At 43.9% G+C, this 72,089-nt stretch overlaps 2 protein-coding genes across 4 annotated transcripts in view; both read left to right on the top strand.

Annotated features, from left to right (window-relative positions):
- Positions 1-1,672: 1,672 nt before the first annotated feature.
- abhd17c (abhydrolase domain containing 17C, depalmitoylase) lies at positions 1,673-44,910 on the top strand (the record flags this gene model as incomplete). Its single annotated transcript, XM_080762880.1, has 4 exons — positions 1,673-2,445; positions 4,282-4,547; positions 31,150-31,329; positions 44,682-44,910. The coding sequence occupies exons 1-4, from the start codon at positions 2,224-2,226 to the stop codon at positions 44,908-44,910; spliced, it is 897 nt and encodes a 298-aa protein (XP_080619006.1). The 5' UTR covers positions 1,673-2,223.
- Positions 44,911-57,473: 12,563 nt separating this feature from the next.
- The window catches only part of cemip (cell migration inducing hyaluronidase 1), a 124,211-nt gene continuing 109,595 nt past the window's right edge, over positions 57,474-72,089 (top strand). For 2 of the 3 annotated variants that reach the window (XM_080772129.1, XM_080772130.1), the window contains exon 1: positions 57,474-57,690. The gene's annotated coding sequence lies outside the window, so the exon portion shown is untranslated. The remainder of the gene's footprint in view (positions 57,691-72,089) is intronic. The other variant, XM_080772131.1, reaches the window with a different exon arrangement.

Here is a 72,089-nt window from a genome sequence, read left to right on the forward strand (position 1 = left end):
TTGGATTGCAAGGTCCATCAATCTTCAACCGCTTAATAACCATACTGTATATATACACCCATCATATGTAATGAATGTAACTTGAGAACCGTTCGCCCCACCGACTTCAAATTCAACACACACGTTCCACACCCCCACAGGTAGTGCAATGCCCGATGTCGAGTCGGTCGGACCCACGGTTGTCCAGAGCCACCAAAAAAGGCCTCTGCCCGGGCTCTGGACAGGACCTGTTCTCCATATTTGGCCATGCCTGACACAAAACTCCATATAGGAATAAAGGGACACAGATGTTCTGACATCTGCATAGACTCCATATTTGAGCGAACATCACTTCATCACTGCTGTCTGCTGTGTCTCCACTTTCTCTGTGCTCTCCAGTTTTTAATCAAGTATCTTATGAATGGTAAGTGTCCCTTTAGATTAATATACAACAGATGGTGCCGATCCTTCAATGGTCAGCAGTGACAGAAACATGGCCGCTCACATCACCATCACATCACATCACAAAATAATGGGCCTTGGCTCTTGATAGGAGATCAGGAGAATTCTACACATCTGGTGGAGGGACAAAGCAACAACAATAAGCCAGGATCCCATTGACCTACAGATCCGGAAAAGAAAGTGAAGTTGGATTGGCCATAACCTCAGAAAATCTGCGACAAATATCACCCGACAAGCCCTGAAATGGAACCCCCAGCCAGGGGAAAAGGGAACGAGGTCGCCCCAAGAACAGCTGGAGGAGCATCTAAAGCACCAGAAATGGCAGAGAGCGGGCTCAACTGGGGAGAACGGCTAAAAGCAGAGTGAAATGGAGGACATTTGTCAACGGCCTATGCACCCTAGAGGAGCAAAGGGTTTAAGTCAAGTAAGTGATATGAAAAATGTTGAAAACCACTGCTGTATACATTTCGACCATTTGAAAATGGCCAATCTACAACCTCATAATGCGTCTCAATGCGAAACATTGTGAGCTTGTAGATCGGCTATTTCCAAAAGATTGATATTCAATCTGAACACTTGAAATGGTACGTTCTGCACAATTAGCACTTTTGCTTTTGGTACTTAAAGTACATTTTGATATACTCAAGTAGTCTAATGTTGAATTCTGGAGTTTTACTAACAGAGTATTTCTATTATTGCAGTATTGATACTTTTACTACAAGTAAAATCTTTTAGTACTTTTTCCACCACTGAGCATGACAACATATTCAATCCATAGTTATTTATTATTATATCCATCTTCACAATGAATGATTGTCTTCCAAAAGCGACGTCATCACTATGTCATCCCCATAACAGCGCGAGTATTATTCTATATGCTAAATTCTTCATACACAAACAAAAAAATTAAACTAGAAAAAATGAGGCACAGGTCTCCATCAGGTATAGGATCAGGCCTGGTGGAGACAACTATCAATCCTCCACCACTTCATCTTGGAACTTAGAATGCTCCTCGTGTCATTTGCCCTACAGTAGTAAAGAACTTTTTTTATTTTTTATTTGTCCTGTTTTAGTTTAATTTCTGTTCTTGTTGTTTGTGCTGTGTTTTTCTACCTGAATTGTTTGTGATATATTTCTCAATTAAAAAAAGAAAAGAAAATCTCAACAGGATGTCCGGCCCTCACCGGACATCCTATATTGGTGAAACATGGCTGCTCACATCATCACATCAACATTATTATTATTAGTATAGCGAGAAGAAATGCTCCCAACAAGCCGAGGAGTCTCACCCAGCTCTGTGTCCTTCTGTTCAGTCGTTCCTCGTCAATATCCTCGTGAAGTTGAACGTCGCGCGTTTATTGTGGGGAGAAAACGTCCCACATTATTTAGTAGATGCTGCTATAGTAGCCAAGTTAGCCTAGCTGCTAACAGCTAGATGTATTATACTCTATGGACCATTGCTACTAGTAGCCTGTTAGCTGCTATAGCTAGTAAAGTATAACTCTATGGACCAGTGCTACTAGTAGCCTGTCAGCTGCTAATAGCTTAGATATAGTATAACTCTATGGACCGGTGCTACTAGCTGCTACAGACCCGCGAGAGACACCTGCCTGCTGTCAGCTCGATCGCGCCCCAACCTCCCGAGGAGCCACGGGCTCTAAATACAAGACATTTATCTATTAATTTTTATTTTATTTTATGTGTTTGGCTTCTGTTACAAGTTGAAAGCATCTTAAATCTATCGGAGAGGTGTAACTCCGAGCCCCCGGCTGAGCCCCATCCATGCCCGAAGCAGGCCCACCCAGGATGAACGGCTTCTCCCTGGGCGAGCTGTGCTGGCTGTTCTGCTGCCCGCCCTGCCCGGGCCGCATCGCGGCCAAGCTGGCCTTCCTGCCCCCGGAGCCCACCTACTCCGTCCACACGGACCCCCAGGGGGCCGCCAGCCTGCACCTCACCGAGAGGGCCGACTGGCAGTACTCGCAGCGGGAGCTGGACGCCGTGGAGGTGAATATTATTGATAGATTCGTAACTTATTGATTGATTTAGCCTCTTGAGACAAAACCTTGTAATATCTAGTTGTCGTTGGATACGATTTTGTTGACAGTTCCATGTTGTATTGATGTTGGTACCATTAGGAGAGACAAACGGGCAAATCAAATGTATTCTACATTCTCTAATTGTGTAGACTTCTTGTAAATTAACTAATGCAGGGTTTAGGCTTTGACTTTTTACAGGGGCCAATGTGGGATTCACATTCCTTTATGACTGTTGGTAGGGCGTTACACATTTACCGTCATGGGAGGAGAAGAACACATTTGAGCCAAATTGTTTCCTCTGGTGTTTGTGTTTTTTGGACGGCGTAGGAAGTAGTTAGACAGGTACATGGGTATCTTTGTGAAGTAGTGAGACAGGTACATGGGTGTCTTTGTGAAGTAGTTAGACAGGTACATGGGTGTCAGTTAGACAGGTACATGGGTCTCTTTGTGAAGCAGTGAGACATGTACATGGGTGTCAGTTAGACAGGTACATGGGTCTCTTTGTGAAGCAGTGAGACATGTACATGGGTGTCAGTTAGACAGGTACATGGGTGTCTTTGTGAAGCAGTTAGACAGGTACATGGGTGTCTTTTGTGATGTAGTTAGACAGGTACATGGGTGTCTTTTGTGATGTAGTTAGACAGGTCATGTACCTGTCTAACTACTTCACAAAAGACACCCATCTTTGTGAAGCAGTTAGACAGGTACATTACATTAGTAGTTAGTGAAGTAGTTAGACAGCATTACATTCACAGAAAACCGCCCAATGATTGAACCGCAGAATTTTGAATTCATTGTTAACTGTTACGTTTAATTGAAAATGTCTTAATTCCAATCCAATCCAATCCACTTTATTTATAAAGCAAATTTTTATACAAGGTTGAAACAAAGTGCTGTACAGTGTACACAAAGAAATACTAGAATATCAAGAAAAAAAGCAACAACAACAGTACATAAACAGGGCAACATAAGGACACAATGCAGTGGAAGCAGCAACTCTTAATCAGTATGTTCAAATACCAAGGAGTACAAGTGAGTTTTCAGACGTGATTTAAACACAGACAAGGATTGAGAAGCTCTGACATGAGGTCGAAGTTCATTCCACAGTGTGGGTGCTACAACAGAAAATGACCCCAGGGATTTCAGCTTTGATTTAGGGATCTTGAGAAGTGACTGGTCAGTCGACCTCAGGGCCCTTGTCGATACTTTGGGAGCTACAAGTTCCGAAATATAGACTGGTGCCAACCCATTTACAGACTTAAAAGCAAACATTAAGATCTTAAACTGGATCCACAGGAAGCCAGTGTAGGGAGGCAAGGATCGGGGAGATGTGATCCTGTTAAGAGGCGAGCGGCCGCGTTTTGGACTAACTGTAGTCGTGACAGACAGGTTTGGGTAACACCAACATACAATACAGTGCATTACAGTAGTCAAGTCGGGTTGAAATAAAAGCATGTATGAGACGTTCAAAATCATTAAAAGTTACAGCAGACTTGACTTTCACTAAAAGCCTAAACTGATTAAAAACTGGATTTTACCACAGAATTGATCGGTTTGTCAAACTTAAAATCGCTGTCCAATTTGACACCAAGGTTTGTGACCACCGGTTTTAAAAACGGTTGCAGGGGGCCCAAATCCAGAGAGGTGTCACAGGCAGTGCTGGGTCTGAACACCATGACCTCTGTTTTCCTTTATTCGAAATTAAGAATGTTCAGGGCCACCCATGCTTTTACTAAGCATGGATGGCCGAAGTAGGTGCAACATGGTGAGTGACTGGGCATACGTTTGTTTACATTTTTTCCAGGTGTTCACCACGCGCAGCAGCCGGGGGAACCGCGTGGGCTGCATGTTCGTGCGCTGCGCGCCCACCAGCCGCTACACGCTGCTGTTCTCCCACGGCAACGCGGTGGACCTGGGCCAGATGTGCAGCTTCTACATCGGCCTGGGCTCCAGGATCAACTGCAACGTCTTCTCCTACGACTACTCTGGCTACGGCGTGAGCAGCGGGAAGCCCTCCGAGAAGAACCTGTACGCTGACATCGAGGCGGCCTGGCAGGTGCTGCGCAACAAGTGAGTTCGTTTATGTGGAGCACACACACACACACACACACACACACACACACACACACACACACACACACCCCAATAGAGGGAATAATGTTGTATTTGTGGCCTGTGTTGTTGAAAACCGTATCGGCTGAGATTGTCAGCAATTAGTAAGTAGGTGGATGTAGAACTCTGGCTTGGCTAGTTAATTAACTGCATACAGCTGGTGGCATGTCTTCATAGTTGTGTTATTAACACATTCTGGACGGGAAGCCCTTTTGGTGTTTTAAGCATTATTTTATACTTTAGCTATTGACAAATAGCAGATCTACAAGCACACCGAGTGCAGCGCTGTGAGCTTGTAGATTTCCTGTTTTTGAAAAAGAATATATATTATTTTAGAGCGAACGCATTTAACTCAAATCTTTGCTTCTGGGGAGACCCTGGAACTACATATTTTCAGATGGGGGTCCGCAGCCAAATAAAGACAATTCTGGGGGTCCTTGGCATGAAAAAGGTTGAGCGCCACTGACATAGAAACATTTTCAGAAAACTTTTAGGATTTAGAAGAGATTTTTTTAGAATCAGCCTCAGTCCTAAATGGGTTAAAGCTGCCTGATGGACAAGCCCGTTATCTTAGACTAATTAATTGGTATATAACGAGGATCCAGATCCAGTTTGCTGTGGTATATCAACTGGTTTGACGAGATGTGGAGATTTGCGCTTGCAGCAGGGACAAAATAAAGTTACCACTACTAATGAAAGATGACTTCATCAAGCATTCTCAGCTAGGTTTGTTTTGTTTGCCTATTATTGATGGAAAGGAACCTAGTTGTTTATATTTATTAGTACTTTGACTGGCTGCCGTAGTTGGGTGTTTTCATCGTGGTGAAATTGTTAGGTTGCCTACGGTATGCTTAACCCATTCAGGATGGGAACCCCTTTTGCTATTTTAAGCATTATGGCCCTCATTTATCAATCGAGTGTAAAATCTGCCACAGATTCGAGTGCAGGTTTCGTAGTACACCCACGTCGCCACGGCATTTATAAAGTGATCGCAAACAGCTGATCCTTCCATAATTTCGTTCTGACGTTAATAAATGTGACGGCTGAAATCTATCTGGCACGCCCTATGAAATCAAGCCTCGCCCTCGTTTTTGCGACTGAACACATGTTTACGACCTGTGGGAACCATGGAAACCATGGAAAAAAGGTTTCTCCCGTGCCTTGCCCGCCTCACGCACCTCTCTCACACACACACACACACACACACACACACACACACACACACACACGCAGAAGCACACGCAACTTGCAAGCCCACTGGTGTCTTGTTAAATAAAGAACGAACACCTGCATGAATTAAATAAAGTTGTAGGCCTACCCTGTCTGTTTTCCTCTCACCTCGCTTGCTTTGCTGTCATGTCCACGCATGCACGCATATACATGACACATCGACATCGCATCGCCATGAATGGAATTAGTTTGTAGGCTGGCCTATATTAATTTTACCCATTCGTGCGCAGTGCACGGCGAAGGCGTGATACTGCGCACTGCTGTGATATTAAAGTCCTGTGGGTGACATGCCTGCATGAGAGATAGGCTATCATGTCGTCAAGGCAGCTCACAATCAACGTTTATGTAGTGATTTGATCATTGATGAACGAATCATAAACATATGGATGAAGGCTTGCCGCTTGCGCTGGTATGTGTTGGCGACGCACGCCGCGGTCCCGTCCTCCCGACCCCCGAAAATGATCTCGCTTTTATCTGAACTGTCAAAACTGTCTAAGCACTTATAAATGGTGAATGATTAAGCCCCTTACGCCTATAGCCTGCTAGTACTTACTACAAATAGGCAAGCTGTATTGTATGCTTGTCATTGTCACTTGGAAATAAAGGCGTGCAGTCCATTCATGCCTTTAAAAAAATAATAATATCATAATCGCATATGCCGCATCACCGCGTCCGCATGCGCTCCAAAATCATCTCACAAGTGCGCTCGCATAACAAGTGTTTTATTAAGCACAAACTAATACATTGTAAACATGTTATATTGTTTTTAATTGCGCGATTTTAATTACTTGTAAAGTTGGAAATCTCTCTTTTGTTTTTTACATACACATACCGTTTTATATTAACATTTTAGGAGTGAAAACATATGTTTTGATGCCTGTGACAGTGTCAGCAGTTCAGACAAGGCTGCTCCGCTTGTGTAAGACAGAAAAAAAATGCGTACGCCAGCTGAGGAGCAACCGTGGATTTTGCACGTTGTCACGTTCAATTTCAAGCGTTGGCGGAAATGGTAAATGTCAAAAATGTCGGCAATTTCGGCGTGCACCCATATTTTGGTCTACGCACGGTTGATAAATGAGGGCCTATGACTATACTTTAGCTATTGAAATAGAAGATCTACAAGCTCGTGAAAATGTGGTGCAAATCTTTGAATATATATTCTTTCAGAGCAAACGTTTTTAACTAAAATCTTTCCTATAGTCCTTGACGGGTGAGCACCACTGACATAGAAACAGGTTTTTCTGAAAACCTTTAGGATTTAGAAGAGTATTTTGTTTTCAAATCGGCCTCGGGTCTAAATGGAATGGAGTTCCACCACCACCGGGGCGGTGGTGGCTCAGGGGTAGAGTGGCTGGATGGTAACTGCAAGGTTCTCGGTTCAAACCCGGGCTCCCCCAGAGTTAGTGTGGAAGTGTCCTTGAGCAAGGCACTGAACCCCTAATTGCTCCTGATGTGCTGGTTGGTGCCTTGCATGGTTTCTGCCGCCATCGGTGTATGAATGTGTGTGTGAATGGGTGAATGGGTGAATGTATTGCACAATCTATGTAAAGTGCCTTGGATAAAGGCCCTATATAAATGCACCATTTACCATTTAGTTCCACTCGACTCCACTATCGGGTCCCTTGAAATGTTTATTAACTCATTCATCGCTTTTAAGAAGTGCCAAAAAGTCCCTAAGCGCCAGTCTCTATACATTTTTTTATTTAATTTAATTTTTTTTTTTTTTGGTCCAATGTTATACCCGTCTGAAAAAGACGACAAAGACGTCGTTGGCGCTGTGGGAGTTGCTAAAAAAGAGGTAAATTAGGTCGTTGGCAGACATTGAGTTAAAGGCGTAGTGAAATGAAAAATAAGTTTTTCACACTTTTAGACCATAACGTGGTCATCATATGGGCATACCTAACAATGGATGCCAAAAGAATGGGCAAATTCTCATTGTTGTGGGTTTTTATATCAAAAGTCCATAATTTTCTTTTTTAAATTACTTCCTAAAAAACGAAAATGTGCTGCTTGATGACGTGTAGAGATACACATCAATAAAAGCCACTAAAAATGAAGCTCACCAGTTTGATTCCCATGCTTCATTTGACCTCCTCCACAGCTGGTTTTGATTAAAGAACTACTGTTTTTAATCTCATTCAAGATGACATCCAGACAGTGTATTACTTGTTTTAAACTTAAACATCACGCTAACATATGTATATAGGTTGTGTATAGGTTAGAAATAATCCGCTGGCTTTTCCCCATGTCTCCCTGTCACTTAGTTTACAAACAAAATTCACGTGAAGGAAGTCACAGACTTTGAGACCCCATAGCCTGGAGGGATGCGACGCTCTGATTGGTTCAGAAACTTCAGAGACAGCGTTTCAAGCTGAAACTTCAAAATATAATGTCCACTATTTCCATTTCCCTACACCTTTAATGTTTATTCTATTCCCATTAATTACCCTACATGTAATTATCAAATCAGCTTGTCTCATCAGAATGTCTTAACCGTTGCCAGCAGTGCAGCATTTAGATGTTGTGTACAGAACTCGAGTTAACTATTCATTAGTGCATCAGTCAGCATTCGTAGATGAGAATTGGTTCCATTAATGATCCTATGAATAAGTACCATTTAGTTTGTTGTGTTCGCTTATGTGCTAAAGAGTGACTTTGAGAGCTGTTTCCCCGTTACAATGGAAGACTGGAAGTCAATGAGAGCCTGTTTTTATTTCTAAGATTTACTATTAAAACTCAATGTCTGCCAAGGACTTAATTAACTGCTTTTTTATCAAACTGCACAACGGAGCGAAATAATTCATGGAATGGACTAGTTTGCTCATAACCTCTTTCTGAGGTCCACACATGCTACAGCAAATATATTTATTGGCACTGCTCAACCATTTTGACCAGCATTGAAAGCGTGACCAGGATCCTTACGCCTGGGCTCCACTGGGCGCATCTGCGTTGCGTCTCCGACGCGTGCGTCAAAAAACGAACCGGTTCAATTTTAATGGTGACGCACGCACGCACGCACAACGCGGGCAGTGGAGCCACCCTTCATTGATTAAAAAGGGAACATTCTGTGACGGTGACGCTGACGCGACGCAGACGCGCCCAGTGGAGCCCTGGCGTTACCTAGTAACCGTCGCTAACGTGCTATTGGCCAAGAACGTGCTTGGGTGGGACTTGGCGAACGGCTAATTTGAGCCCATATTGGTCATTTGTCCGACTAGGATTCATGACAGGTTTCATTTGTTTGACCGTCTTCTGAGGAAGCTGGTGGTTTTCATGTCAGTACAAAAGTCGTTAAATTGTAACCCTAAAATGTGGAGTGAGTTTTACATGATAAGTTTGCCATAATTTTACTGTCCATTCTCGGTGAGTGTGCATTCTTTCCTCAGTGTGGTAGAAACCATATTTTGATATGCCCTATTTTAATATCAGTAATGTAAGGCTATCTACTTTCATCCTGTCTGTGCCTCTGTGTGGTGTCTGGGGTTTCTTTTCTTCTTTGAAGCAGTTCCTTGTTTGAAGGAAACTTACAGCGAGTAATAATAAGTAAACAAAGGGAAGGAGCAAGGACTAATTAGGCTCATTAGTAATCAAAAAGCAGACAGAATGCAGTCCTGCTGAAATTGTATTGACTCTTTTTAGGCTTCTGTCTCTATTTTGGAGGCTGAAACTAATTGCTGATCTCATGTAAGCCAAACGTAGTACGTACCAAGGTCAATGCTGAGTATTGAGTAATATGAATAATTTGAATAGTAAGGTTTTTCCCTAACACATTTGATATATATTTCAGAGAGAGGCAAATGAAACGCAATTTTAATTGCTAATCACAATTATTTGTATGACAATCAAAGTCAAAGTTTAGATAGTTCTGTGAACTAAATGTATAAAAATAAAGGTGACTTCAGACCAAACAAACTTAGTCAAAGACTACTTAAAACTGCCAGATTGCAACAGACTAGAATTTTTTTAAATCTGCACAAAACCAGTCTGCCAAAGAAACATTATTTTCCCCCATGCAAATTGCAGAAAGCAGCCAGCTGGCCGACAGCCGACCATCGGTGCAATGTGGAGGTAGCTTAAAGCTACTGTTATTATAATATACTACAGGACTACAATGCATGTCTATGATGGCTAATGGTGAGTTGCACTGATTCATGCTCATCCCTCTCCCGATGTTCGGGTTGACTCGACCTGTAAAATGAACATGGATATCAGACACTGTTTGCAGCTCAAGGTTGTGGCCTGCTTATTATTCTTGCATAGTCCCTCCTCCCTAAATCGAGTCGTAGCTAAATGCATGAGATTGTGATGCAGGATAGTGTACCGTCCGTCAGGCAAGCTGGTTGGAGCGAATTCATCATCAGGGGACGGAATTAATGTGCTGTGTGTGTGTGTGTGTGTGTGTGTGTGTGTGTGTGTGTGGAAGCGAGCCACCTTTCCAAGCATTGGGTATGTGCACAGTGCACAGAAACGGCCCTCAGCCTGAATGCCATTTCCGTCAACTGCATGGTCATCTACTTTGTAATTATTCCAAGGGAAGCTCAAATAAACGGCTTCCTGTGAGAACGGCGTGCGGTCGGTGAACTGCTGACGGTGTGCCTCGCCTCGGCTGGTGTGAGAATATTAAATCCTTTTTTTTTAAATCATAAATGCAGTGAAATGAGAACTTTATAATTTTTAAATAGTACATCCCTTTAACCCATTCAGGATGGTGTTTTTTAAGCATTATGTTATACTTTAGCTATTGAAGTTCTTTTTATTTGAAAATGTGTCTCAAATCTTTGAATATATATTCTTTCAGAGTGAACGTTTTTAACTGAAATATTAGCTTCTGGGAGGTCCCTGTTACACCATATTTTCAGATGGGGGTCACCACTGACATAGAAACATAGGTTTTCCAGAAATCTGTTAGGATTTAGAAGCCTTCTTTATTTTAATCGGCCTCAGGTCTAACATAAATGCAGTGAAAGGAGAACTTTAATAATTTTCCTCCCATTTTTCCTAACATGCCACAATCCGTAGTGCTGTTGGATTGAACAGTGGAATAAGGCTGGTCTATCCATCATAGCCCAGCTCAGTGGCCTTGTGGTTAGAGTGTCCGTCCTGAGTCTGGGAGGTCAGGGTTCGATCCCCGGCCGGGTCATACCAAACACTATAAAAATGGGACCCAATGCATCCCTGCATCCCTGTTCGGCACACAGCATCATGGGTTGTATTTGGGGTTAAGTCCCTGCAACATACTAGCGTCATGTCCAGGGGTGTACTTGTACATCAAGCTGCCTCACTATAGAAACTGGCTGGCTGGGTGCCTGCCTGCCCGTGTCCCGCACTAGTGAAATTAGCAGATCTACAAGCTCAGAGCAGAGTGATTTCTAGTGTTTTCTAAGTCAGCAGTGGTTTGTTCCGCCCAGAGCCATAGAGTAAGACAGAGTTAGGACAACTCCGTTGCTCTTCTACATAGACTTCTAGTGTCGAAGAGCATAGCGAAGAGTGACAAAGTCATGGATCGAAAGATGGCAGAATGCACTGGACTCAGCTTTAATGATCTTAAATCCCTTTGTTTTAGATTTTGTTAGTAATAGTACAACATAAACATTACAGAGACTTTAGTTGTCACTGTACAATACTTTAAAACAGTTGGCACACATGCCTTCAAATTGCTGATATTTGTGCCGTCCTCGTTGAAAACAATGTGTTTCAAACTCCAGTTTGTCACTCTCCAGGCTGCATGAACAGCGCTCGAGAGCTCAGTTTATCAATAAAGCAAAACATTAAAAAAACCCAAAACGCATGAAGTGTATTAAAATAACTTCATTTCCAATGCGGTCATCTAATTGTGTGCCTGCTGTCCGACATAATTCACACTGTAAACACATTCGCAACATTCCTGCTCGAGCGCTTGACGGCGGAGATGTGTCTAACTGCGTCTAAGCAGACTGGCTGGCTAGCTGAATGACTGACTGACTGACTGCTTCCCTCCCTCCCTCTAAGCTGACTGACTGACTGACTGCTTCTCTCCCTCCCTCCCTCTAAGCTGACTGACTGACTGACTTCCTCCCTCTAAGCAGACTGGCTGGCTGGCTGAATGACTGCCTCTAAGCAGACTGGCTGGCTGGCTGACTGACTGCCTCTAAGCAGACTGGCTGACTGACTGCAACTTGCTGCACTCCAAGCAACGTAGCGATGGTTGAACTTTGTGAACTTCTCGTCATATTTGGAAGTGCAGACAGAGAGAAGGGCCGTCGTTAATCGTCTCAAATTAAGTTGACAAAACGGCGCTTTCTCTTCAGTCCTCAGATATAGTCTACTTGCCAGAATGTGAACCCGGGCATTTTAAGGCTTTTTGTTAGAAATGTTGAGTATGCGTTCCCCCAATTTAGAAAACAATTGGCATTATAAGCTGGGGTACCATTAACATCCAATATAATATAATATAATATAATAATTTTCAAATTTACATTATGCTTTAAGTAGCATGGGACGGGTCAAACTACGTTTTTTTCATAATTCTGAATCCATTGCAAGCATTAGTCTTGCACAAAAGTCACTCCTTGGGCTGACCTCATCATATTTGTGATGACGGCTATGGCCATTTTTAGCTGAATGAGTGTTTTTCATGCAAAACTAATGCTTGCAATGGATTCAGAATTCAGAAAAATGTTGCCTTATATTGGATGTTAATGGTACCCCAGCGTAGTATGCTAATTATGAAAATTGCCCAACATAATGTAAGTTAGCATCCGGCAGTTTCTAAATGCTGGGGACCCATACTCAACATTTCTAACATAAAACTCAAAATGTCCGGGTTCACAATGGGGCTCTATGGGCTGGCAAGCAGACTAATGGGTTTTCCATTGGACAGAGACTGTAGAGATGGATTTTCCAGTGGACAGAGAGTGTAAATGCAATCTGCAAGCGGGGGCCAAGCCTCCTGTCCTCTCCCAGCAGCCATTAAACATTCCATGTTGGCCTCAACTCATCGGAACGCGCTGTAGAGATCTGTGTAAAAACACACTGTTGTTAATCATCATGCTCTCATTGGGGTGTACCTGCCCGCAGAGCAATGTTTGTTTTCTTTATTCAATATGTTTTAATTACATTTTGTGGAAAAATCGTTGGGGCTGTGCCCTAAAGCACGGGCGCTTTTATTTTCAATTCTGCTAGATCTGCTAGATGTGCTGCAGGGGTATGTATGGGCAGAGCTGACTTTCAAACGCATAGATTTAATTTGTTGCAAACTTACTAATGTTGGCATCCATTTAATTATTACCACCATCCCTCCAGTGGTGTGTGTGTGTGTGTGTGTGTGTGTATTTCCTTATGTGTACGTTTGCGTGCCCCCCTCCCCCCCCGTGCTCTGATAGATTTCCCACTAAGCCAATTCATATGAATGTGTTTTTTTTCATTAGTGGTGTGGTGTGGGAAGCTGCAGAGCCGTATCAATGATGAACAGTGCACACCATGCAGTTATTTAGAGCACAGCACACACTGCATGCACACACGCACGCACGCACGCACGTGTGCACACACAGCCAACACTGAGGCCAGGCCAACATTCCTATGGCTATTTTACAACATAACTGTGCGAACGGAAACAAACACAAATAAGTAATTTTCTCTTTAATCTGAGCTGGGGTTTAATTATTGTTATCTGTGGAATCCATGTGTGTGTTTTACAGGAAGGAACGGACTCGTACATCGGTCGGCTCTCACCAATATATTGGTCATTGTTGTTCTTTCTTTGACTACATCGGTATCGGTCATTGTATCGGTCATTCTTTCACCGTTGTGGCCCCATCTTGTGCCACGGACCACCATTTGATGAGATTGTTTAGCCCAGGGGTGCCCACCCTTTTTTGACTTGAGAGCTACTTTCAAAATGACCAACTCAACAAGATCTATACCCACCTGAAAATAGTTTAAATATGTAGCCTACCTGAGGGTGCTTTTGGAATAGTGGCAATTTATAATGCTACCAATATTTGTGCACATAGCAACACTGAAAACAAAATGTTGCATTGTGGATTTGAGGTGACTGACTACAAATACCTTGTTTTGTGGTTGGATACAAATTCCATATTGATTCACTCTGGGTTTCTTCTACAGATTGAAGGCTTGTTTTGCTTGTTCAGCTCGCAAATAAAATGGTCATTGGTCTCTTTCTGTCCCAATTGGATTATGGTGATGCCATTTATAGGTTTGCCTGCTCCACCACCTTGGCCAAATTGGATCCTCTGTACCATGCTGCACTGAGATTCATAACTAACTCACCTTTCAGAACACATCACTGCACGTTGTATGCTGCAGTCGGTTGGTTCACATCTCGCAGGCTGCAACATTGGCATTTATTTTTCATTTATAAAGCCATTCTGGGTGATCTGCCGTCTTACATTTCCTCCAAATTCGAGAGGGGTAGAAAATGGCCCTTGGTCTTGGAACGACCTACAGTCCAGACTAAAATTGGCTTTGAAAGTTCCCTTTGAAGTTTCAAAAGGATCATCTTAGATGCACAGTCTAACATCTGCACATGTTTGGATTTGTACTACTAGCCCATGTTCATGCCTATATTTATTATGTCGGTTTAGATTTTGTATATTGTGTATTTTGCCCTGCTACCAAAAGATTAGGACTTTGGTGATTTGTTTGTTTATTATTTTATAGGTAGTTTTTGGTGTATTATGGATGTTTTATTTGCTGTTCCAAAATGTGACATTTATGATGTAGTATTGAAGACGAGTGTAATTTTATTTCTGCCTCTTGGCCAGTTCCCACTTGTAAAAGAGACGCAGTCTCAATGTGTTATTACTGCTACTAATCGCCACTAAACATGAATTCCCATGAATCCCAGCTCAGCGTTCACTAATCACTACTAAACATAACATAAAGTCCCATGAATCCCAGCTCAGGGTTCGCTACGTGACGATGCTAGGCTGACGATCTGCTCCCGGTTAGCCGTAGGAGGTTTGTTATGATGTTGTGTGTAAAGGAGGAGACCTTCGACCCTGCTGTTTAACGCTAGCTTGTAGGACCAATTTATGAGATGGTAATGGACTGAACATGTCAGCCATAAATCTCCCCCAGGCTGTGGTTATATCACCTCCTGCATGTCTGGGTTTAGGCTGCTGAGGCTGCTTCGCTTTTTACTGACGAGCTCACTGACATCAGTAACAACCTACATGATGGAGAGAGACCACAACGTTGACCTGGATTTTTAAAGGGGCACAAATTCTAGGTGTTCTCGGATGCCGCGAGGGAGTGCAGTTCGCTGCTGGCTGTTTCTTCTCAGCCTTGTTTGTAGTTGAGCAATAGTTTAAAAGTGGAGGATTTAATTGTTTTTATTACACCAAATCCAAAAGTTATTTGAGGCTGCGTGAGCCACTTTGTGCTGTTATCTCTAGTCGTATAAACTTGTTTTTGCGTACCGGACGGACACAAGCAACTCTGTGGTCACATCTTTGGGCAAGCGTCTTTGGGTATTAGAAAAGCGCTATATAAGTCCCAGGTATTATTATTATTATTATTATCTTGACCTTATAATAAGGACATCTCTTCTTTACTCCGGGAAGGAAATCAGGAAATCAACAGAGGGGAGAGGGAGGGAGAGATGTTGGACTAAAAATATTAAAATGTATTTTGGCTAACAAATATTACAAACAAAAATACACAGATAATCGCAAATGTCATGGATATATATATATATATACATTTTTTTAATTAATTATTTTTACCGCATAACATTTCCTGCCATATCGATATGGTAGCCTCTGTATTGATACTGTTATCGATAATTGGCGTATTGGTTAATTGAACACACCCCTAGCTCATTCACCGTTGGGATGTTACGCTCCAAGAAATCACTGACACACCATTTTTAATATTTTGTTTGTAAAAAACTTTTGTGAAAAAAGATCTACAAGCAATCCCGTTTGATATCAATAATAAAGCTTATATGACGGAACATTCCGCCAGAAGCAGTTGACAGTTGGATTTTAAGTGGCTGAACGTTTCGTCATGACTGCAGTTTTTGTGTTAACATGGAAACGATTGACGATTATGCAAAAATAATTGCGATTAGGCAATTCTGTAATAATTGTGACCGGCCTAACATCAACATGTTGCCTCTCTCTCTCTCTCTCACACACACACACACACACACACACACACACACACACACACACACACACACACACACACACACAAGGATGGTATTACACCACCTTTGGTTGGTTCTGTGTAAAACAACAAAAACAAACCCAAAATAATGTCTAATAATAAATGTTGTCTGTACAGAAATATTGCAGGATCTCTTATTAAAGCAGCTGATGGTACACATGGTTAGCCCTGTCACATTTTTATATAATCGTCTAATCACAATTAGGCTATTTGAGATAATCACATTGTTTTAGTTTTACTAAAACTAAATGCAATTTTATTCAAAAGACTCTAGGGCTTAATGTTCTCAGTCCTGAGGATTTCATAGGGGTCATTTAATGAGATCAGTGCAGATTTTCAGTCTTGGGATTCTTTTTGGCTTTAAGCCCTGCTTAGTGCTGCACAATTAATCAAAAAGAGATTGTGGTCGAGATACAGACACCTTCGCAATATCAATTCCTAAAGTTGAGAATCGTCCAGCACTAAATTGGCAGTCCAGTTCATTTTAGTTACTCTTGTGTTTTTGCTACAAGAGAGACTTTAACAGAGGTTTAAGTCTTTAAGCACTTTGATGTTGTCTGTTTAAAGCCACAGTAGTTATGGCTCCAGGTGACACATTTTGAATGTAGTAATGTTCAGCAACTACCGTCATTTCTGGACTATAAAGCGCACCTGACTATAAACCGCACCAGCTAAATTTAGGGAAAAATACTAATGTGTACATATACAAGCACTGGACTATAAGCTGCAACGTACAGCCAACCTCAGACTGCCGAGGCGATTTAAAGGCTGCACACACAGGACCGACATCCTGTTTTGGGCGTCCATCCTAATGCTAAATAAATAGCATCAAGAAAGCGCCGATGTTTCCATCTAGACCACCGGATAATCAGAAAAGACCTCCGAACCATGCACGTTTTATCCAAACCACGGAGAGCTCCGTAGATTTTGAGTTATTCAGCTTTTTAGTCAGCCTGTATAATGGGATGCGGACGGGAGCGAGGTTGCGCAACCCGGTCTAGGATCGCTAAAAAAGTAAAGGCCGAGCCAAAATAATAATGAAAAAATAGAAATCAGCGATCCGGTTTGATATCAATAATAAAGCTTATCAGACGAGTATTATGCCAGAAGCTGTTGCTAGTTGGATTCCTTCTGGCGGAACGTTGCGTTACAAGCAGTAAGTCTAAGGACCGGCCATAGAGATAGATTTAGAAGGTCCCCTAGTGGCCGTTAGCTGTAAAAATCCATAGATTAGCCGCATGGTTGTATAGGCTGCAGGGTTCAAAGCATGGGGAAAGAGTAGCGGCTTATAGTCCGGAAATTACAGTACAGACTAAAGACAATACATATTTTCATGGAAAAAATGAGAATCGTGATCTAAATTCTTGTGGAGGAAAATCGAGATTCACCTTTGAGCAATAATTGTGCAGCAGTGCTATGACTACAATAAATCAACATTTGCTGTCAAAAGCAACACTGGTTTGGAGGATGATGTCAGTGAAGAGAGGCTCCATATCAGCCCAACTCCACCATTCAGACCAAACAGTCTCTGAGGTACTAGCCCGTCGGGGCAAAGATTGCCTGCCTAAATATGTCCCAAACCGCCCCCCCCTAAGGTCTTCCACTGCTGGCCTGCTCGCTTTGCCAAAAAAAATAGCAACTAAAAAATACGGGGAAGCAGCTTTTTGCTTCTACGGGCCAACGGCGTGGAACAAACCCCCACTGTACCTTCGACAGGCAGCCTCTGTAGACATTTTTAAAGCACAGCTCAAGACCCACACTTGCTTTTAATTGATCTTTAATTTTTTAAATTATTTAAAAAAAGTTATTTCATGTCCTCACTGTATTGTATTACTGCTCTTGTTTTTTTATGTTTATGCCTTGCTTTTCTTTTTTTCTCCATTGCTCTGTAAAGCACTTTGAGCTGCATTTTATGTCATGAAAGGTGCTATACAAATAAAGTTTTATTATTATTATTAAAAGGCATGCCCACTTGCCCGAAAAGTAAATCGTCCATTATAAAATTATAGGTAGAATTCAATGCAACACTTTTTTCTGAGGCTGTGTGTTAAAATATGTCATACCTCAATGTTACGGCAAATAGAGTACATAGCTATGAATATGACTTATGGGTTCACACTTGTTATTTTATTTTTAATGTGTAGTGACAGTGAAAACAGCACATTTTAGGTAAACAGTGCTTTTATTTTACATTCCAATAGCATTCAACGAATCGATATGGCAATATATCCATCGAAAATCTGGACGATAGGTGAATCGATCGAGTGGCTGCTGTATCGATACGGCAATGAATGACATGAATTATCTGGGTGTACCTCTGTTTAACGTTATCAAAGCCCCCCTTGCAAGTTGCAATGCACTCCCTTCCCAGACCCCTTGTTAGGATGTTTAGACATTTTATTTTTATGATCACTGTGGACCTGAAAGTGTTATATTGTATTTGGGGCAGGGGAGCAACCCTTAGTGTTTTCTTTACCTGCCAGGGGCAGGTGGGCAACCCTTAGTGTTTTATTTACCTGCTAGGGGCAGGTGGCCAACCCTTAGTGTTTTATGTACCTGCCAGGGGCAGGTGGGCAACCCTTAGTGTTTTATTTACCTGCCAGGGGCAGGTGGGCAACCATTAGTGTTTTATGTACCTGCCAGGGGCAGGTGGGCAACCCTTCGTGTTTTATGTACCTGCCAGGGGCAGGTGGGCAACCCTTAATGTCAACAACTGGGGCTGCCATGACCGAGGTGTTAGTGTAGTTTGGTACTAGCATAAGGTGGTGGTGTAGTTTGGTACTAGCATAAGGTGTTGGTGTAGTTTGGTACTAGCATATTCACGGAGTGTGCCAGATTGTGAAATCCCAGTGCAGTCTGCAATCCATTCCTTTCCTCTAAATGCGCAGGGTGCGACATCTACAAATTAGGCTAAACATTTATGCTAATGGTTTAGCGGGCCCTCTGCCGCCTGGCTTTGTACCGTGCAATGTTAATTACATTACTGTAAATTATTCATGGGATGGGAGGCTTAACTTTATCAATCATCATATTAAATTAATTTGACCCCAGCTATTGTTGCCTATTGAGAGAAAAAAAGCACAGGAGAACACCGAAGCCATGTCCGGGATGGATTTGGTTATTACTGAAAAATAATTGGAAGAATTAGCCTAATCTGACGGGCTCGGTGGAGCTGTCTGTTGGGTCGGTTATGGCCACTTTTATAATCCCTCCCAGCTGTAAGAATGTGTTGGGGAGGATTTGGGGGGGGGGGGGCAGGCCACCACCACCACATAGGTCCTTTCCAACGGGCAGCGAGGGGCGCCACAACGCAAGCGTAAAAAAACCCAGAATCCAAGTCTGGTCAGTGTCGCCCGTTGTCGCCCCTCGACTTCTCCGCGCGTACAGAAAAAAGAAACGCCGGTCTCATTGAAAATAAATTACTAGGCTCGTTAATCGCTGCCCGTTTGAAAGGAGCTTCAGTCAGTGATGTTCTTTGAGACCGTTTATTGTCATTGTGCTCTGGAACGTAACGGGCCCATGTGTGTGTGTGGGCACACACACACACACACACACACACACACGTTTCTTCTTAGAAGGTTCTTAGAAAGTTAAGCTCCTAGAATTGAACAACGTGACTGTTGTTTTGGTGGGCCATGTTCGTCCCCAACCGGGTCAAGGGGCCAAGTGGTTTTCAAGGTAGTCTATAAACCCCTCGTCGTCCCAGTGCCCCTCTCTCTGCTCCGTTATGTTCCCTTCCTCCCTTCCTTTCTCCTCTTTTATGTTCCCTTCCTCCCTTCCTTTCTCCTCTTTTATGTTCCCTTCCTCCCTTTCTCCTTGTGCTCGAGTTATAGTGTGAGCTCTGGCTAAATACACTGTTTTTAGAATCGATTTTAAGATTCTTGTAAATTTACGTCTCCGAGTTTTTAATTGCCTCCCTATGAGTTAACGGCTGTTAACGATTACAAATTTAAGTTGACAATTTTATTGTTGATTTAATCTGTTAGCATTGAACATTGACGAGATACAATTTGCATTTTGTTTTCCTTTAAGGCTTCGTAATCACAAATTACACATGGCAGATATGACACAACTTAAAATGTACAAATAAATCACTGACACATTTTATAATTTTCTATGATTTATTTTTCTCCAAAAAAATATATTTATATTATATAAATATTTGTTTTGTAATGATGTGCAGGCCTGTGAGCCTCTGTGTGACCTGTCCAGACCTATGAGGTCCAGACCTGTGAGCCTCCCTGAGGTCCAGACCTATGAGCCTCCGTGTGGCTTGAGGTCCAGACCTATGAGGTCCAGAACTATGAGGTCCAGACCTATGAGCTTCCGTGTGGCTTGAGGTCCTTGGACGAGGCTCTCCTAAACGTCCGTAAGAAAAAGTACTGGTTGTAACTTGAGGGTGATTGTCGGGCCTTCGCTGTTCGAGCTCCTAGGCTCAGGAATGCTCTACCCTTACAACACTCTTTCCCATTTCCCATTCACACTTTCCCTCCCATTCACGAGTTACTCAAGTTAATTGATTGTAGAACTGCTTCCCTCCCAATAATAATAAGTTACACAAGTTTCGTGTTCAATGTTTAATTTGCGTTTTTAATAAGGGGATTCCATCGGACAGAGTGGGATAGGGGAGACTTCTTAAGCCTCGGGCCCTAGCTTTGACGCAACGTTTGATGATTTTAAACTTTGAATGTCGACTGCATCGCTCACTCCAACGATATCATGTTTTTGCTTGAGGCCATAATTTCCTGCTGTCAAATATTCAAGTCTTCCAACTTAAGCCTCTCTCTCTTTTCATGAGGGACGAGGAGTTGTAGCCGTGTTGTTGTTGACTGGCATGTTTGAAATGGTACCGGACGTCACGTCTCTGAGACACTGAGGTACCGCCATCCTCCCTCCAGGGGATCCCCCTGTCTGCCTGAGGCGTCACGCTATAGTACCATCTCAGCCTGCTACAACCATCTAGTCATGCTAATCGAAGGTGCTTATTAATGCCCCAGTGCTGACATTTATGAATGTCATCAGAAGTTCAAGCAAGTCTTTTTTGTTGTGGCTCGGTGGAGTTGTGCTGTTGCAGCTTGCATACACAATGCCGTGCTCGGCCTTGATAAGGAGGGCATCTGCAGGCTACTGAAAGTTAAATCAATTTGTTTTTCTTCAAGTGTGAAATAACAAGTCTTAATGGTAAATACTAAATAGTTTCATAGAGTCCTTGGTCTGCGGGGTCTGCCCCGGGGTCTCCTCCCAGTTGGACGTCCTTGGTCTGCCCCGGGGTCTCCTCCCAGTGGGACGTGCATCGAGGACCTCCCTAGCAGGGCTCGAGATTAACGGCGTCCCGACGTCCCGGGGACTGTAAAATATCTATTTGGGACGTAAATGTATCTCATCCGGGACGGTTTCGGGACGAGAGGAGTTTTTACACTGAAAATGCACATTTCGTGTGCAGCGATGAGCAGCATGATAATTTCTCCGTGCCGTCAACCAATGCTCTGTCGGACCAAACTAGTATGCCTCCCGTTGACAACAACAACGCACACACTACATTCACCCAACGGAATCATAGGAATTATATTGCTTTTTCCCCGTGGATGAGACATTTAGATTGAAAAACTATCGGTTGGAAGCGTGGATAAGACCATGGTTGTGTGTCACAGAAAGGTTCCATATGGACATGGGGCTATACACTACACCAACGTTTAACGTTAGCTTCCATGCTAGGCTTGCTAGCTGGCGTCGACATTAAATAATATGTTGGTATATAATCATCTGAAGCAACAGATGTTTTCTAATGCTCAGATTGTTCTGGAATTGCTGCCCCAACACTGTGGAATGCACACACCAAAACCAAAACGCTCTCATTCCACAGTTTTTATTGATTGTATTTATTATTATTATTATTTATTGATCCTTCGTCTTAGTATTCCCCCTAATAAAGTTGTTTTTATTTGTTTTCTCATGCCAACCATGTAATAGACATTTGAGTATTCATATACCTGCATTGCTGCACGTTATCTGTTGGACTTGATAAAGTAGCCTACACCAAAATAACAAAATCCATTTGAAAATAAAAATCACTGTTCTCAGGTCGAATATTGATATGTGATTAAAATGTGATTAATTTAGATTAATGAATTACAAAGCCTCTGATTAATTCGATTAACATTTTTAACCAAGCCCTATTTTTCATCTGGGAGCATTTTGACTAAATCAGTGTATCTGCAGAAGAAACATGAAGCCAGACAAGTAATGTACTGCATGTATTCAATACATGCAGTACATTATTTGTTTGGCTTAATTGTATTTCTATTACAATAGGAATACAGTTATTAATTTCAGAATTTGAGTGGTGCTTTTTGTACATTTTTTCCCCGGGACGGTATACATTTACTTCGGGACGGTTCAAATTGTATTTTGGGACGGTTCCGGGACGGTGGTGAAAAAAGTTAGTCTGGAGCCCTGCTCCCTAGGGAGAAGCCCGAGAGACACCTAACCAGATGCCCCAGGAGTCTCTTTCGCGTGACTGCGCTTCTCACCCTATCTCTAAGGGAGATGAACTTCTCACCCTATCTCTAAGGGAACTTCTCACCCTATCTCTAAGGGAGATGAACTTCTCACCCTATCTCTAAGGGAGATGAACTTCTCACCCTATCTCTAAGGGAGATGAACTTCTCACCCTATCTCTAAGGGAGATGCCAGCCACCCGACCAAGAAAACTAATTTCAGCCTCTTGTGTTCGCATCCTCATTCTTTCGGTCATGACCCACACTTCATGACTATAGGTGTGCTTATAGATCTGTTATTTTTGTCCAACATGGTAAAATGCAGCTCTACATGATACGTTATGGGCTCTTTTTGCCATGATGTGACACCGTTGCTGGAGTCTGTCTGGGTGCATTGATAACACTGGTTTAATGGTGTGTTAAGAGGCCTGGATGCATGAGGTAAAATACTGGAGAAGTTTAGAAACGGACGGATGGCCTGTGTCTGTGTGGAAAGATTAACGGTCGACAATATTTTGCAACTTACTTTAGCAAAATAGCATGCTGCATGGCTATCAGCCCAAATATGACGCTAGCAGTCTTGACATGTTTGTTTACAATAGAAGTGTGGTATTAAAAGGTATTTCAATTTCAAGTGCTGGGACTTTCAGATAGCCTGTTTGTTTATCAGAGCCAAACAGGCAAACGGATGACAGGATGTCTGGTGAATTAATGCTTTCCTGAAGTGGGACATAATAATGTCCCACTTCAGGAAAGCATTAATTATCCATTCTTCACTGAGATGTTAGGTTTTCTGCGGAGGCCACAAGCTGTGGATAATAACTCTCTTTTGTTGGAATGTTTGGTTTCTGGCTGTAGAATCTGAAGGTCCAAGTTATTGCAGATCTAAAAGCATGAACTGAACAGATCACGGCTAATGGTGATGCAAATGATCGATTTTACCGATTAGTTGATAAGCAGCGTTTTAACCATTTGAGACTGAGAGACAGGGCCAGACAATGGCATCTTTGTATGAGGAATAAAAGGAACTGTAAAGTGCACCGTCTCGTCTGTCACATCACATGGAAAAGCAGAGGCCCCACGCGCTCAGTTTTACATTCACAGAAAACTGCCTAATAATTATAATAATAATAATAATGCATTTTATTTATTAAGTGCTTTACATTCTTACGAATCTCAAAGTGGGTTAAAAGCATGGCAAAAGAAATAAAATACAATAAAAGAAGCGTAAGCTACATCATAAGCAGTAAAACATGTTTAGGGAAAAGCTTTCTTAAAGTCCATTCTTAAAAGAGTCAGTGGACTGTGGTGCTCTCAGGTGAATAGGGAGAGAGTTCCACAGACTGTGGTGCTCTCAGGTGAATAGGGAGAGAGTTCCACAGACTGTGGTGCTCTCAGGTGAATAGGGAGAGAGTTCCACAGACTGTGGTGCTCTCAGGTGAATAGGAGAGAGTTCCACAGACTGTGGTGCTCTCAGGTGAATAGGGAGAGAGTTCCACAGACTGTGGTGCTCTCAGGTGAATAGGGAGAGAGTTCCACAGACTGTGGTGCTCTCAGGTGAATAGGGAGAGAGTTCCACAGACGGTGTGTCAGAAGGCCCTGTTGCCCATGTGGCGGAGGTTGGTGTGGGGGACGGGGAGAAGATGGGTGTTGGAGGAGCGGAGGAGTTGGAGTTTAAGGGCGATGAGTTCTTTGAGGTAGATGCACTGGTGTGTAAGAAGGGAGATCTTGTATTCAGTCCTGAAGGTGATGTGGAGCCAGTGGGTGTAATATGGTCATATTTCTTTTGTACTGAAGCCTCTGGAGGCTCTTGCTAGGGATCTCGATGAGTAGTGCATTCATGCATTGCAGTAATCCAGCCTGGAGGAGATGAAGGCTAATGATAGAACCGCAAGAAAACCGCCTAATTAACCACAGAATTTTCGATTAACTGTTGAAGTTTCATTGAAGAATTTCTTAACAGCGATTAATCGTTTAACCATAACTGTTAACGTCTCTAATAGATAACATATAACAATATGTTTGAGTCTTTTGTCATGATGAACCAGGCTTTTAGTTTCTGTCGTGGACTGGGATGAGTCATCTCATTCTCCATTATTGTGAACTCGACTTTTGAATAAACATGTATTTTCTCTATTATGTTACTGGCAAAGGGTATTGATCTGTGATTCCAATAGGCTGCTATTTCTGCTGCTGCGTTGATGCTTTTCAGCTGAAAAAGGCCCTTCCATTACCCCTCACACTTGAAGCTAGATCCGCGTTGGCATTGACTTCAAGGTTGCCATGTCGTGCTACAGTGTAGGCCCAATGTTGTTTCCACTCATCAAGTGCTCCATAAATTGGATGTGTGCACAAGACTCTCTTCACGATGACCCCAGTTTGCATATGGAAACATGGCATCCTCGCTCTCTTTCTCTCTCCCCATTTATTTTTTCATTCTGCCTCTCTCTCTCTCTCTCTCTCTCTCTCTCCATTTGTTTTTTCATTCTGCCTCTGTCTCTCTCTCTCTCTCTCTCTCTCTCTCTCTCTCTCTCTCTCTCTCTCTCTCTCTCTCTCACTGGCACACAGATCACTCAGTAGATTTCCATTTCCATTCAGAGTCTCAAAGTGTTTGAACAAGTGTTTTCACTAAACACAATGTTTCTCTTTCCCTGAGAAAGAATTTGCTCTCCCTAAAGTTTTACGATCGGCTCCCCCGATTAGCCCAGAATAAGTTGTTTTGCTCACATCAAACACTTGCTTCTGTCCATGTAGCTGTCCGTCCTCGTCCTGGCACCCCCCGTTTCAGATGCCGTTTTATTTCCCCATCGTCAATTCAAAACCTAGCTGATTTGAACCATCCCTCTTTTACCAAGTTTACACACACGGAAACTCTATATGTAATGGTATATAATGTCCACACATTGACACTTAATTAATTAATTCATCAGGCTTCATTTTCAACTACGCTGAAACGCACTCTCTCTCCCCCCTTTTAATTGAGATATTAACTATTTAACCCATTCTGACCTGAGATCAGATTAATATGAGGTTTCCACTGGACACAAACTGGTCTGATGAACCCATTCTGACCTGAGATCAGATTCTAAAAATGTCAGTCGTTCGATTTTTCAAAAATAGCAGACCTACAAGCTCGTAGTGCGCCACTCGGTGGCGCGCTATGAGTTTGTAGATCTGCTATTTTTCAATAGCTAAAGCATAACATAGTGCTAACACCAAAATGGGTTCCCGGCCAGAATGGGTTAAGTACATATTTCCATTTTGCACCAATATTATACTGTCTTAATACAGTGTTGCTTCTTATTCTCCGTCAATACCCCCCACCCAAACTCTGCCTCCCCCCACCCCCCTATCCTTTTTTTTTTTTCTTTTCTGAAGATGCAAGTAGGCCGGGCGCAGCGCACGCTTGCGACCAGCAGCAATAACTTTGGTTGATTGATGTATTTACATGTGTTTCAAGCCTTATGACCTGCTGTAAAACCTTTTGCCCTTCGGGGACACTAATAAACAACCTTGAACCTTAAAATAAGCAAATTAAGAAGGTTGATATAGGCTACTTTGATGGGAACGCGACGCAATGAAGAACACCCCGCTGCCTGGGTGTGGACATAAGCTGACTGCTACAAAGAATCAGCTGTGGGTGCGGCTTCATTTCAGGTGGATCAATCAGACATAATTAATGGGGTGGTCACAGAAAAACATAATTTTAACACTTTTTGCACACATTTTTTCTCCTAGTATAATCATAGTACCTGATGAGCATGTTTTAGCGTAAGCTTAAAGGCTTTATAAAAATACAGTTTTCTCTGTTTTCCGTTGAGTCTCGTGAGTCATCTTGATTTTGAGGCTCGCTGTCTGTGTGCACATCGTCATGGAAGCTAAATATGTCTTAAAATATGCAAAAAACGCTCAAAGGCTGGCATGGGCTGTCTTTAATAATGACATGATATCAACAATACATGTGTCTTATATCTCGCACCAAAAATAGCCGCTCTTCTCTTTTTTCCCTGCGAGTATAAATCAGGCATCGGAAAGGGAAGTGGAAGGGCAAGTGGACTAGCTTAATCTTTACTTAACTCTACTTAACCACAATACATGTTGGGCCAAACCATCTGATTTCCCCTCGGATGGCTGTGGAAAGGCTGGCACTGACGCCCATATTTAAGAGCAGTCGGCGCATGGCCGGCGGAGACCCAGGGAAGACAGAGTTACAGATATAGAGTTAGTTCCAATTACTTACTCGCTTCCCATTTTTGAGAATTCTTGATGGAAAAGCACCTACTGTCAATGTAACTCAGAGGAACCAAATTGACCCGTTATTTGGTTCCATTTGTACACTATTTGAGTTACAGACACATAAGGGTCCATTTGGTTCCTAACTATCAATCGCTTGGAACCGCCTCAAGGACCCCTGGGGGTCCCAGGACCCCACTTTGAGAACCACTGTCAGCAGGTGGATAATAACCGTTGTTCTCGAGTGATTACAAAATGTTGGTAACTGTAACCTTGTTACCGGACATTATGCATGCATCTGAATGGCAAATATCACGACAGGACATGGGGGAGAGAGAGAGATCTACAAGCTCATAGTAGCGCGCCACTCGGTGGCGCGCTACTATGAGCTTGTAGGTCTGCTATTTTTGAAAAATCGTAAAAATGTGGCGCAAATCTTTGAATATATATTCTTTCAAAGTGAATGTTTTTAATTCGGGTCTAAATTTAAAGGATCTGCTTTTTTGAGGGAGGGAGTCGGGGCGTTCCACACTTGCGTGGCACAGGGCTGTAGAAGGAGTATTTGCCCATGTTTGTTTTGAAAGTGGGTGGAACCAGATCGTCGTTCTTGCTTCCTCTTGTATTGTGGCTGTGGGAGTCACTCACCTTTTTTTAGGTAGTTTGTATGCGGGTACAGTGGGCATAGAATAGAGGGAAAAGCTGCATTTACAATTTTAAATGTCAATCCCAATTTAAATTGCTTAACTCTGTTTTCTACCAGGAGCCACCCAGAGGCTATTAAAATGGGTTGCAAAAAGATGGGTCGTGGGCCCCAGACCGAGGAATAGTCAAATTAGTTTGTTTTGTTTTTAGTTTTAGTTTAGTTTATTCGCACAATAAAAACAGTACAAAAAAGGTATCATCAATAAAAGAGAAGTGTGTGCAGGTGAGAAAAGAAACCCAGGGAGGGCTTATATGTGGTTCTCACTAAAGATAATATACAAATAGTAATATACAAATAGTAAGACAAAGTAACATAGGTATGGAAAATAACAAAAACAACAACAAATACATTGTGTGTGTGTGTGTGTGTGTGTGTGTGTGTCCGTCTGAGTATGCACAATAAAGCTACATTACGTTAGAATCAAGTGGAGAGGGTTGCTTCAAGAGGCTGGCCCTCAATCTATGTTTAAAGTTACAGAGTGAAGATGAGGAGTTGGCAATAAGTATGTGTGAATTCCAGAGTAAAGAACCTCTGACTTTTATGGAGAACTGGCTAAGTGGTACGGCTGAAGGGAGGATGAATATTGTCATAGCTTGTCATAGTTGTAGCTTGGTCTTTAGTGTCATAGGGATGTTTGAGGTGCAAGCATAGTCAAAGTAGGGCTGAATTAGGGCTCCCGCTAGAGTCTTGAGAGCACTTTTGTTGACAAACGAGGAAGTTCTGCCCAGAAATCTTGTTCTTTGGTTTACTTTTTTGATCATGCTTTCACCTGTCAAGTATACAGCCAAGATACTGTATGTAATCTCTTCTTTGCTGGAGATTACTATGTCGTCAACTCTGACTCTGAATTTCCAGGAAACAGTTGGCCGAAAACCGAATACCGATTTAATATTATATCTTTTTTTCTACCATTGTTGTCATGGTCGTACCTTAAAGCTATCTGGGCACTGTATTATTATTACGATAAAACACACACCAAAGCCAGCAGTCTTTGTTGGAATGCTTTTTTTGAGGATTATCTATAAACTGTTTATCTGGTGCTGCTCTGTGTGTGCGTGCGTGTGTGTGGGTGCGTTTGTGTGCGCAGGGTCAGATGTCAAATGCCGAACATGCGCCATCTAATCGGCAACTCCCTCATCCCTCATTCCACTTTGTCAGGGCTTTGGGTAGAAAGCCTCCTCCTCATACTCAGTGGGAGATGTTCAGAGAAATCATTCCATGTCTCGTATCATTCCACTGTGTCAGGAGGGCTCACAGGGCTCAGAGTCAGGGGGAGATGTCCAGAGAAACATGTCTCTATCAGGGCCTGTTTCATCTCTTCTTCACCTTGCAGGGATAAGCCCTCTGAAAATCCTGACCACTGCCTGCCCCCCCCCGGTCGGTCACAAATCAACCATGTTTTCCCATCCTGTGTGTAAAACCCACCAACCAACCAACCAACCCACCTCATACCTTTTAGACAAGACTCCCCCGTGGCTGACAGCTCCAGGGGAGGGTGGGACTGGGAGGGAGGGAGCCATAAGTCTGAAATGTGCTTCTCTCCACATGCACTCCCCAATTCTACTTGTGTCCCTCTCTCTCTCTCTCTCTCCCCCCCATGTCTCTCAGCATCTTTTATAGGGCATACCTGACGTGTCATTGTAAAAGTCAGACAGCTGTCACAGCTTCGGCCGCTCCGCTTTTAAAACACTGGTCTGTTCCTTTTTATTAGTTTTATTTTTGCCCTCTTTTTTCCCCCCGGCAACAATCAGGGGGCCCAATCAGGGGGACCCAACTTTTTCTCTCTTCCAAGAAAATGGTGAATCAGAGAAAGTTGAAATAGTTGGAGGGAAATTGACTTTGTCATTTATATCTTATTTTATCATCTTATTATCATTGTCCTGTAATGTCATTCCTGTCGAATGTCATGTTTGTTTTTATGATCTGTGTGGACCCCAGGAGAAGATTAGCTGTTCCGCACCAGCTCTGCTAACGGCGATCCTAATAAAACTCTAAACTCTGCTCCCTGCATCATCGTCATCATCTCTGGTCACGGCCGCCATAACAGCCTATAGTAGACACAGCCAGCCGCCATTCCTATCGTAAACGTGGCTGTCAAGAACAACGCAGGCTAACGCGCACTGACAGCTTCATAAGTTATTATCCCATATCGCCCAGACAGACACTATCTGATGTGCATGAGATCTTTTCTTGGTTGCTTGTTTTGGGAGGAAAATGCCTGCAAGTCCCTTGGCTCCCCTGCATTGTTTTTGTCTCTTATCTCAGTCTGTCTGTCTCTCTCACTGACGTCTTGTTGTTCTCTCTTTTGTCTAATGATGTTTCGTCTGTCATCTCCAGCCGATAATGGAGGGTATCATCATTCTCTGCTTCAGTGACGGTGGCCAAAAAAAACGCTGATCTCTGACACTTCATCTCCTGTTTACCCAGACAGCCAGCCACCTTTCTCCCTCTCAACAACGCAGACAGCCAGCCACCTTTCTCCCTCAACAACGCAGACAGCCAGCCACTTTCCTCCCTCTCAACAACTCTAATTAATTTTCTCTTCTATCTCCGCTCTGCCATCTATCTAGCTTCTTTCTCCTGCCATATCAGCTGTTGTTTCTTCGCACCCTTCCAAGTGCTCCCGTCATCCCATCGTCATTTACACTGATTCTAAACACCTGGCTGCTTGTATCTCTGGCTCCACAGCTTATTCATGCGCACGCCAGCGATGGCCTTTTACACCACCACTTTTAAACTTTGTTGGCTTTGACAGCACATTTTTGAGGACTCGTTTTTAGTTCTACTGGATGTCTTCTCCACTAGTCCCTCCCTGACATTTAGTTCTACTGGATCTCTTCTCCACTAGTCCCTCCCTGACATTTAGTTCTACTGGATCTCTTCTCCACTAGTCCCTCCCTGACATTTAGTTCTACTGGATCTCTTCTCCACTAGTCCCTCCCTGACATTTAGTTCTACTGGATCTCTTCTCCACTAGTCCCTCCCTGACATTTAGTTCTACTGGATCTCTTCTCCACTTGTCCCTCCCTGACATTTAGTTCTACTGGATCTCTTCTCCACTAGTCCCTCCCTGACATTTAGTTCTACTGAATCTCCACTAGTCCCTCCCAAACATTTAGTTCTACTGGATCTCTTCTCCACTAGTCCTCCCCGACATTTAGTTCTACTGAATCTCTTCTCCACTAGTCCCTCCCTGACATTTAGTTCTACTGGATCTCTTCTCCACTAGTCCCTCCCTGACATTTAGTTCTACTGGATCTCTTCTCCACTAGTCCCTCCCTAACATTTAGTTCTACTGGATCTCTTCTCCACTAGTCCCTCCCTAACATTTAGTTCTACTGGATCTCTTCTCCACTAGTCCCTCCCTAACATTTAGTTCTACTGGATCTCTTCTCCACTAGTCCCTCCCTAACATTTAGTTCTACTGGATCTCTTCTCCACTAGTCCCTCCCTAACATTTTAGTCTAGTTTTTATTTGACAAAATTGTCAATATATTTAGTCTTAGTTTTAGTCATCATAGCTTAGTTTTTATTTATGTAGTTTTCGTCAGTGAAAAAAGGTCGAAAACAATAATTGTCATTGATTGGTTGATTGCCATGTAAAGCCTTTTGGACATTGGAAAGACATTGGGACTTGTTTTACCCTTTACATTTTTGAATGTAACATGACCATCTTTCCTCTCTCTCTCTCTCTCTCTCTCTCTCTCTCTCTCTCTCTCTCTCTCAGGTATGGAGTGACTCCAGAGAACATCATCCTGTACGGGCAGAGCATTGGCACGGTGCCCACCGTGGACCTGGCAGCGCGCTACGAGTGCGCCGCGGTCATTCTGCACTCCCCGCTCATGTCGGGGCTGCGGGTGGCGTTCCCGGACACGCGCAAGACCTACTGCTTCGACGCGTTCCCCAGGTGAGTTGCACCCCTTTAGTCTAGTCCTTCTCCTTACACAACGTTAACGTTGGTTTATCTTCCTCTTAAACTACGTTAAACAAGCAGTTGGTTTATCTTCCTCTTAAACAATCTTAAACTACGTTAAACAAGCAGTTGGTTTGTCTTCCTCTTAAACAATCTTAAACTACGTTAAACAAGCAGTTGGTTTGTCTTCCTCTTAAACAATCTTAAACTACGTTAAACAAGCAGTTGGTTTGTCTTCCTCTTAAACAATCTTAAACTACGTTAAACAAGCAGTTGGTTTGTCTTCCTCTTAAACAATCTTAAACTACGTTAAACAAGCAGTTGGTTTATCTTCCTCTTAAACAATCTTAAACTACGTTAAACAAGCAGTAGGTTTATCGCCCTCTTTAACACATTGGCTGCTACAGAATTCAGCCAGGCCTATTCTTGTGGTGCTATGGACTTTACATTGAAGGAAAATAAAATCGGGGCCCACAGCAAAATGCTCTCTTATAGCGAGAAGCACACGCATACATCAGAAGAAAGCCGAACTTGTCCACTTCAATTTCCCATAAAATTACATTTTGATTTTACCATCTTCCATTCTGGAGATATTGACCTTTTTGCAACACCTGCTTTTGCCTGAAAGTGATGATCTTGAACAGCAAGCAGAGTTATGGAAGGTTTAAAGTCACAGACATTGACAGGCAGATATAAAAATGAACACAATAAATACTATACATCCTATACACCGAATGAAAGCCCTGAATGTGTACTTTTACGAGGAAAACAGTACACATTGATCCCATCTACAGTTTGACAGTAATTGGTTATTGAATTCAGCTTGTGCCCACTGCCCACCAGAGATAACTTCAGAGAAGACATGGACCTGAATTCCTCAAGATTCACAAAATAAGGCCTATAGCGACATATAAATACTATATACCGTATGAAACAGAAGACTCTCTGCTTTCATAAAAAAATAACTTCTACTGTAATAAGAATGAAAATCACACACCTGTGAAATGAGCGGTGCAACTCTGTCCCATATTCTGTTCTCTACTTATTCACTACAGCTCGCTATATACGGACTGAGGCAGAAAGTCAAACCTTTTATTTACAGTTTGGTCTGTAAACTTCTACTGTAATAATAAAAATCAGTTGCGCCACTCTATATTATGGGAGCCAACCCAGGCAAGTAAATTGACTATGGTAGCCAACCCTGGGCAAAGCCAGGAAGTCAGTGAAAAAAGGTCGAACGAAGGACGACATTGAACGGTGTAAATTAAACAGGTGTATTAGCAGCCCAAATGACCAATATAAATGAATTTAAATCACTACAGCTTGAAATTGAAATTGACAGAGTATGTTGAGCACCTCTTATATCATCTGTGCTGGTCATAATAAATAACTGGACTGACTATGTCAGTTATCATCACACATTTTATTGTGCAACTTCCCCCTCTCTGTTTATCCTTTATCTCTGTTCTCTTCAATCTCCAGACCCTCTGGAATGTCTCCATTCCACTTGTTTTGCCTCTTTCCTTCAGATACCTCATTTTGTTCATGTATAGGCTAGCCTTTTACTCCCGGGGGGGGTATGTGTGAGTGTGAGAGAGGGAGAAAGTTTTCACACCCCTCTAGCCCTCTTGTACTCCCACGTTGCCCCATCTTGCTGTTTTTGTGTCCGTTTAAGTCCATCTATCAGTAGAGCTGTGCATTGTGGAAGCCTGTTCCAGTCTTCTGTGTAGCGCAGTGTGTACGGCTGTACACCTCCCGCCCAACGGGGCAGCGGCTGAAGAAATTAATGTCGATTTGGCATTTTTTAACATAGATTTAGACGAGGAATACAGACATCCCACCCTAGGGAAAAAATCCTAAAATATATGAACATATATTTTTATATGCCACATCAACATATTTGTGAGTGTGTCACTGTGTATCAAAAAAGAGAAAAACCTTCCAAGGAAGGGACTGCACACTGCAGACAACTTACTACATCAAACTTATTTATTAGCACGACGCGTTTCGCCGTGAGCTTCGTCAGGTGCTCATAGCACCCTGGAGTGTGCAGTCCCTTCCTTGGAAGGTTTTTCTCTTTTTTGATGTCTATGCCTGCTAACTAGACTTGCACCTCCTACGGGTCTTTTTGGATGTGCAGGAGTCCCTTTTTTGTCTCATATATATATATATATATATATATATAGGCTATTTGTTGTTGCTTAAACTGCAAAAGAAAATGATAGCTAGCATATGATGCTGAATAATAACGCACCTTTTGAATAATAGCATTTAACAAAATGAAAGAGTTGCACCAGGTGAAGAGATGGTCAGTCTCCTATTGGTCTCCACTTATTCTGATGTGATTAAACTACATCCTGCTACCCTAATAGACAGGGGTACATGAGCACCTGGCCGTTCATTCGTGCTCTATCTCCGACCAAGCCACACTTCCACCACACATCTCTCTATGCAAAATAAAACCTGCACACTCCCACAAAAGACATAGACTACATTGCATTCGCCAAAAATGTCTTCTTTACTGTTTAAATATTACTTTTCTGAAACACGCTATTCTTGCTCAACCTCAACAGCCTACGTCAGAATCGTCATGTTGGCGTCTACTACGCCAACTACGTTCACTTAATGGGGCCAGTCCTTCACAGTGACACACGCGTTAGATGAACCACGCGACCGGGATGGTTTCTACCCCTCAATGTCGTGCCTACTCTACACTGCCATCCCAAGTCCCCTCCCCCTTTCACTGCTCCTGTGTGTGACCTGTGAACTACTCTCTGACTGCACTGTGGCTTGATTTATATGTGCGAGGTTGAAATGTAATGCACATAAATTAATTATAGGTCCAGCAAGCAAATCATGATTGTCTGTTTGTGCTCAATAGGTCACCATCACATTCCGATTTTAGGTGTTGTGTTTTCTATGACATTTATTTGGGCCAGTAGTTTCATATCTATCCTTTTTCCGACCAACACAGAACATGCTAACGGTGTTAGCGCGTTAGCATCACACAGCTTACAGCGTCAGTGTTGCATGAATACTTTCAACCATGACAATGCCGACTACTTTTGCTACACACACTTCCCAAGGATTATGGAGATGTCTTCATTTTTTTTTTAAGGTTGAGAAATGAAATAATTATGGTCGTTTCTAATCTCAGCATTTCACAACAGAAAGACGTGGATGCCTTTCGCTGCGCTGTTGGCGTTGCCATGTCTCATAGAAACAAGTAAATAGGTCTTTAAAAAGAATCCCAAAACAAGCGCATATAACAGGGGTCTGTAACCTATTTTAAATGAAGTGCCATGTTTTTATTTTCTAGATAGTGAGTCAGCCACAAGCTCACATCACAACAATAATCCATGTAATAATCACAATAACAATACTAATAATAATAATCATAATAATCCTGCTACCCTAATAGACAGGGGTACATAAGCACATGGCCGTTTATCCAACAGCTTTCTCCGACCCAACCACACTTTCACCACACATCTCTATATGCAAAATAAATTCGGCACACTCCCAGAATACATATAGGCTACATTTCATTGAAAGAAATGTCTTAATTACTGAATAAATATTACTTTTGTCAACCACGCCATTGTTGCTCAACATCACCAGCCTACGTCAGAATCGTCATGTTGGCGTCTACTACGCCAACTACGTTCACTTATTGGGGCCAGTCCTTCACAGTGACACACGCGTTAGATGAACCACGCGACCGGGATGGTTTCTACCCCTCAATGTCGTGCATTTGCTGCGCCCTTCTAATGCTGCGCCACGCCTACTCTATACTGCTCCATGCGACTCGAACAGCGTCAGCAGCAGCAGCTCCGAGCCTCCGTCAGAAAGGCTGCCCACAGCACTGCACAGCCCCACACCCAAATGAATCGAATGAATGAATAAGGCGCTTATATCGCTATTGCTCAGTGGATGGGACATTTACATTAAAAGCAATCGGATGGACGCGTGGATAACGGCATGGTTGTGTGCAATCGGAGGGAAAGCTTCCATAATCCATATAGCTTCCATGCTAGCTGCTTCAGACACAGGGGAGGGGAGGGAGAAATAGTGCGAAATAGCGCTTATGCAACAATTACCCTAAAACACAAACACCTCAACTCGATGTCATTGTGAATAAGAATTTCGAGCGAAATAATAATTTTTGGAAGGACACTTTCACCCAGTATGAAGCTAAATGTGGAAGCCGTGTGTGTCACACCAAAACGGCTGACCTATAGAATCCTGTAACCAGCCTCTCGCACTGCCTGCGAGTTGGCTCCGTCTAAGGCTCCGTCTTATGAGCAAATTTAGAACTTCCGGTCTGACAGCTAGCAGATTTAAGACATCCGGTTGCTTTCAGAATAAAATAAGATTATTTAATTCGTTAATTAAATAATTTTTACATTACATTATTAGTATTATTATTACATTACAGTTATTGTAAAGACACACATTATGTTTCTGTGTAAAAATAAGTAATTAAATAACATAAAAAAGTTATCTAAATGGATAAATGCTATTCACTGGAGTGCATGGACTTTATAAAGTGGACACTGGACAAAAGACGGCTCCGCCAGGCAACTATCTGGACATACCCACGCGTTTGGGAAGATGTCCTCTACCACCCCACAGTCTCCGCTAAGCGGGAGAGGTGTAAAATTCACAGCAGCAGAGCTTCTACTGGGGTCAATGCAAAAAAATGTACCGTTTCCGGACCCAGAATGGACACTGGACAAAGAGGCCTCCGCGAGGCAACTATCTGGACATACCCACGCTTCCGGGGAGATGTCCTCTACCACCCCACAGTCTCCGCTAAGCGGGAGAGGTGTAAAATTCAGAGCAGCAGACCTTCTATTGGGGTCAACACTCAAAAAAGTGCCGTTTCCAGACCCAGAATGGACACTGGACAAAGAGGCCTCCGCGAGGCAACTATCTGGACATACCCACGCGTCCGGGGAGATGTCCTCTACCACCCCACAGTCTCCGCTAAGCGAGAGAGGTGTAAAATTCAGAGCAGCAGAGCTTCTACTGGGGTCAATGCAAAATAAATTACCGTTTCCGGACCCAGACTGGACACTGGACAAAAGACGGCTCCGCGAGGCAACTATCTGGACATACCCACGCGTCCGGGGAGATGTCCTCTACCACCCCACAGTCTCCGCTAAGCGGGAGAGGTGTAAAATTCAGAGAAGCAGACCTTCTATTGGGGTCAACACTCAAAAAAGTGCCGTTTCCAGACCCAGAATGGACACTGGACAAAGAGGCCTCCGCGAGGCAACTATCTGGACATACCCACGCGTCCGGGGAGATGTCCTCTACCACCCCACAGTCTCCGCTAAGCGAGTAAATGGGTGCTTATATTTCTATGTGAAATGTGGTGATGCTGGCATCACAATAGATGCCAGCATCACGCTGCCTCCGTCTAATAAGCACATTTACAACTTCCTGTTTGGAAACCGAAACAGATGCTTCTGACATTTGCCTGTGCGTGCTTAATCGTTGTACTTCTGAACACATTTCCCAAATCTCAGTGATTTATCCACACATCGCTCTGTGTGTGTGTGTGTGTGTGTGTGTGTGTGTGTGTGTGTGTGTGTGTGTGTGTGTCGCGTCGCCCTCCAGCTGCAATTGCGAGTGTGCGCTGTGTGCAGGGCACACTACTGAGTTTAAAACCACAGCTGAAACATGAAGTGGAGTCTGTCAATTCCCGCAATTTCCTTCTTCCCATATTGCGCTGCAACGACACTAGGATTGAGCCCCCCGAAGGGGGGCGAAATTCTAGTCACATTAATCACCCACCTCAATGGAACATTGTCTGTCTGTCTGTCAAAAAAACTGAAGAGGCTAGTGGCTACTGCAGAACCTGATTTGGATAGGGGCACATGATCTGATGCAGGACAATGTCACTATGACAAAGACGGGTCTGTTGCCACATTCATCCACCCCATAATCTCAGTGGAAATGGGAGAATATGTTGTGAAATAAAAAGTCAGCTTCTAAGACTGGAATTAGGGGAAAAGCCATATCTTTACATTTTCTTAGTTAAAACCATTCCATGATTTCCCCATGCCCACACTCTCTCGCTCTCTCTCTCTCTCTCACTCACACACACACACACACACACACACACACACACACACACACACACACACATGCAAGCACACACATTCACTAGCTAGCGGTCCCTCCCCCTTTTAACTGCACGTTGTGGAACCCACAACAGTGAACCATTGGACAGAGAGCTTAACTCGCAGGGTCGCACACGGACTCACGTTCACGGAGCTGGAGGAGGAGTTCGACATCGGTCGAATTAAGTTAATAAAAACTTGATCGGGCAGAGCGTGTTTCCAGGGTAGACGCGAAAGCTATCATTTTGGATGTACATTATTTAATGATCTGCTCCTGTTGAGCCTCCCGTCCTGCCGGCTCCATGGGAGACTGATAGCAGCAGCCTAAAGAATCAATGACGAACAAAACGTGCATTTCTGCTTTCACTAACAGTTAAGGGGTAAAGGCTGGAGCCGGGGCTATTCATGTTACTGCAGTGCTCCTCTGTGATGCGTCCAGAGACCCGCCCTAAGTTGCTTCTGATTGGTTCGTATACGTGGCAGTGGCGGAAGGTTCTTATAAGGCAGTGGGTACAGTTTGCTGATAAACACAGAGGTATACGCTTTCAGTTCACAACGAACACATTCAATTGTTTCAGCGTCTTGTTTCAACATTTCAGTATGATCAATGATCAACAGTAAATAATTACATTGTTTCAGCCATAGGTGGCGGGTGGATTTGACCTTTAGCTAGGCTAGAATTGTGTGGTGGGACGACGCCGACGACGCATATTCATTTCTTTATTTCCCCCCAGATGGTCTAACAATGTCATGATTTGACCAATTTATTACCAATCTCGTACACCATTGCTCACGAAAGCAAGATCCTTGACCCAATTACAGCCACTGCATCTTACCTTTTAATTAAAGTAAAAGTAGTCTGAGGAAAAGGAACAGTTATGTTCCCCGGACATTGTTTTGGGATATTTTGGCTCTGTTTGTTAAGTCTCAAGTCAGCGTGGAGATTACCCGGCGGTGTTGCTGCCCCTCGGCTCCCTCCAGGCTCATGGCTCTTTACAGACGGGCCGACGGTACACAGACAGCAGCCTCACCCGTGCTGACCGTGTCACTCAGTGTGGTGTTGCTGCAGGAGTGTGAATGAACTGTGCGGACACTGGAACAAAGCCACTGTATTAGCATTTGAATACCTGTTCTGTGAACACCGTAAAGGTGTGTGCCTACATGACAAAATGACCAGGGCGAGGGGAGCTTCAGCCTTCAGTCAGTGGGTGCTATTTGGCTTACTATTGTGTCAGTGGGTGCTTAAGCCCTCAGGCACTCCCGGAGTTGACGCCGTTGATACGTGGTGCGGCTGGTTTCCTTCGTTGGGTTGGTTAATTAGCCAGTAAATCCGAGGCAGAATAGGGGGTGGGTTCACTGTGTCCGTGTCAATGTAGTACTAATGAGACCCTGGCCCCTGGGCCTGGGAGTGGAAAATACTGCGTGTGAAATGGCAAGTGTGGCGTAAGTAAGTAGCCTTGCCGAGTCATGAGGCCCATAGGGCAGGAGCCTATCTCCTGTTTCTGTAGCGTGAGGCAGCTTGATGTACAAGTACACCCTGGACATGACGCTAGTATGTCGCAGGGACTTACCCCCAATCCAACCCTTGAGTGTCAAGCAGGGAGGCACTGGGTCCCATTTTGGTATGACCCGGCCGGAGATCAAACACCGACCTCCCAGTCTCAGGGCGGACACTCTAACCACAAGGCCACTGAGCTGGTTCCAATGTGTGGCGTGGTGCGTGGTAAAGGGTTAAATTGCGTGACTCTCACTCTCAAAGAGTGAGACTTGGCAGCCCTGATTTCAGTCCTGTTAGGATGTTTAGCTGTAATGTTTTTACATCTCTCCTCGACTCCTCCGCCTGCTCCGCATCGCTGCCAATCCCAAGACGTTTCACCTGCTCCTTAGAGAATGTATGGAAAATAAATAAATGTGTAAATGCACCGTAAGGCGCATTAATGGCTTCAGTCACTTCAGTATTCCACATGCAGAGTTAAAACTATCTTTGGCCCACTGGGAGACCCTGGTTGGAGGCGTGTAAATGGTGCATTTATTTAGTGCTTTTATCCAAAGCACTTAATATCATGTAGATTGTGCATTACATTCACCCACCTTTACATAGATTGTGCATTACATTCACCCACCTTTACATAGATTGTGCATTACATTCACCCACCTTTACATAGATTGTGCATTACATTCACCCACCTTTACATAGATTGTGCATTACATTCACACACCTTTACATAGATTGTGCATTACATTCACCCACCTTTACATAGATTGTGCATTACATTCACCCACCTTTACATAGATTGTGCATTACATTCACACACCTTTACATAGATTGTGCATTACATTCACCCATCTTTACATAGATTGTGCATTACATTCACCCACCTTTACATAGATTGTGCATTACATTCACCCACCTTTACATAGATTGTGCATTACATTCACCCACCTTTATATAGATTGTGCATTACATTCACCCACCTTTATATAGATTGTGCATTACATTCACCCACCTTTATATAGATTGTGCATTACATTCACCCACCTTTACATAGATTGTGCATTACATTCACCCACCTTTATATAGATTGTGCATTACATTCACCCACCTTTATATAGATTGTGCATTACATTCACCCACCTTTATATAGATTGTGCATTACATTCACCCACCTTTACATAGATTGTGCATTACATTCACCCACCTTTATATAGATTGTGCATTACATTCACCCACCTTTATATAGATTGTGCATTACATTCACCCACCTTTATATAGATTGTGCATTACATTCACTCATTCACACACCTTTACATAGATTGTGCATTACATTCACACACATTCACACACCTTTACATAGATTGTGCATTACATTCACACACATTCAAACACCTTTACATAGATTGTGCATTACATTCACACACATTCAAACACCTTTACATAGATTGTGCATTACATTCACCCATTCACACACATTCAAACACCTTTACATAGATTGTGCATTACATTCACACACATTCATACACAGATGGTGGAGGAAACCATGCAAGGCACCAACCTGCACATCAGGAGCAATTAGGGGTTCAGATTAATTACTAAAGGATGTGTGGGGACACCTGAATGCAGATTCTTAAGTCTTCCTTATGAAAGCTTTACTGTGTAAGTTGGTTCCTCACGTCAGATTGAAACCGAAGTGATCGTTGACAAGCTTAGCCAGTTTGTCACCAAAGTAAACCTTTGACACCCAGGCTTTAAAATAAGACCATAATCTACCTGTAATATGCATGTTTTTTATTTTATTTAAAGAATCCTTCCTTTTGACTGTTGCTATTCTTGAAATCACGAGTATAAAGCCACGATCGTATAATATTGCTCTGCATAGCTTCCTGTGAGCCACAGTACAGACTGAAGGCTGGTCACACTGAATGATCCACACACACACACACACACACACACACACACACACACACACACCCCACTGAATAAGTGAAGGAACACTCCACTCCACACGGGCACAGGATAACTGGAGGAGAGGAGAGGAGCAGGGTTCCAGAGAAGTCTCTGTGTGAAGACGGATGAGTCCGTCAGTGACGGACGGGAGGTGGAGTGATAATAACGGCCAAGAGGAGGCAAGCCGAGGCTCAATGATGGAATAGAGTCATCCGTCTGCCCTCGCCTCGCACTGTCATTGATTACATGGTGGGGTGGAGTGTGGGATTGAGTTTTGGGTGGTGTTCTGTTTTTATTTATTTTTCAGAGCACATTTCTAACGACTGAGGTCAATCCGAAGTGCTTCACATTACAGAGCATAATAACATACACAGAGACAAAAAGAGAAGAAGAGGATAAAATGAAGATAAAAGCAAAGAGGAAGGAAAAGCATTAACGCAAAGTGTCAGCGAGCAACATGTCAAAATTTGTGGTGGGCATAGATCTTTTTTTAAATCTAGATGAATCTCACTGCAATTGGACAATGATGTTTGACAGTCGGCACTATAGTTGCTTATTTTAGACTTATTTTCTGACTTTCGGATTTTCTGACATTTTCATAGACCTGGTTGCTTGTTTCTCTTTCACAGTCACGAAATGTTGCAACCGTCAAAGCTAGTCCTAGCGTTGTTTGTTTGTTTTGGTTGTGATGCATGGATGATGCCTTAGCGGTGTTTGTTGTGGTGAGAGTGCACTCTCTCTCACACACACACACACACACACACACACACACACACACACACACACACGCATATGCATACATGGCCCGCCTCCTGGCCGCTATGCAGACCCAGCTCCCAGACCCAAGGGAGGCGAGGACTGGGGTGATATTGTCCCGCCTATTTGTGCTGGTGAGGAGGCGAGCGGTGGCGTTCTGCACAAGCTGTAGACGTCTAATAGCTCACTGATCGATGCCTTTAGCCAGAAGCCTTAACTGAAAGAAACTAGCCTTGACCACAGAGCTAATCTGCTTGTCAAATCTGAGGTTACTGTCAAACGTGTCACCAAGGCTCCTAACTGAAGACCGGATGTTGGCACTGAGGGGATCAAGCTACGGTCATGGTTAAAAATGATTACTTCGGTCATGGGGAATGGCATATTATGGCTATTTGAGGGGCAAATGGAGCGAGGCCTGGGAATATGAACACTGTTCCACAAGGGGGCGGTAGACTCGCTGGGGGGAGCGTGTTGACTTTCACTAGACAGGGGGGGACATTGAAGCCAGAGTGGAGGGGGCGGGGTGGTGGTTTCACTCGGCTGTGCTGTACGGACTGCCGGATGTTTTGGGACAGCATGTGGCGGCCCAGATGAAGACCATCACGGTCCAAAATAGATTAGAATGATCAATGAAGTTTATATTTTGAGCAGCACAGAAGGAGGGGATTGGGATCAGTCATGAGGTCAGGGTCAGGACGACACTTACAGACAAGGCCCACTGCGTTGAATCAGCGCTGGTTTGTAGTATCGCCTCCCGGCTAGCAGCTGTCAAATTGGCTAGCAGCTGTCAAATTGGCTACCAGAAAGACTATCATTGATTACATGGTAGGGTGGAGCGTAGGCCTGAGGTTGCAACTGGGGACGACATGGCTGTTAATCTACTGCTCTCCCTCCCTCACCCCCCCCCCCCCCCCCCCCCCCTCGACAGCGTGCGACAGGCTCCCCCCGAAAGTAGATTCTAATTCGGCGTTTGGGCACCAGATTTGGTTCCGTACACATATCACCGTTCTTGGGTTGACGTGTGCATAATTATGCTGTTCTTCCGGCCACGGAAAAAGGAACATTTTCCTTCCTGTTCCATGAGGCCTCAGGAAACGAATGAAAAATGTGAAAGAAATGTTGCCTTAATATGCGGCGACATGCTCGACAGGCCCTTGAGCCTGAGAGTTTGTGTTTTGTTCTAATTTAACAGAAGCAGATCGTTGATGTGAAGCCAGAGGCTGACAGTCTGTGGAGATGATTGATGGACACGCAGGGGGGGGTGATGAGGAGAATAGACATCATAGAGGCTTTAGAGGGAGACGTGCGTGCCATCATGCTGCGCTCCCGTTTTTAAAGCAGAGTGAGAGGGACAGTTGAGGACTGTGCCTTGCATTCTGCACACACATGCGTTTGACACACGGGCTACGTTAGCTGGCGTAAAACAAGCCTCTCTTATACCGAATCACGTTTGCAGAGAAATTACACCTAGCTACATGTTTATGCAATTATTTAATATTTATTTATATGTCGATTTCAGCTCTGACACTTGTTTCAGAGATGCTCTAGTATGTGAAGAGTCTGTCTGTGCAACTCATTTTGGATTTAAAAAAATAAAATAAAATCAGGTTTTCTCCTGTCTTGCCGCCATGACTGTCTCTGTCTCTCTGTGTCAAAAAGAGTCCCAAAAGAGTCCCATTATGTTACACCCCTACCCAGCACTAATCCTCCCGCTTATCTCCATCTGAATGGCAGGGTACTGTGTACCGGCGGGACTCAGCAGCTCCACTGGTTAAGGGCCGGGGCGATTAGCAGTGAATTCGTAAATTAGTATGCATGGGGGGGGTGGGGGGGGGGGGGGTTACGTAGTCTGCATAGAGAGGGCTGGCGTCTTTTCCGCTGAGCCATCAAGAAAGAGATCATAATTTAGCCCCATTTAAAGCCACTGCTGTAGTGTGTGTGTGTACTGTTTCCTTCCAAACGCCGCACATCCCCTAAAGGCAGAGCTAATTTTGTGAGTGCTATGGATACATACATGTATAAGCAAAGGAAACTGCTCTCTCTCTCTCTCTCTGTGTTTCTGCCATCTTTGAGAAGGGTGCATATCTTTGTCCTAACAGACACAATAAACGCAATAGTCCGTCACCCTAATCCTAACCTTACATGGAAGCCACAATTCTCTGGCCAAATGCATCTGTCATCAAAATCATGCTTTGCAAGTACTTCACTGCCTTGCACGGCTGTGTACACACACACACACACACACACACACACACACACTTTCTTTCATTTCCAAATGAAGCTTTGAAAGTGTGTCTTATTTTTATGGCATCATAAAAAAACTCTTGACTGCCCCCCCACCCCAATTCCTCCATTGAGGTTTTCAAATTAAGCTTTTAATATGGAGCTCATATTTTGTCTTCATAGAAACTCTTGCGCAAAGAAAGGACACATTAACTAGTATAGTTGCATTGGTGCGGTTTTTAGAAGAGATCCTGTAGAACTAAAAGACAAGATATGTGATGTTTGCGCTTAGTCTCTGAGAACAGATCTACCAGCTTTTTTAGCATTCAACAGTGTAAAGTCAGCCATTACAATTCCATCAAGGCTCGCCAAAATATGTATTTTTTTGTTCACAAAATCAACTGTAAATTTACCTGATTACCTATATATATTTATTTTTTTAATATATTTTTTATCCCACGATTTTGTAACCCATTTTTCACCCCTGTGTCAATCATCTAATGTGATCCTGGGCTCTACACACCCTCCACCAACCTGGGGAGAGCAACGGACGGAGCTTCCTTCATGCCTGAGTGTCCAAGTTGCTCCTTTGCACCTGACAGGGGGGAGTTTCCCTGGTTGGACGTAGCGCGTGGAAGGAACACGTTATTCCAACCAGTTCCTTTCCCCTCCATCAGGCGCCCCGGCTGGCCAGGGGGAGGCAGTTTAGAGACCAGGATTACTGCATGTTTTTTGTGAGGGTACCTACCCTCACAAAAAACAAAACTTCTAATCCCGTTATTCTCCTCCAGCATCGACAAGGTGTCCAAGGTGGCGTCTCCCGTGCTGGTCATCCACGGGACGGAGGACGAGGTCATCGACTTCTCCCACGGCCTGGCCATGTACGAGCGCTGCCCGCGCGCCGTGGAGCCGCTGTGGGTGGAGGGGGCGGGGCATAACGACATCGAGCTCTACGCCCAATACCTGGAGAGACTGAAGAGGTTCATCTCCTTCGAGCTGGCCCCCTCCTCCTCCTCCTGAGAGGGGGGGGGGGAGGGAGGGAGGCGGGGCACTACCTGGAGAGACTGAAGAGGTTCATCTCCTTCGAGCTGCCCCCCTCCTCCTCGTGTGGGGGGAGGGAGGGAGGGAGGAAGGAGGGAGGGAGGGAGGGAGGGAGGGAGGGAGGAAGGAGCGAGCGAGGGAGGGAGGAAGGAGCGAGGGTGGGAGGGAGGGAGGAAGGAGCGAGGGAGGGAGGGAGGAAGGAGGGAGGAAGGAGGGAGGGAGGGAGGGGGCACTACCTGGAGAGGTAGGGCCTGATCCATGCCACTCACTCAAGATCTGTTTTCTGTTGCTATTATTGGTCATTTGAGATGTAGCCAATAGCCATGCAGGCTGGGGGCCAGGCTGGGGGTACAGCCCCTCCCCAGGGAGGAGGAGGAGCCAGCCAGTGTTTTTTTTAGAAAATCTCTCTACTTTCTCCTCTTATCCACCTATATTTATCCTCTGCATCTCTCTCCATCTATCCTCTATCTCTGTCTCTCTATCTCTATCTATCCTCTCTCTGTCTCTATATCTCTCCATCTATCCTCTCTCTCTCTCATTAGGCCACCTAATCCAACAGTTCTGTCTCTGTATCTCACGCTCAATCGTTTATTTCTTTCATCTTCAGAGGCGAAAGGTTAAATTCTCTTTTATTATTATTATTGTTATGATGATGACTTTTTTTGTTTTTGTATTTTATACCAGTTGAAGAAACATTGATAACACTATTGAAGTTTTTTGTTTTCTGTATTTTTTAAGTTCACATTCAGGGTTGAAAAAAAACAAATGTATTTTCAGGTAATCATTTCCCAACTTCTGATTCATGTACTGTATGTGTTGGACTTAAATTGCTTGTCTTTTTTTTTCTTTTCTTTTTTGTCGGGGCATTCCATGTTTTTCTTTGAAGGGAGAATGTGCGCATGTGTGTGTCCACACGTGCGCACGTGTTTGTGTGTGTGTGCGTGCGCTCTATGTCAAACTGGAGGTTCTGTGGTAAATAACGTTACTTGATGTCTGTATGGATCAGTAACTGTTTGACTCTCGTACTGTAAACTGACTCCAGACAGCTCGGTGCTGCGTGTGCGCGTTTTGCGTGTCCTGGTGCTTCTATCCGTTGGTCCTAATATAAAATTCCTAAACTAAACCCGTTGCAACCTGTCACGTGACCGTTGCATCGGGTCATGTGACCGCTGCATCAGGTCACGTGACTGTTGCGTGCTGTTGTTGCGTGGTTGGCGTTTGGGGCGTGTTGTTCTTATCGGTCATCTCACACTAAAGGACGAACAACGCCTTAAAGACTTGAAAACATTTCACCCCAAAAAGACATTCCTCCTGTGCGCGGGGACCCCCGCGCTAAACTGCTGCTATTTGTTGAGAGGAGTTATTGGTCAGTCAATCGATCACTGTGAAAACAAAGAGACAGTTGGTGGTGGTGGGGGGGTGGGTGGGGGGGAACCATAGTGAGGTACTGTTTAATGGCATCACAATAACTTTGATCTCTCTGTGTTTAGTGGAGGAGCGTCGTGTGAAGGACTCAAAATGTAAATGTCTACTGAAGGACCTGTCCTGATTATGATTAGGTTCCTCCTGTGCCAGTCCTTGACTCCCCCTCAGCAAACACTGACAGAAGGGGGGGGGGGGGGGGCTTTGGAACTAAATGACGAACGCATGTAATTCACTCACTCCATCCTGGTGGACATTTATGGACGTCATCGCCTGTTGTTTATGAAATGTGTGTGTCGTTCTGAAGAACTGATGAAATGTATGTGTGTGCGGGGGGGGGGCTGAAGTGAACTGTGTGTGTGGGGGGGGGGGGGAGGGGGGTGCGTCGTATTGAAGAACTGATGAAGTGTGTGTGGGGCGGTGTGTCGTATTGAAGGAGACACTACAAAGAAGGAGATCATGTTATCCGAAGGATATTAACTTGTGCTAAACGTTAGGTCTGTCTGCCTGTCTGTCTGTGTATTGCTGTGAGGTGATGATGCGCGTTTGGAGGTGTAGCCATCCTCCTTTAGTTTGTTTTTTTGGTCTTTTTGCAATTTTTACTTTTTTTTGTTTGTTGTCAAAGCAAGGATCCACTGTTACGTAATCCTGGCTGAATTGTTGGGCCAACATTTTGGAAGACGAGTCCCCCCTCTCTCTCTCTCTCTCTCTCTCTCTCTCTAATAACGTATTTGACGCTAGTTCCTGTTTTTGTTTTTTTTAAAGGAAATGAAAGAAGAAACCCATCCCTGCTTTAGTCGTATATTCTCATTGTTTTGATACTGACATTTTTACCAGGTTTTTCCAGTTTAAACGTTGATAGAATTCAATGCTGGTTTGTAAGATGATCATGTACGTGATGTTAATACAGTCTAGATCTGCTCAGACATTACAGTAAGATGACCATGTATGTAATGTTAATACAGTCTAGATCTGCTCAGACATACCGTAAGATGACCATGTATGTAATGTTAATACAGTCTAGATCTGCTCAGACATACCGTAAGATGACCATGTATGTAATGTTAATACAGTCTAGATCTGCTACAGTATAATATATGAACACTCTTTAAGACTACTTGATTTTTAACACTGGAATCACAATATGCAAATGAAGCGCAGAAAGAAAATAGACATAAGCTACTAGGATCAGATGTTTTGGTATTAGGTGTGTTTTACACAGATTGATTCAAAGCCTTAAATGTACCATAACATAAACCCGTTCTGTTGCTGCGAGGCGACAGTTGATGGATGTTTTAAATGCTCATAGAATAAAGAATGCATGAACCTATCTGTGATCATTGTCTTTCCTAATGGTAAATGGTGCATTTTATATAGCGCCTTTATCCAAGGCGCTTTACATAGATTGTGCATGAATGAATGCATTTTTATTTTCTTGTCTTGTAGTAAAGATCCCTTACGGGGTTATAAGACACCAACAACATAAATAAACAATATCACGTTCACTTCCCACACAGAAGTTAAACCAAGTATTTGATAAAACAAAAACTGAAATAAGCAATAAAATAAAATACATCACATATAAGTATAAATGTCCCAAGCTTTCTCTATATATCCTGCTAATGCAAATATCTTCTGTTCGCAAATCCATCTGTCGCTCTGCATCACTTAACCACATCAGATCTATATTTTTACATCTGTTAAATAACTTTTGACGTAGCTCATGATACAACGGGCAATAGAAAAGAAAATGGAACTCATTCTCAATATAATTTATATCACAATAGGTGCAATACGTTATTCTTCTGTAACTCCTCTCTCCCATCCTTATAGGCACGTTAGCAGTGAAGAAAGCTTGACCTACATAGTGTCGCAGTTCCGCCCCCTTTCAGAACGGTGAGTGGCCCATGAAGTGATTCTCCATTCATTTTCTCCATAGGCTTTTCAAAAAGTATTTATTTAAAGACTGTTACGCCGCGGACAAAGCCAACTCGGATCGTGACAAATCATGACAATGAACACAATATTTTGGGCCGATCAAATCATTAGAAGAAAATAAAGGCAGGAGACAACACTATTTGTTTTGTTTTTCTTCTTATAAATTATTTGATCAGCCCAAAGGTTAAATAAAACATTTATTCAACTCTTTTGAATGCATTAATTACACTATTCATACTATAACACTATTCAGTGATATTCTTTCTGCCTATTCGGGCCGAAACCGAATAGGCCAAAAATGCATTTTTAGCCATTTTCTGCAGACTAATATTCGGTGCATCACTAGTTGTTACTATTGACCTATTAAGCTCTGTACATATTGAGTGCATATAATTCTTCTACAGTCGAGGTCGGAAACATAATTTGGTCTATTTTGAGCACATGATGCTGCCTTCACCACAGCAACACTTAGCTCATTGTTTCTCATGCCCCCAAAGTGTCGTCCGAGGCGAGGCGAGACGAGGCGAGGTGAGGTGAGCGAACTGGGTCAGCCTGACCATGGATGTGGTCCAGGTGGAGAGGATTGTAAACACAACACTCTGGGAGGGGGGGGGGGGGCTCACCCAGGCCAGGTCAGGCTGCTAGACTGATGAAGTTTTTAAGGTACTCTAGCAGCTAGAGTACCTTAAAAACTTCATCCAACAACAAGTTACACTTCTGCGTCCTGACCAGGGGTCATCACACCTGGCCTTCAGCTACACCTGGCCTACAGCTACACCTGGCCTACAGAAAAAAAGGGCAGGGTACAACACTGTTTTTCTTCTTTCTAATTATTTGTTCGGCCCAAAAAATGGTGTTTATTATCATAATTTGTCACCATCCGAGTTGTCTCTGTCTGAGTCTTAAATGTCTTTAAATAAATACTTTCTGAAACGTCTATGGGAAAAATGAGTGGAAAATTCTCTTCCGGACCACTCATCAGAATAACTCTTCCTACTTCAGTTACGTTATTCCATCTCAGAATAATTCATGGCGGCCTGGGCCGTGGCTCAGCGGTCCAGGCACCTTGGCTGGTAATCCAGTCTGGCAGTGTGCCGCGGGTTGGACTCCCGATCCCGACGGCCTTTCACTGCTTGTCACCCCCCCATCTCTCCCCATTTCCTGTCAGCCTACTGTCTGTCCCTCCATAAAAAATATAAATATATAATATATATATATAATATATATATATATATATATATATATAAATAAAGGCGAAAGCCACAAAAAGATAACATAAAAAAAAAAGAATAAGTCATGGCTTTTCGGACAGATTTGCATATTAACTATTAAAGCAGGCGTTTGTGATCTGATGTCTTTTATCAAATGTGAACAGCTTGCTTGTGTTTGAGTAAACCAACAACACGTTGACAGACGAAGAATAGAATCCATTCCGTTGTGTTGTTGAGTTCATCGTTGGGGAGAAGGAATCAGAACATTTATTTTCTGTCTGAGGCTCATCTTGATTCATGTTTCATATTTTTCCCTCATTATATTGTTGCCTTTGCTTTCTGCATCTCATGTCAGTTTCTTTTCCCTTAATAGTTTATTTTGTCACTGTTATGTTATATAGCAGTACAAGTTCAGTTGTTCCTACCACTGTTCTATTCACTTTGAACAACATGGTCCAATAAATGAATAGAACAGTGTGTGTCCATTGTTCGGGAAATCACCAAAGGTCTGTGGTGGTCCCTGAAACAGCACAGAAAGTGTCAATTAATTTTAAAAGCAAATCAATCAATACAATACAATACAAACCTGTATTTGTTGCAAGTTTGAAATAAGCAGTGTGTATTGATTTATTATAGTTTAAAAAGCAGGTGGCTTGCGCACATCCAGTTCCTGGCTGGTGCTGGACTAAAGGTCGGTACATGAAAGAAGAAAGAAGCCCGCACACAGGCTCTGCTCCAATGGGGTTTTAAATAAAACAAAACACCACTGGAGCAGAGCCTGTGTGCAGACTTCTTTCTTCTTTCTTTTATTGATTTATCATACTCAGCTGTGTGCCGAAAATAACAGATCTACAAGCTCACAACGTGTCGCTGCTTTTCGGAGAGTGACACCTGCACACAACCAAGCATAAAATGACTCGTGTTTTAGTTCTACTGGATCTCTTCTCCACTAGTCCCTCCCTAACGTTTAGTTCTACTGGATCTCTTCTCCACTAGTCCCTCCCTGACATTTAGTTCTACTGGATCTCTTCTCCACTAGTCCCTCCCTGACATTTAGTTCTACTGGATCTCTTCTCCACTAGTCCCTCCCTAACGTTTAGTTCTACTGGATCTCTTCTCCACTAGTCCCTCCCTAACATTTAGTTCTACTGGATCTCTTCTCCACTAGTCCCTCCCTAACATTTAGTTCTACTGGATCTCTTCTCCACTAGTCCCTCCCTGACATTTAGTTCTACTGGATCTCTTCTCCACTAGTCCCTCCCTGACATTTAGTTCTACTGGATCTCTTCTCCACTAGTCCCTCCCTAACATTTAGTTCTACTGGATCTCTTCTCCACTAGTCCCTCCCTAACATTTAGTTCTACTGGATCTATTCTCCACTAGTCCTTCCCTGACATTTAGTTCTACTGGATCTCTTCTCCACTAGTCCCTCCCTAACATTTAGTTCTACTGGATCTCTTCTCCACTAGTCCCTCCCTGACATTTAGTTCTACTGGATCACTTCTCCACTTTAGCCAAAATGAATAATTGTGTGTGTGCGTGTGCGTGCGCGCATGCGCGTGTGCGTGCGCGCATGCGCGTGTGCGTGTGCGTGTGCAGGCCGGCGGATGGGAGTTCACAGTTTAGGGACCAGGGGAGTTCACAGTTCCTGAGCTTCCCGGTAGCAACTGAATAGAACTCTGTCTGACTCACAGCTTTCTATTTCACTCTTCCTCTAGTATAGATGTCTGTTAATTATGCCAGCCAGGCCAGAATGGCCGACGGCGATGGAGGGATTATGTTCAGGGGTCACCAGCATGTCCGTACAAATGTGTCTTGGCCTTGTTCGTGGCACCCAAGACCCAATTTCTGAATGTCAAGTATGCAGGCTTTCTTCAGAATGCATACACTGATTTACTCTGACACTATTATGCCATAGTGTCAGAGTAAATCAGTGTATTCTATCTGTGTCCACTAGTAGGCTACTAGTGGTACTGGTTCTCAAATGTTTTATTTGCAACGAAGGACAAGCCATGCCTCAGAGAGTGTACGAATGGAACCATGGGTGCACTTGGTTTACACTTGGGTGCATGCTGAAAATAGACAATGTACAAGCTCATGTGTGTTTTTGACATGAGGACTCCTCCACCAGAGCATACTAGTCTGGTCTGGGGAACTGTGACACAGTATTCAGCTACAGAGAAGACCAGGGCTTGGATGGAAATTAGCTAAATAAAATAATGTCTGTGCCAATTAAGCTCTATTGTGTCTTCAATGAGTGTGGGCACTGGGGCTATGGTGCACAGGGCAATACGGTCACCATGCTTGATCCAAGACTATTTAGACAATTTATCTATTGTACTAGCGTGGCGGTATATGAATTAGAATAGCCTACTACGCCACCTAGGGGATCGCACCCTAGGAAATAGTTTTAGTAAATACTCCATGGTAAACCACCTGAAACATGAATTACTCTCCACAAGGTTCGTTGTACACTTAAATTAATAAAGGCAGAAAATCAAACGGGTTATTATAATTAAACATAAATCATCAGCATCGTTAAAAAGGCAAATGCATTCATTGGGAATAAAAGTATTTAAAACTAGTGAGTTAACCAACGATACTGGGCCTCTAGGGACCAGTGCTAAGGGGGAGAGGGCAGCGCCAGGCTGACCCACCCAGGGCAGCACCAGGCTGAGCGACCCAGGGCAGCACCAGGCTGACCGGCCCAGGGCAGCACCAGGCTGAGCGACCCAGGGTCCCCCACAAATCAAACCAAATCATTAAAATCAAGCACAACAGAAAGGGGGTTACCACTGCCATGGGGCGCCACCTGGTCCCAAACGGGGCTCCAGTCCTGCAGAGGGGAACACAGAACAGCAGTTGGGGACTCATAGTGAAACACATTCAAAGTACATCATTTAGCCTACTAGAAGTATAGCTTGCAGTCTGTTATGGGCCTACAGTGCCCATTGGCCTCCCAAGTCACAACACAAATAACAGACAGAATAAACCAAAAATAATAACAAAACAATGATGACCCTGGCTATAAAGCCTGCATTTGTGGAGCGAGGCTACAAAGGGTGGACCACATTAACATTATACATAAGACAGCAAGTGCTCCATTCCATCCCATGGGAGCCCAGGGGTGGATGGGAAGGAGTGGACAGAATACTTTATACTCGATAATACAATAAATCCAGAAAGACAAACAGAGGACAAAGAAATGCAACATTAACATACCACGTCTGCGTCTGCGTAAGCTATGTAAAGGTGTGTGTGTGAATGGGTGAATGTAATGCACAACCTATGTAAAGGTGTGTGAATGTGTGTGTGAATGGGTGAATGTAATGCACAATCTATGTAAAGGTGTGTGAATGTGTGTGTGTGTGTGTGTGTGTGTGTGTGTGTGTGTGTGTGTGAATCGGTGAATGTAATGCACAATCTATGTAAAGGTGTGTGAATGTGTGTGTGTGTGTGAATGGGTGAATGTAATGCACAATCTATGTAAAGGTGTGTGAATGTGTGTGTGAATGGGTGAATGTAATGCACAATCTATGTAAAGGTGTATGAATGTGTGTGTGTGTGTGTGTGTGTGTGTGTGAAATCTATGTAAAGCGCCTTGGATAAAGGCGCTATATATACATGCACCATTTACCATTTACGCACAATGTATCGCTGCTTTCATTTTATGAATACAATGATTTGTTTGATTTAAGTGCCATGCCCCCCCATCCCTCATGGAACATTATATGGGATTATTTCATTATAGAGGTCGGTTGCATATATACAGTCCAACAAATAGTCCCAAGTTGATTCAAATAGGATAACATTTGATTGGCTGCGACCACAAACAAACCAATTCACACATGCATGCATGATGCATGTGATGCCACAGCATATAGGAGCCCTAATTTCATGCAAATCAACTCGACATGCAAATAATTTCGTACAGTATTACCTCGGGGCATGCCACCGTGTCCGCCCGGGTTTATATGAGGTAAACAGTGAACACAGTGCCAACCTGGTTTATGAGTTAAACACTAACCAGTGTACCCTAACCTGGTTTATGAGGTATAAACAGTGTACCCTAACCTGGTTTATGAGGTAAACAGTGTACCCTAATCTGGTTTATGAGGTACAGTAAACAGTGTACCCTAATCTGGTTTATGAGGTACAGTAAACGGTGTACCCTAATCTGGTTTATGAGGTAAACACTAACCATTGTACCCTAATCTGGTTTATGAGGTAAACACTAACCAGTGTACCCTAATCTGGTTTATGAGGTAAACAGTGTACCCTAACCTGGTTTATGAGGTAAACAGTGTACCCTAACTGCATGGTTTATGAGGTAAACAGTGTACCCTAACCTGGTTTATGAGGTAAACAGTGTACCCTAACCTGGTGTTTGGTCAAAGGCCTTCGTAAACAGTGAGCACAGTTAGGACCGTGTGCCAACCTGTGCGCATCATTCTACCAGCTCTGACTGTCCCTACTGGAGCCTGACAGGCAGGCAGGCAGGCAGAGATGCGGGCTGCATATCATCATCATCATGCATTTTTCACCACCATTAATGCCGTAGCCTAGGCTACATGTTAACAACAGCGGCCCTTATGGGTGGAAACGGGGATAGATCTGCACACAACACATGCATTGATTTGAGATTGATTGAGATTGATCCCTCATGTTGTTATCATTCACATTCATGTCATCGTCTGTCCTGTTGCTCTATAAGCTCTATTATGACATCATGGCAGTCAGTAAACATATAACCCAATAATAATGTTTATATGACTAGAATTTCGCCGGCCTTCGGCCGGCGAATCCTAGTTACATTGCAGCACAATATGGGAAGAAGGAAATTGCGAGTTGACAGACTCCACTTCATGTTTCAGCTGTGTTTTTAAACTCAGTAGTGTGCCCTGCACATGTAGTAACGGATGGGTTATAAATTATTATAATAACAGAAAGTGTTTTTTATTTCTCATAAATACGCAAACATGGTGAAACAACTACAGTCACAGAGAGCAGTGGCAAGGTAGCTGCTGCCTGCTAACGATGCAAACAACAGCCTTGCCTGTCGTGTGTGTGTGTGTGTGGGGGGGGGGGATAGCACTAATTTTCGACATTTTACTGTGTCATAAATATTTACATCTGTAGCCTATATTGTGATTACATTTGACCGTACATTTGACTCTTGTGTTATATTCTTGTGAAATATTCAGTAAAGTATTGTGGTGAAATATTCACCCCAAGTTGATAAGATATGCAGAGAATATAATACCAAGAAGCCCCAGTTTGAAATGCATTAGGCCACAGACCCCCATTTGATACCATTTGCTCTCTGGGAAAATCAGGGTCCATTTGGTTCCATTTGTATGCTCTTGGAGTATGATGACTGTGCTAACAGTATTATCATCAAATATGTCTCAGTTTGAAGATTAAAAAAAACATATTTCATATGTGTGAGCTTGTAAAGTCGAACGTTCAACCTAGAGACAGTGTTGCCAAGTCTGATCATTATAAGCTACTTTGGACTTGTTTATCTATTGGTAGTGCTTGACATGGAAATGTTTGAGTTCCACTGCTCTGAAACAACATTAGACAACAAAGTGTGACAGTCAACACTATAATTGATTATTTTAAGACTAATTTCCGGACCATTTCTGATTTACCTACTTTGAACTGGCCTATTAACATTTTTATAGACCTGGTTGCTTGTTTCACTCTCACATCCACGATATGTGGCAACCCTGGTCCCTGGTTTGTTTTGCGTGTGGATGTTGTTTTGTGTTGCTTTAGCATCTTTAGCACAGTATCTATCACATGGTGCAGCAGCTGCTGCTGTCATGAAAACGCAAGTTTCTGTCCCAGAAGCTCACGTTAGGTCTGCGCACACTGTACGTTGCTATGGCAAGCTGTCATCAAATGCTGCTAACGTTGTGGTCAGCACTGTTAGCATGTGTGCTATCAGGCAAAAGCTGAGATAGATATAAAACTACTGGCCAAAATGTCATACAAAACACAACCCCTCAAATCGGAATGTGATTGTGACCTACAGACCATCATGATTTGCTTGCTGGACCTATAAATAATTTATTTGCATTAAATTGCCACTCGCCTTAGCCTGCATGCCTATTCCTGTGTGTCTCTGTGTGTGTGTGTGTGTGTATGTGTGTGTGTGTGTGCGCGTGTGCGCAAGACAGACGTGCGTGTGTGTGCAGGCTGAGAGCTGCTGACTGTGATTGACGTGTGAGCTGGATAAATCAGTGAGAGTTGGAAAAAGCGCACGCAGAGCCAACTCGCAGGCAGTGCCTCAGGCCAGATGCCTGAGAATCGGCACAGGATTCTCTGGGTCACCAGTGTTGGTGTGACACACACGGCTTCCACATTTAGCTTCATACTGGGTGAAAGTGGCGTTCCAAAAATTATTTTTCCCCTCGGAATTCTTATTCACAATGAGATGGAGTTGAGGTGTTTGTGTTTGCTTGCTGGAGCTATAATTAATGTATTTGCATTAAATGTCCACTCGCGCATCGAAGTAAAAAGCAAGATGGCCGATTGTGAGAGTGAAAAGTAGCTGTGGGGGCGGGCCTGGAGGGCCTATGAGAACACGGAGAAGTGTTGCCAGGTTTGCGAATTGTAAGCGAGTTGTAGTGTGTGTAAATAGCGTGGTTGTGGCCTTGTTTCTGCCCGTTTCTGCCCCTGTTGGGGCAACAGAACATGTCGACCAGTTTTGTTAACCGCTTTTGGTCAGGTGACCAACTCCACAAATGTTAAATTAGATGGACTCTAGTGTCCTCTGCCCTAGCCTCCTCGTGTCCTCTGTCCTAGCCTCCTCGTGTCCTCTGCCCTAAACTCATAATAAATGACATCATGGCAGATGGCAGTCAGTAAACATATAACCCAATAATCTGGAGTGTTTATATGATGGACTCCCTCAGCCAGCCAGTCAGTCAGTCTGTCAGTCAGCCAGCCAGCCAGCCAGTCAGTCAGTCAGTCAGTCAGTCAGTCAGCCAGCCAGTCATTCAGTCAGCCAGTCAGTCAGTCAGCCAGCCAGCCAGTCATTCAGTCAGTCAGTCTGCAGCCAGCCAGCCAGCAAGTCATTCAGTCAGTCAGTCAGTCAGTCAGCCAGCCAGCCAGCCAGCCAGTCAGTCAGTCAGTCAGTCAGCCAGCCAGCCAGCCAGCCAGCCAGTCAGTCAGTCAGTCAGTGAGTCAGTCAGTCAGTCACAAGGCTCCAGTCTGGGTCTGAATCAATCATAAAGCATAAACATGTAATTATGATAGGACCTCAAAACTCGACCAAAGTTTTGAGGTCGAGTCGAGACCCAAAAGAGAGACTATAAGACAGCCCAGTGAAGATATAACAGATCTACAAGCTCACACACAGATCAATCTACAAGCTCACACACAGATCAATCTACAAGCTCACACACACAGATCTATAAACTCACACACACAGATCTACAAGCTCACACAATGCGTGGCTATTTTCACTATAGGCTGCTTCTAAATTATTATTTTTATATATATATTTTTTGAAATACAGGCTATACATGTTTAATGTTTGAAAATTAAATCTGATAAATAAATAAATAAATAAAGCTCACAGACGGGTCCCGACCCACTGGTTGGGTAACAGTTTGGTATAGGGAGGGGTTACCTCACCTGTTTGTTCTCCAGATTAGGAAACAGTTCCTTAACGATTTGTTTGTGTTCATCCAGAACATAACTAAATATAATATATACCGTAATCATCATCACCATCTCCCGCCCACCCCCCCCCCACACACACACACACACACACAGTCACACACACACACACAACACACACACCACCACATTATTGGCATCCCAGAGACAGTCAGATTTAGGCTCCCATATTGTTGGACCTAACCAATCAGCGTGCAGTGGGCGTGGCTCTCTGTTCAGCTGTAGTAAATAGACGGAGCCGAGCTGAGAGAGAGAGAGATAGAGAGATGACTGTGTGTTACTGTTACAGTATGATATTATAATGTGTGTGTCTGCGCTGCAGTCTTAACTGTACATGAAGGCTTGTTGTTGAGTCGGTGCTGCTAACCAACTGGACGCTGTCCGTTCTAACTACCTGCAGGACGCTGTCCATTCTAAAGTCCTGTCTGCAAACAACGAGACGAGACCAACCTGCATGTTACAACTGTCCTCCGTCCGTCTGTCTGTACGTCTACAGGTTGGTACACTGTCTGTCTGTCTGTCTGTCTCTATATGACCAAGTATCTATCCATTCCATGCGTCGTGCGTGCTGGTGTCTCCATTTCGTTCCGCGCGTATTTTGCCCCCCAAGTGCTGCTACAGGTGGGCTGGAAAGGGTCTCTGTGTAGACTGTGTGTGGGTGTGTGTGTGTGTGTGTGTGTGTGTGTGTGTGTGTGTCAGTGTGTGTGTGTGCCAGGTAGCGCGCACGCCCGTGCTGCCATGCACGGTGAATGATGCACCACAGTAGTTTGTTTTTGGGGTTTATTCATTGAAAGTGTCTCTACTCTACCACCGGCTGCTCGGCATGACACGGTGGCAGCGGGTCTAGTGAACACAGCGGCGTTCTATCAGTGGCTGATTACAGTTCACCTCCACGGGGGAGCCGTGGAGGCATCAGGCTCGCTGCGGTACGTTCCACTGTTGCTTTGAAACGCGTACCTCTCCGGTAGCTTCCTTCATCCATTGATTGATTCATTGAAGTTTGCAGAATTACAGTACATTTCAAGCGCACAACTCGATACAGAAAACTGTTATTGTGAGTGGACGACCAATAAAGAAATAAAGAAAACATACAGTGAGGGGAAAAGGCGGTGGGTGAGAGAGAAAGCCTCTACAACGCACGGTGCCTTCCAGCACTCTGCAGACACGAGCCCACGACACGCACGGAGCGTTCCAGGGCCGTGCACGGCCCACGACATGCATGGTGCGTTCCTGAGCCGTGCACGGCCCAGTGGGCCCACGGCCACGGGGGACGTCAAGTCAAGTGCACTCGGTCTCAAACTCTCAATGAAAAGCGCCTCCGGATTTCTGAGGCTGAGTCAGTCAACCCTATAGAACTAACAGGTTAGTTGACTCTTTCAGCCTGAAGCTTATATGCAGCCTGTGGTGTACTGGAGTAACTGAACAACAATGCTTTATACGTTTTTCTATGTTTTCCATATTTAATTTAAATAGTTAATCTGTCATGCAAGCTATAGGCTTTCTGCTGTGGTTGTGAACTTGTGATGTGATTGTTACATGATGGTGATGTGATGGTGATATGACAGTGGTTTGATGGTGATATGACAGTGATGTGATGGTGATATGACAGTGGTTTGATGGTGATATGACAGTGATGTGATGGTGATATGACAGTAGTTTGATGGTGATATGACAGTGATGTGATGGTGATATGACAGTGATGTGATGGTGATATGACAGTGGTTTGATGGTGATATGACAGTGATGTGATGGTGATATGACAGTGGTTTGATGGTGATATGACAGTGGTTTGATGGTGATATGACAGTGGTTTGATGGTGATATGACAGTGGTTTGATGGTGATTTGACAGTGATGAGATGGTAATGTTACAGTGGTTTGATGTGATGGCGAGCCACTGCCGCTCGATAGAGGAAGTGATGGTGAGCCCTATAGAGGAAGTGGCATCCCTATCGTGGTACAAGATTGAAAATAGTTCTTAAAAAGCCCAGAAACATTATTACTTTAACAAAGTACTTTAAGGTTATAGAAAGGCTGAAAGACGGAGAACACAATGGATGATGTTGGTGGGTATAATATAGACTTAGTGATGATCTATGAGTCAATGTCAAGACTGACTGACTGACACACAGGTAGACAGACAGGCAGACAGGCAGACAGACAGACAGACAGACAGACAGGTAGGTATGGCGGGTACAGTAGACGCAGCACATGGTCAGACAGACGGGTAGAGGGGACAGACAGACAGACAGACAGACAGACCGGTATGGCGGGTACAGTAGACGCAGCACATGGTCAGACAGACGGGTAGAGGGGACAGAAAGACAGACATACAGACAGACAGGTATGGCGGGTACAGTAGACGCAGCACATGGTCAGACAGACAGGCAGACATGCAGACATACAGACAGGCAGACATACAGACAGACAGGGTCACAGACAGTGCGTGACATATTGGACAACAGAAGAAGCACATTGAACCTGAAGCCAAACGCCTGTGAGTGACAGGGAGGGGGGGGGGGGTGTCTCTGACATCTAAAGATTAGGGGGGGGGGGGGGGGGGAAGAGAGAGAGAGAGAGAGAGAATTTAGGATTTCACTGTTTTGCATTTTTTGCATATCAATGTCCAGCTGCTCTGGTGCGTCTAGTCTGGTCTGAGTTCAACTATCTGGTCTGGTGTGAGTTCAACTATTTCTGCTGTAGTTCTTCTAGACTGAGAGCTCCTGTGTGTGTGTGTGTGCGTGTGCGTGTGTGTGTGCGTGCGTGTGCGCGGTTCAGGCCAGCCAGAGTGCATCCATTCAGTGGAAAGTCTTGTACATTTTGCTACAGTATGTGAAGCTGAGAGACGAGGCCTCCAAACAGCTGGGCAGGAGTGGACACGTACACACACACACACACACACACACACACACACACACACACACAGGAGGAGTCAGTGTCAGAGTCTTGCCACCGTGGATGGCTGGGCGAGCAGCCAAAGGCCACAGTTTACCTCAGGAAACCATCAGCTCTCTACGCTGGATGGAGAGGGAGAGGAAAAACTCTCTCTCTCCCGTGTGTGTGTGTGTGTGCGTGCGAGTGTGAGTGTCTGTCTGTCTGTCTGTCTGTCTGTCTGTCTGTCCTGCGTGCATACTTGCTCTTTCCCCAACAAGTCTACTTTGTAAATCATATTTGGTGGAGTCTGTGTAGAAAGCACTGGCAGTACTTCTCTCTGGCCTATTGTGTGTGTGTGTGTGTGTGTGTGTGTGTGTGTGTGTCAGGCGTCTAATGGGCTGTGAAATGATTTTAGAGCAGTTGTTTTCAACACTCGTACTGTAAGGCCGGGTCAACCCCGCTATGCACGTGCACGACCGCACACGCACATGCGCGTACAAGCACACACACACACACACGTACGTGCACGCACTCTGTCTCCCTGTGCTCCCAATCCATGTTTTTAATTAATGGCATAAAGCAGCAGGCAGCGGGGCTTTGACTGAAGGGATAACTGGCTGTAAATTGATAGCAGGCATTCCCCTGGCATCTGACACTCTCATGCTGCTGGCGCTTATTTCTGTGTGTGTGTGTGTGTGTGTGTGTGTGTGTGTGTGTGTGTGTGCGCGCGTGCGTGTGTGCATGTGCGTGTGTGTGTGCCTGTGTGTCTGTCTGTGCGCGCGCGTGTGTGTGTGTGTGTGTGTGTGTGTGTGTGTGTGTGTGTGCGCACAAAAAAAAAATATATATATATATATATATATATAGCAGACTGCATCTCAGTGGACCCCTGCCTAAAGGATCCAATTTAGATCAAAGTCCCTCGAGGTAGACAGGTGTTTGTTGGATGGTCTCGCTATCCGTGCGTGCATGTGTGCAGCGCATGTGCGCAGGCTCGTTAGCCGGCGGTAACATACACACACACACACACACACACACACACACACACACACACACACACACACACACACACACACACACACACACACACTCCGTTGTACGACGGTGTGTCGTCGCACGACCTTAAACAAAATATCTTATAGATCTGCTCTTCTCCGACGTGCGACACAGTACTGCCGCACAAAGAAGTATAACTTCATCTTTAAATTGGGCTTTAGAGAGTTGTCCAACATCCCAACGGGAGATATCTTCAGACGGACAGGCTGGATTTATTTAGTCCTTCCTGTTGGATGTTCCATCCCTTTGTTCATTTCCCCTCATATCCACACAGCCTTATCTCTTACAGTATATACCGTATAGACATAGTGCTTTCTACACGCTATAGCTCTGGAATGCATTCCCAAAGGAAAACATAGCTTTTTCTTTTCTTTCTTCCTTTCCTGGGTGTTTTTGTATCTTGATATATTATCTTGCTGCTGTAAAGAGGAGGGGGGGCTGCACGCGACAGGCACGGCCAAGAATGCTTCAGACGTGATTAGCAGCCTTTAAGCGGAATCCCAAATGAGGCGGACGGAGATTAGGAACACGTGTGACTCCTGCGCAAGCCATCAACACCGTACTGACCTGACGCCATCAACACCGTACTGACCCTCCCCACCGCACTGACCCGTATCACTGATAGCTTATGGTATAGCGCACCTACACATTGATAGATGGATACAGATAGACAGATAGATATGTGTTCACACACATGTATGTATTGATATATATAGATACAGACAGATAGATATGTGTTCACACATGCGTATGCACACACACACAACTTAACCAGTCGCTTGTTTGACAAGCTCTGCCTCCCGAGAGCCAAGATATCTGTTTGGACAGGCCTCGCTATACGCATGGAAGGGCTCTGAGGAGAGACAGACAGTGTGTGTGTGTGTGTGTGTGTGTGTGTGTGTGTGTGCGCGCGCACACACTAAATCAGTGTGAGATTGTGTCTGACTGGGAAGGAACACTTGCAGTATAGACTGCGTAATGTGTGTATATTAATCAAAATTAGTGAAACATAATATGTAATTCCACCACCTCACACTGACTGTTCATATTTACATTTATAACATGTAATTCCACCACCTCACACTGACTATGTATGTGTTCATAATTACATTTATTGTGTACAAAGAAGCTCTACGCACACCAAAGTCCTTGTGGCGGTGCCGGAACACGGGAGAAAACTGTAGAGGAGATCGTGAAAACTCAAGAAGGTGGACGCACACGCCAATAGCCAGAGTGCCAATATTTTATTAGGACAGCAGGTAAGACAAAAATGAATCCAACATTTTGGCGGTTAAGCCTTGGTATATAGGCGCCAAACTGTCTGTCTCTCTCTGGCTCTGTAGGCGACAAACTGTCTGTCTCTCTCAGGCCCTGTTGGCGCCAAACTGTCTGTCTCTCTCTGGCCCTGTAGGCTCCATACTGTCTGTCTCTCTCTGGCCCTGTAGGCGACAAACTGTCTGTCTCTCTCTGGCCCTGTTGGCGCCAAACTGTCTGTCTCTCTCTGGCCCTGTAGGCTGCAAACTGTCTGTCTCTCTCTGGCCCCGTAGGCTCCAAACTGTGACTTTTCCAGCTCAAAATATCTTCTTCGTTCTGAGGAAGAGCGTTGAGCTCAAAATCAATGCAGCAAATAATCCGTCACATTGGAGCCCTCGGTGTGCTCCTGTCTGTAACTGTCTGTTTGTCGCTCTGCACCTGTCTGTCTGTCTGTCTGTCTGTTTGTCGCTCTGCACCTGTCTGTCTGTCTGTCTGTCTGTCTGACTGTACCTGCCCATGTTTGGCTTAGGGATGAGTATGGACGTCGTTGGCCTTTTTTTCTACAGTGTGAAACGAGACCACCGACCCTCCCTGATGAAGGCTTAACCGCCAAAATGTTGGATACATTTTTGTCTTACCTGCTGTCCTAATAAAATATTGGCACTCTGGCTATTGGCGTGTGCGTCCACCTTCTTGTTTTTTCAAGAAATCCTCCATAATTACATTTATAACATGTACAGTAATTCCACCACCTCACACTGACTGTATGTGTTCATAATCATAATTACAGTAAGTCTGTTTCTGTTGTGTGCTGTTTTTTCTTTCTTTGTCTTCTTTGTATTCAAGTTGTGTTTTACTCTGCTGCAGTTTATTGCGCTGTTTTACGATGTTTTCGGTCCGTGTGGGACTCTTGACTGGTTGTCATTTTAAATGTGCTTCTGTAAAAAGAGAAATGGAGTTGAGTGTGAGTTTGAGTGTGAGAGCTTATCGTTCTTTGTGCTTCCGTACTATAGGACTCTGGGTTGTCTTCTGTCATTTTAATGCGCTCTATAAAAAGAGAAATGGAGCGTGAGTGTGATCCGCAGCCACGGCATCGTAATAATGGAGACAGAGACTCCACTCACTCATATAATTCCGCTGCTGCCTTTCCTTTCATCCAGGTAGTCACTCTGATATACGGCTGCCTTCCAGGTACAGCTGATGTGTTAGTTTATTATGAGCTGAACCAGAGTCTCCTCTGGTACAGAACATGTGATGTGTGAGCCACGATGTTATACTTCCCACACAAGATTCGGCACCAACAAGGGACTAAATTATTTTCGCTCCTATGCCACCAAAATGTGGAACGCCCTACCAACAGTCATTAAGACATGTGAATCCCTTGACTGCTTCAAAACCGCTCTCAAAGGGCACCTACGGACGGCTGCAAATCGAAACTGGCCCCCTTAAAATCTGACTATGAGAGGAGCACGTAACTTTTGGGAAAGTGTCATAGTAGCTTGTTTACAACTGAAACGGACTTCCTGTGCACTGACTTCCTCTTCAAAATAAGAGCCACATGTAATGATTAGTCAACACTTGTTTTATATCTAAGTCTACTTACAGGACGTTGACATGACATTTGAGTTCTCAGTTCCTTTTGAATGCCTGTCAGATTTCTCCACATAACTGTCTCGCGTACAGTATGTGCACTGGCGCATCGGTTGTGTGCCGCCCTGAACATGTAAACACAACATGAACATAGTACTCTTATTATGCATATCGCATACTGTCTGTGTGTGTGTGTGTGTGTGTGTGTGTGTGTGTGTGTGTGTGCACGTGCATGCATGCTTGTGTGTGTGTGTGTGTGTGTGTGTGTATTTGTGTCTTATCCGTGTGCACCTGCAGGCGTGTGTCGTTGCATTTGAGCTGTAATGACTTGAGGAGGGTTTGACAGACCAGTGACAGAATCATTTCTCTGGGCTCTAGAATTATAGTGGCTGCAGGTCTGCGTGCGTGCATGCGTGCGTGTGTGCGTCTAGTGGCTGTCAGTCTGCTGACAGGTGTCACACTGGCCTCGGTGCCTTCATCATTTTGGCTGCTGTTGGCTGGCCATAATCCTGTACCCGCTATCAGCCAGAGAGGAGAGAATGAGAGACAGAAGGAGATTGTTCCTGGTGGGGGATGAGGTGATAGCTGGGATATATCTGCTCTGCTCTGCTCTGTTCTGCTCTGTTCTGCTCTGTTCTGTTCTGTTCTGTTCTGCTCTGTTCTGTTCTGCTCTGCTCTGCTCTGCTCTGCTCTGCTCTGTTCTGTTCTGCTCTGCTCTGCTCTGCTCTGTTCTGCTCTGCTCTGCTCTGCGGAGGTGAAATAAATGTTTTATAGATTGATACAGCTGTTCATATTGATCCAGTAGAATTGGTTTATTCCACTGTTCATATTGATCCCGTAGGAGATCCAGTAGGAGATCCACCATTGGCTTATAGGCAGTATGGGGTCAGACTCCCATTGGCTTAGGCAGTATGGGGTCAGACTCCCATTGGCTTAGGCAGTATGGGGTCAGACTCCCATTGGCTTAGAGGGGCAGTCATCACTAGGTCTCTTCCACCAGAGGGCGAATATAAAATCAGTTACTGTATTGAAGTTAAAACCAAGCCATGCAACAGTGTTTGAATGGAATATATGGACTAATGCCTATTATATATTCACATCACACATAATCACACATTAAGCTTGTCTGAACATTTCTGAGTTATTCAGCGACGAGTCATCAGAAAAGTAAACGTCTGGGAGTTTCACATTGTTTAAAGGAACCTTTGAGCTAACACTGCAGTGTGTGTGTGTGTGTGTGTGTGTGTGTGTGTGTGTGTGTGTGTGTGTGTGCGTGTATGACTGTATAGGCATCGCCAGCCTCAGTCAAACCCGGGGAGAGATCTGAACTGGGATCAGAAGAACCCACCTGGTGATCTTCCAACCACCCTAAAGTCGACAAAACACACAAAGTGTGCGCGTGGCGCCGAATATCCAATGCGTTTTCATGGATAAATAAATATGCTGTGGGTGTGTGTGGGTGTGTGCGGGGGGGTTCTCCCCAGTGGACGCTGAATAATACATCACTGAGTCTCTCAGAGAGAGAGAGAGAGAGAGAGAGAGAGAGACCTTGTCTTTCATCAGTCTACTAGGTGCCAATCTAATCCCGTGTTGCTGTCACTGCACACTGTGGTGGAAAGTAACTGTCAAGTGCTGTACTTGTATTTACATGTTCCAATACCATTAGAGGCAAATATTGTACTTTTTATTCCTCTACAAATTTGGTAAATGTAGTCACTAGTTTTACTGATAAATGTAGTCACAAGTCCTACATTAACCCATTCAGCCTGGCCATTTAAATAGATGATCTACAAGTCCTACATTAACCCATTCAGCCTGGCCATTTAAATAGATGATCTACAAGTCCTACATTAACCCATTCAGCCTGGCCATTTAAATAGATGATCTACAAGTCCTACATTAACCCATTCAGCCTGGCCATTTAAATAGATGATCTACAAGTCCTACATTAACCCATTCAGCCTGGCCATTTAAATAGATGATCTACAAGTCCTACATTAACCCATTCAGCCTGGCCATTTAAATAGATGATCTACAAGTCCTACATTAACCCATTGACGCCTGGTGCAACGTATACGTTGTTCTACCCTTGATGCCGGCGCGCTCTCTGTGTCTCATCAGCTATTGCTATACAACAGCAACATAACTATTTAAAAAAAAAATCACCAGAATTTGAAGGTTTTCAGAAACCTTATAGGTCAGGCCCTAGAAGGCGTTCCCAGATTCGGCCTCAGGCATCAATGGGTTAACCCATTCAGCCTGGCCATTTAAATAGATGATCTACAAGTCCTACATTAACCCATTCAGCCTGGCCATTTAAATAGATGATCTACAAGTCCTACATTAACCCATTCAGCCTGGCCATTTAAATAGATGATCTACAAGTCCTACATTAACCCATTCAGCCTGGCCATTTAAATAGATGATCTACAAGTCCTACATTAACCCATTCAGCCTGGCCATTTAAATAGATGATCTACAAGTCCTACATTAACCCATTCAGCCTGGCCATTTAAATAGATGATCTACAAGTCCTACATTAACCCATTCAGCCTGGCCATTTAAATAGATGATCTACAAGTCCTACATTAACCCATTCAGCCTGGCCATTTAAATAGATGATCTACAAGTCCTACATTAACCCATTCAGCCTGGCCATTTAAATAGATGATCTACAAGTCCTACATTAACCCATTCAGCCTGGCCATTTAAATAGATGATCTACAAGTCCTACATTAACCCATTCAGCCTGGCCATTTAAATAGATGATCTACAAGTCCTACATTAACCCATTCAGCCTGGCCATTTAAATAGATGATCTACAAGTCCTACATTAACCCATTCAGCCTGGCCATTTAAATAGATGATCTACAAGTCCTACATTAACCCATTCAGCCTGGCCATTTAAATAGATGATCTACAAGTCCTACATTAACCCATTCAGCCTGGCCATTTAAATAGATGATCTACAAGTCCTACATTAACCCATTCAGCCTGGCCATTTAAATAGATGATCTACAAGTCCTACATTAACCCATTCAGCCTGGCCATTTAAATAGATGATCTACAAGTCCTACATTAACCCATTCAGCCTGGCCATTTAAATAGATGATCTACAAGTCCTACATTAACCCATTCAGCCTGGCCATTTAAATAGATGATCTACAAGTCCTACATTAACCCATTCAGCCTGGCCATTTAAATAGATGATCTACAAGATCTATTTTCAAATGATTTGTATACATTTCAAACATCGGAACAGGCCATTCTGCATCATGACTACTTAGTAGTCAACACTAACCCTTACTTATACCTTTGGTACTTTAAGTATATTTGATCTAACTCCATTTAGGACAATTCTACAAATCTTCTAAAATTCAACAAACAAACAAAGTCTTCTAAATCGTGTGTTTCTATGCCAGTGTTCTCAAACATTTTCATGTGAAGGACCCCCACAATTGTATGTAATTGGCTTCCGACCCCCATCTGAAAATAGGTTGTTCCAGCCAGGGACCCCCCCAGAAGCAAAGATTTGAGTTAAAAACGTTCGCTGTGATTGAATATGTATATATTCAAAGATTTGTGCCACATTTTTCAATAGCTAAAGTATAACATGATGCTTAAAACACCAAAATGGGGTTCCCGTCCTGAATGTGTTTTAATGGCGAACCTTCCGGGACATTCTAGCTTTGAGGCGACTGCTGTCAATCACTGTCCATCTACATGTTCAGTGCGACACTTTATTAGAGAGTATGCGCGTGACATCATCATCAAACCCGGAAGTTATGCAGGAATGCCTACCGAGTGGCAAAAAACTACTTTCTGGCCTTGACAGCCCAGACATCCAAACAGAAAAGTCCTTTCTGATTGCATTAAACAACGTTAAACAATGTTAAACTCACTTCGCATGTTGCTTTGCCACTCACTTTGCCACTCGATGTGCCATTCACTTTAAGCATGCGCCTACCCTCTATTGGCCCATATGTGTTTTATTAGTGCATGCTCAGAGACATGCGTGTACTTCTTCTTCATAGGACACTGCAGTATGCTTCATGCATCACCACAGATGGTGTTCGGGGGACATCCTTAGTGTGTGTGTGTGTGTGTGTGTGTGTGTGTGTGTGTGTGTGTGTGTGACACACACACACACACACACACACACACACACACACACACACCACTATCCACCACAAAAAAACCCGAATGGTTCAAGGCCATAAATTAATCTCAGGGAGTATTTTACCTCTATAACAGGTCATAGCAGAGCAAAGAGGTATTTTTTGGGCAAGTCCTACATCATTATTGTACTTAATACCCTCTGTATTGCTCACAGCCACTGTTAATTGGCCTGCTGACACTATAATAAAGATATGAACGAACCCTCATGTGGGCTGTCAATCATCTGCTCCTTGGGTTTATGACTTCGGGCAAGAAAAGGCCTTTCAATGCAAACACGCACAACTCACGCGCACACGCACGATTCGTCGGCGTGCACCAGCACTGTGCGTCATGCATGTGTGCAATGTGCGTGTGTGTGTGTGCTTGTAGAAGCTTGTAGATCAGCAACCTGAAAACAAGAAATTATATTTGTCAGGTGTAACAAGCGCTGTCTCCATTGTGCATCATTCCTGCTCTCAAGTTTAGCTCTTAACATTAGGCGCTGTTATCAGACGCTCTGCTCCGCGCTGCACTGTTTATACAGGTATATATATATATATTATGTCTATGGGTGTAGAGTGAGACTCTAGACTTGACAAAACACGGTGATGATTTTGGCCATGTTATCTGCTGGTGTTGATCCACTGACAGTGGAAACTCAACACAGCCATCTTTTTAGAGTACATTGTGCTTCAGTATGTTGACAAGCTTCATGGAGATGCTATTTTTCCTTTCCAGCTCGATTTGGCACCTGCCCACAGAGCCAAAACTACTAGTAACTGGTGTACTGACCTTGGTATTACTGTGCTTAACCAGCGAACTGGCCTGAACTGAACCTCACAGATAATCTAGGTTGTGTTGTCAAGAGGAAGGTGTGATTTTATCAGGGTAATAGCTGGTTTTCTCTTATTCCTGTAAAGAGGAAGGTGTGAGACATGAGACTCAACAATACACATTAATTTACGGCTGTTATCAAACAAACCTGGGTTTCCATAACACCTCAACAGTGCCACAGGCTGATCACCTCCATGCCACGCCCCATTGATGAAATAATTTGTTCAAAAGTAGCCCAGACCAAGTATTGACTGCATACATTAATATACTTTTCAGATGGTCGACATTTCTCGTAATTTTCTTTTCTTTTTCTCGTAAAATATTCTAATTTATTGAGATAGGATTTTTTCATTCTCATGAGCTGTACGCCATAATCATCAAAAAGGTTTTAAATACTCACTTTATGCACAATGGGGCTGTTTCAGAGTATGGGGTCAGACTCACTAGTAAAAACGGGCCTGTTGTATGTCAGAGAGAGAGAGAGAGAGAGAGAGAGAGAGCATTCAATTAAACCGAGCTTCAGGCCCATTAAACGCTTGAAGAGAGAGAAAGAACACACACACACACACACACACACACGCTCAAGCCTGTACCTGCTGGGCAAATGATTAGCATCCTAGCGCCACGCGTCGCAAATGGGAAGAAGGCAATAGCGGGAGGGTGATACTCAATACTGTTTTTTTTTTTTTTGTAAATGTGGCAACCTAGCGGGAATAGTGTACTGTACTGTACTGTAGTCCTCTGCACGGTCCTGTCCTGCACTGTACTGTACTGTACTGTACTGTGGTGTGGTGTGGTGTGCTGTGCTGTGCTGTGCTCGTGCGCTGTGCCTTACCATACGGTACTGCACTGTACTGTACCGTGCTCTACTGTAGCATACTGTGCTGTACCGTGCATGTGCGTGTGTGCAGTGAAAAGGGGATGGGCGGGCCGGGGAATGAGGAAGTTGTGATGTAATTTGCATCACAGCGAAATGTGCGCAATAACAATGTGTCTGACAAAAGTAATATTTGTACAGTAAATATGGCAGTTGTGGGGAAGCAATGTAGTGCATCTGGATTCGGGTGGCGTGCAGGATTTTTTGTGCATGGAGAGATGTGTGCTAACGTGGTTAGGAGAAGGAGAACGGATAAACGGCCATGTGCTTGTGTACCTAGAAGGATTAGTGCGTGTGTGCGTGTAGAGGTATCTGTGGCTTACAGAGACAGACAGGAAGGAAAGGTGTTGCAGACTTTACTGTGAGCTGTTGTAACGCCTGGGATTCGATCCCGGCTCTCCCTTGTGGAAAGAAAGCCAAACATCTTAACCGCTAAGCCAAAGGGAATTCCTCGTGGCTCAGACAGAGGAGATATTGGACTTTAAGCTGCGTTAGGCTGAGGTTGGGAGCCACTCTGACACACGAGGACACTTTGCAGTCTCATGGACGGCAGGTGTGATTTCAAAGCAACACGGACAGAGTGCCTGAATGCAACCGAGTGTGAAATGCTTCATTATGAGATTACGCTGCGGTTGTTCCGTGACACCTGAAGTCCAGGTGAGGCTGTTCATCGTAGCTTTGAGCTAAACACTGTCAATGTTCCATTCCTTCAGTCCAGAGAGACAGAATACCTCGGGAGAGCTAAAGGCTGCAATGTTCCATTCCTTCAGTCCACAGAGAAAGAGAATACCTCAGAAGAGCTAAACGCTGTCAACGTTCCATTCCTTCAGTCCACAGAGAGAGAATACCTCGGAAGATCACTTCTATTTGAAGCACTTAAGCCCCTGATTGAAGATAATAATAGGTTTCCTTTGTTTCCATGGCAACTGTCTCGTCTCGTGAAACGGGCCAGTCATGATGTGGATCATTTTAGATCTTTGATTCTCAACGTTTTTTAAGGACATTCCATTTTGGAGATGCATTCGGGTCACGGAACCACCTTTTATCTCTGGAAGTAGACTACACTATGTAACACTCAGTGTCGATGTAACCCTGAAAGGGTACAGAATGAACCAAATAGACCCGTAAGGGTTTGTATGGGGGTCTTTGCCATGGAAATGTTTTCTCTAGCGCCAGTTGAGTGAAGCTGCGCAAAGAACAGGATGTCTGTAGTGTACTGTGTGTCTCAAAGATTAGATTCATCACATGCTCAGTGCAATCACTTTGAGACTTTTCTCACTCACACACCTCAGATAGCCTTTGGGCCTACCTAACCTTAACTCAATCTCTGCTGGGCGTGTTCGGACGGATTCAATTAATCGCCTCAGATCGCCTAGAAAACGTGATTACACGCACACTTAGTGTTATTATTGTCACAGTGGCAGAAGGACAGAACCCAAATGCAGAGGCAGAGCATGAAATTAACTGATTTATTGTACCAAACCCGGTCAAGCATACAACATAAGGTTAGCAGTAGCAAAGCTGAACGTACAGAAGCACAAAAAACAAAAAGCAGAATGTCCAAAAGTGCAAACCTTCAACAATACACAAGGCAGAGAAGTCCAAACCAAACAGAAGTCCAAACAGGGAACCAGCAACTCCAAGAACAACACGGGAAACAAAGACTTATGTTCTGACAGTGTGAGTTAGGCATGAGTCCAGTTTTATAGTGAGCAGTGATTGTGGAAGTGTTGACAGGTTTGTATTGTGGGCATGGCTGGGCTGGGGATGGAGTGGGAACAGGTGTGTGACAAGTGACTGAGGGTAGGAATGGAGAGTGGGAGTGGCTGACAGGGAGACATGGTCTGCACACCATGACAATTATGCGATCCAGCATCGCACATATTATATTTTATGTTTTGATTCTGTGACAATTCTGTCCACAAACCCACACACATCTAGAAGATCTGTCCACAAACCCACACACATCTAGAACATCTGTCCACAAACCCACACACATCTAGAACATCTGTCCACAATCCCACACATCTAGAACATCTGTCCACAAACCCACACACATCTAGAAGATCTGTCCACAAACCCACACACATCTAGAACATCTGTCCACAAACCCACACACATCTAGAACATCTGTCCACAATCCCACACATCTAGAACATCTGTCCACAAACCCACACACATCTAGAACATTTGTCCACAAACCCACACACATCTAGAACATCTGTCCACAATCCCACACATCTAGAACATCTGTCC

Source organism: Protomyctophum bolini (assembly GCF_963924005.1).
Source record: "Protomyctophum bolini genome assembly, chromosome: 1".
In the NCBI taxonomy this organism is placed as follows: domain Eukaryota; kingdom Metazoa; phylum Chordata; class Actinopteri; order Myctophiformes; family Myctophidae; genus Protomyctophum; species Protomyctophum bolini.